The sequence below is a fragment of the Ahaetulla prasina genome, chromosome 2 (genome assembly GCF_028640845.1).
Source record: "Ahaetulla prasina isolate Xishuangbanna chromosome 2, ASM2864084v1, whole genome shotgun sequence".
Lineage (NCBI taxonomy): Eukaryota > Metazoa > Chordata > Lepidosauria > Squamata > Colubridae > Ahaetulla > Ahaetulla prasina.
In genome coordinates, this window is record NC_080540.1 from 2,145,299 (window position 1) to 2,203,011 (window position 57,713).

Genomic DNA, 57,713 nt, shown 5'->3' on the forward strand with positions numbered 1-57,713 from the left:
GTTTTCAGCCATTTCAGGATATATTGCTGTTTCTCAGGAAAGCTCAGATCTGAAAATCATGATTTGAGATTTCCAGACCGTGGGAACATGAATATGTCTTTCCTTTGCAAATCTGAGTTCTGTGTGAAAAGTTAGGTTTTCTGAATTGAGTTTTCAGCCATTTCAGGATATAGCTTGCTGTAACTTCTCAGGAAAGCTCAGATCTGAAAATCAAGCGTATGAGGTTTCCAGACCATGGGGAACAAGAATATATCCTTGGGAGGCTGGGCGTGTTGTGACCCAGGTTCCTGGACCGGACTCCTGGACTCGGATGATTCAGAAAGTGAGGGAGAAGACCTGGCCAGCCCCTGCTTCTCTTGAGCCCTTTCCTCCCTGGCACCCACTCAAAGGGAGGAGGAGGGCCGGCAAAGCCTGATTCCATGGAGCCTGGTCTGATTTGGCAACGCCCCAAGAACATTTTTGGAGTGATGCAAGGTTACGTAGACTTGATCGGCGTGCGCAGCAGCGGAAGAGTTGGGACAAAGCCAAGTCATAATTGTCATGCAGTGACATCTGCAGAGACTATAAATAGGAGGTGGGACTTCCTGGTTTTTTGTCTTGGACAAAGTAATGAATTTGGGCGGGCAATCTGTATCAACGGAGGGAAGAATATATTCGTGAGTAATTCTGGCCTTATCTGTAATTTCCTTGTTATCTCCAGAAACTTGGCAGGCCCGTGGGTAGACGTAGCCAGGACATTTATATATATGTAAATAAATCAGAAAAGGAGGCCTCTGACTGACTCTTTGCTGGGAGTATTGGGGGAAGGGAAACAGAACAGGGCGGTTCTCTGCTGACGCAATGAGGGTAGAGACATAGGCCCTCTTGGCCTCCCTCAATGCCACTAGATAGGTCTGAGTAAAAGACCTAACTAGTGTACGGTCAGCTTCAGAACGGCTGGACCTCCAAGCGCTCTCTAGGCGTCTTCTCCGACGCTTCATCTCCCTCAGCTCCTCAGAAAACCAAGGAGCTGGTTGAGACCTATGCCGGGTCAGAAGCCGCAAAGGCATGACATGGTCCAAAGCGCCCACCGCGGCCTGTTCCCAGGCCGCAACAAGCTCCTCGGCCGAGCCGTGGACCAGATCACCAGGGAGCGGCCCAAGCTCCATCAGGAAGCTCTCCGGGTCCATCAGTCGCCTGGGACGGAACCAACTTATTGGTCCCGTCTCCCTGCGGTATTGAGCGGCGGTCCGAAAGTCCAGACGAAGGAGAGAGTGGTCTGACCATGACAAAGTTTCAATGACTAATTCTCGTACTTCCAGATCACTCAACCACTGTCCAGAGACAAAAATCAGATCCAGTGTGCTTCCCCCGACGTGGGTGGGGCCGTCAATTAGTTGGGTCAGGTCAATGGCCGTCATGAACGGCCATGAACTCCCGAGCCGCCGTTGATGACACACCGGCTGATGGCAAGTTGAAATCCCCCATGACCATAAGCCTAGGGGTATCAACTGCCATCCCGGCTATCATCTCCAGCAACTCGGGCAGGGCTGTTGCCACGCAGCAAGGAGCCAGGTACGTGATCAACAAGTCCACCTGCATCCTACGCCCCCACTTCACATAAAGGGATTCACAACCGGCTATCTGAGGAACAGTGGCCTCCATCGGCTCCAGACTCTCTCTAATAACCACCACCACCCCTCCACCCCTACCTTGGGCCCTCGGCTGATGAAATGCCCGGAAACCTGGTGGGCACATCTCCACCAGGGGTATCCCACCTTCAGTGCCCAACCAAGTTTCCGAAATGCCCATAAGGTCCGCAGCCCCCCCCGTATAAGATCATAAATCAGGGGGGCTTTATTTACTACGGACCTAGCATTGCATAACATCAGCCAAAGGTCCAAGCCCTGAGGATACTGGCCACTTGGGGAACGGGAAAAGTCTGAGGGGCCGGAGCGCACAATCGCTTTTAAACAGCGAGTGCGCACCCCCTAAACGTGATACGGACCCCACTTCCGCCATATCTGCCTCTCCCACTTACCGTACTGATGGAACGGTCCTCTGGAATTGGAACAGGAGGCTTCCCCGTTATCACCGAACCTAATGAAGTATCGCCGCGAGCAATCGCAAGAACTGGCTCCCTCCCCCACAGGTTTCCCCCGATACCCGTTTTATCCCTCCCACCCCTTAAAAATTGTTTATCTAAAAAATCCCATAGGTTCTTTTTCAGCGCATGCCATCTCTCTGGGTCCCAAAACCCGTCATTGAGATAGGTCCTCGATAACGTAGAGGGCCATTTCTGCAAAGCGGAGGACCCTCGCAGATGATGGAGCTCAGCCGAAGAATAAATCATATCTCGAAACAGGCATAAATGGCGCATAGATGAATGTGTCCCTCAGCCGCAGAAGATGGTAAAGCAGTCATATTTGAGTCGATGACGTAAGACCCACAGATGGTAAAAAACGATGGACATTCTCACATGGAATCCTCTTTCTAGATGTAAAAAATAGTCGGTGTCAGCATCTTCCCAGCATCTTCCTGGTCGATGGGGACGAGGATTCCCTGCTGGACTAACTTATCCAGTTCCTTATCTATTTTTGGCTTAAGTGCGAAAGGAACCCTCCTTGCTTTGAGTCTAATGGGTGCTACCCCTGGGTCTAGGTTGAAGAATATAGGGGTTCCCATGTACTTGCCCAAGGTTCCGGTGAAAACGTCTTGGAATTCGCGAAGAAGGTCGTCCTTCCTGTATTGGCAGTCTGCTTGAATTTCTAGCACTCCGAATAGCCCGATCCCTAAGGGGCAGATCCAATCCCAACCCATGAGGCTTGGGAGGTTTCCTCACATGATGGTGATAGGCAGCTTCTCTTTGTATTGCCCATAGACTACGTTTACGGTGGCCATGCCTTCCACGGGAACTTTGTTGCCTTGGAAATCACGGATGCGCAGGTATTGGGCTTGTAGGTGATTTTTCTTAATGTGCGGGAACAATTCTTGAACTGTGGACCAGGATATGATAGTGACAGGCGATCCGGTGTCGATTTCCATCTTGATCTTTTGGCTGTCCACGGTGACCATAGTGTACGTTTTTTCTTCTGGTTTCATGATGGTGCTGCCGATGGTGACTAGGTTTGCATACGCGCCCTTTTTTGGGTGGCCATTTTGCTTGCACTTGCGCGGTGATGTGTGCTGGCTAGCTGGCCACCTGTTGTGACCCAGGTTCCTGGACTCGGACTGCTGGACTCGGATGATTCAGAAAGTGAGGGAGAAGACCTGGCAAGGCCTGCTTCTCCTGGGCCCTCTCCCTCCCTGGCACCCACCCAAAGGGAGGAGGAGGGGCCGGCAAGGCCTGATTCTCCCGGGCCTTCTTCTGATTTGGCAACCCCCCAAGAAGAGTTTTGGCTTGATGCAAGACTGCGCAGACGTGACCGGTGTGCGCAGCAGAGGAGGCGTTGGGACAAAGCCAAAGAATGAGTCATGCAGTGACATCTACTTAGCCTATAAAAGAGTAGGTGGAACGTCCTGGCTTTTTGTCTTGGACAAAGCAGTGAATTTGCGTGGGCAAACTATCAATGGAGGGAAGAATATATTCGTGAGTAACTCTGGCCTTATCTATAAATTCCTAGTTATCTCCAGAGACTTGGCAGGCCCGTGGGTAGACGTGGCCAGAACATTTATCTATGTAAATAAATTAGAAAAGGCGGCCTTTGACTGACTCTTTGTTGGGAGTATTGGGGGAGGGAAACAGAACATTTTGTCCAAGACCCCGTCTAAACCATCTTGCACCAAAGATGGACCAGCAGCAGGTACAGCAGCAGTAACAGCAGCAGTAACAGCAGCTACAAGCGGCTAATCAACAGCTACAGCAGCAAGTGGCTCACTTGGCAGGCCAACTTGCTGCTGGGAATGTGCCTGCAGCCCCCCACGTCCTCCCACTCCTCCTCCTCGTCGCAAGTGCCCGATAACCGTGCCGGATAAGTTTTCTGGCCAGCCTGAGATGTTCCCGACCTTCTTGGGACAGTGCCAGCTCTACATGGCTACGCGGCCAGAGGATTTCCCAGACGACTGGGCTAAGGTGATTAACCTTCTTTCCGGCTCGGCTGCCCGATGGGCCACGCCCCTCTTGCTCCAGGACAGCCCCCTGCTGGCGGACCAACAGCATTTTTGGCAGCACCTGCGCATCAAGTACGAGGACCCCGTTTGGACGCTGATGGCAACCAGGCGCCTTAAGGAACTCCGTCAAGGGAAGCGCCCCCTGCAGGAGTACGTCGCCGAATTTCGTCTTTTGTGCCAGGACTCTGACTGGAATGATGCAGCACTGGTGGACGCGTTCCAGGAGGGACTCTCATAGGAACTGCAAGACGAGCTGGCCCGGGTGGAGGTGCCACGGACCCTCGAAAACTTGGTGCCCCTTTGACTCTGCCTCGACGCCCGTCTGCAATGGCAACCTTCCCGTTGCGCCCCCCAGGATCTGCCATCGACATCTGCACCCCCGCTTCCTGCACCACCAGCACCCCGGGTCACCCCACGTTTTGTAACCGCTGCGGAGGAACCCATGGAGTTGGGAGCGGCCAGACCTCGCCTGACAGCCCAGGAGCAAAACCGGAGGCACCAAGGGGGATTGTGCCTGTACTGTGGGGAGCCCGGCCACTTCGCCGCTTCTTGCCCAGAAAGCGAAGTGGGGCACGCACGCCAGTCCCCGAATCACAGCGTGACCAATCGGGAAACGGAGCAGGCCCAACCTCGGGGAAACCCTAGGTCGGGCACGTACTAAGCCCCCACTGGACATTGCAGAAGTAGACTCTGGGCCCCCTCGGCATCTGATTCTGGACACACAGGTATGGTTGGGGATCCAGACGGACGGACTCCAGGCGCATGTGCTGGTGGACTCAGGGGCCACAACAAACTTTATGGACCAGGCCTTTGTGACCCAGTTTGCGGTCCCCGTGGTTCCGGTGGACCCTCCGATGTGGGTAGAGACAATTGATGGACGAGAACTGGTGTCCGGCCCCATTAAATTCGGCACCCAGCCTTTGCACCTGGCTATTGGGGACCATGAGGAGGTGATCCAGTTTTATGTCATGGCGGACCTTCATTTTCCCTTGGCCCTTGGGTTGGCCTGGCTTCGGACCCACGATCCTCAGGTGGCCTGGTCGCGGAACGCCATCTCTTTCCCGAGTCTGCAGTGCGTCGACCACATCCGCCACACCTGTGCCGGCCAGAACGTCCCCACCGCTGCCATCTCCTTGCCTCCTTAGATGACGGACTTCGCCGACGTGTTTAGCGAGAAGGAGGTGGACCGACTACCCCCGCATCGGCCCTACGATTGCCCCTTAGACCTTCTGCCCAGCGCACCACTGCCTGTGGGACGCCTGTATTCCATGTCGGAGCCCGAGTTGGCCGCCTCAGGGACTTCCTGGACAAAAATCTGGCCCGAGGGTTCATCCTGCCCTCGAAGTCCCCTGTCTCGACCCTGGTCCTCTTTGTGAAGAAGAAGACAGGGGACTTGCGCCTGTGCTGTGATTACCGCCGGCTAAACGCCATTACGGTGCGGAATCGCTACCCCCTGCTGCTCATCCCGGAGGTGCTGGAGAGGTTGCGGGAGGCCACGATCTTCACCAAGCTCAATCTCTGGGGGGCCTACAACCTGGTGCGGATGCGAGAGGGAGACGCATGGAAGACGGCATTTGGCACCCGATACGGACACTACGAATACACTGTCATGCCATTTGGGTTGATCAACACCCCCGCCGTTTTCCAGCACTTCATGAACGACGTGTTCCGAGACATGTTGGATCGGTTCGTGGTTATCTACCTGATCGACATCCTGATTTACTCCCAGTCCAGGGAAAGCCACCTTCGACATGTCGGTCTGGTTCTGCAACGCTTGCGGAAGCAACAACTCAATGCGAAGCTGGAAAAATGCGTCTTCTTCTGGACTTCCATAGAATTCCTCGGGCATATCATCTCGCCCAAGGGCATAGCCATGGACCCACAAAAGTAGAGGCTTTGTGTAGCTGGGAAGCCTCTCGTCGGGTGAAGGATGTTCAGCGCCTGCTGGGCTTAGCCAACTACTACCGGACCTTCATCCCGGGCTTCACCACACTGACAGCTCCACTTACCCAGCTCCTCAGGAAGAAGGTCGCGTTCCGGTGGGGTCCCCCGCAGCAAGAAGCATTCACAGCCCTCAAGAAAGCCTTCGTCACAGAACCCGTCCTGAGGCATCCCGACCCGCTCCGGCCTTTTGTGGTGGAGACGGACGCGTCCAATGTGGCTCTTGGAGCGGTGCTGCTACAGGCTCCGACGAATGGCGGCACACTTTTTCCCTGCGCTTACTACTCCCGGAAACTCAATCCTTCCGAGCGCAACTACACCATCTGGGAAAAAGAGTTGCTGGCTATCAAGGCTGCATTCGAGGCTTGGCGACACCATCTGGAGGGGGCCCGACATCAGGTGGAGTTCCGAACGGACCATCGGAATCTCGAGCACCTCACCACAGCTCGGAAGTTGAACCAGCGGCAGATCCGGTGGTCGTTGTTTTTTGCTGGTTCAACTTCTGCATGACCTACATTCCCAGCGGTCACAACCGAAGGGTGGATGCCCTGTCCTGCAAGCCGGAGTACCTCTGCGCCAAGGACCCCCTTCCTCCACGGACGGTGCCACCGGCAGAAGCCTTGGCCGCAGCACGGGAACCGGTGGACTTGCGGGCCCAGGTGCGAGAGGCGCAGCGCCAGGACGCCTGGTCGCAGCAAAGGAGAGCGGAGGTGGGCCCCACGTCTCCTTGGACGTTGGAGGAAGACTTACTTAAGTTTTGGGGGGCGATTATACGTGCCCACAGGACCACTCGGAGCCCTCGTCATGACCCAGTGCCACAACAACCCTGCAGCAGGACATTTTGGGCTCTTCAAGACCTCCACCTGGTGACACGGACCTTTTGGTGGCCCCGAGTGCGACATGATGTACATGCGTACGTGACATCCTGCGTACCGTGCCGGCAAGCCAAGGCCGCCACGGGGGTCCCTCCCGGGCTCCTCCAGGGCTGACATGAACCCTCTCTTGAGCTGCGGCCCCCCAAGACTGAAGGGACCCCCCCTCCAACTTTTGCTGCTTCTCTCTCTACGCCAATCTCCTCCAGCGGGTGAAGTCAAGGGAGACTCTGCCCGGAGACCGATGACGCTGCAGAAGGGAGAATTCTCATTGGCCCTTTTGCTCCTTCGGGCCTCTCCCTATGCCGAAATTTGAGGAAAACGCCCCCTCCGCCCAATCCAGACCCGCCGATTCCGCCTCTGGGGCTGGGAGCCTCGGCGTCTTTCTCCTCCCTCTTTGGGGCGCTTGTGGGGCAGCATCAGAGGTGGGTTTCAGCAGGTTCTGACCACTTCTGGAGAACCGGTAGTGGAAATGTTGAGTAGTGCGGAGAACCAGGAAATACCACCTCTGTCTGGCCCCGCCCCCATCGATTCTCTGCCTCCCGAGTCCCAGCTGATCGGAAGGAAATGGGGATTTTGCAGTAACCTTCCCCTGCCAAGCCCACCAAGCCACGCCCACATGACTGGTAGTGAAAATAATTGAAACCCACCACTGGGCAGCATCCATGAGATCTGCTGGGCACCCCCTGATGCTGCTGGTGGGGACGCTGGCCCTGATCCCCGGAAGCGAAGGGGGGAAGGAGATCCCCAGTAAGGAGGGCGCTCGGTGGGGGGAGGAGGGGGGCTGGGAGGAGCCGTCAGTGCTCCTGGGGGAAGGGGGAGGAGAAAGGGGCTGAGACCCCAGTAATGGGGAAAGGGGTCCAGGGCAAGAGAGGCGGGAGCCTCAGAAGCCTCGATCTCCGTGTGGTCTCTGCTCCCCCCTCACCTAACTTCTTTTGAAGAGAAATATCGTTTCCAAATAAATGCAGCTTTTCCCACCTTTCCAGCTCTCTGCCTCGATTTGAAATAAACCTTTAAACTCAATAAATCTCACAAACATTTTATGTTATGAAGAAGCTGGATTTTTTAATCCCTGGTAGTTGTTCTTTGCCAGGGAACTCAACATTTTGACTGCAAGGATGGTGAGAGAAAGGGGATTTTCCGGGAAGAGAAATCAGCTGTCGACCCTGAGGACGACATATGTGTAGCCATATTTTCTTGTAGCCTTTGTATTCTCTTTTCTTTATTAACTTGGCCTTGTAGTAGCTGCTTTGAAAAACTATCTCAGGCTGGACAATTCTAACTGCTGTAAGGGCGGGGGTGTGTGAAAAGAGAAGGGGGGGAATGTTGTGTCTAGGTAGCATTGGAAGATGATGCCTCAGGTGGTTGAAGGTGCAGCTTGGAGTCACTTGGAGGCTGTTGGACTGATTGGAGATTGTGACTCGGGGGAAGTTTCAAATTTTTGCTTTAACTGGGTATAATTCCGGATCCGCTTCAGAGTCGGAATTACACTGAGTCCTTGCCAATTTCATGCGTGCCTAATAAAATGGCTTTGAAAAGGAAGATGGATGCCTTGGACTTCGTTTTTCGGGACATGTTAGTTGGAGGTTTGTCGTCAGCCCTGAAACTCCGTCCTAAGAATCCATCCTCCGAGATTAGCTCCGTTCTTCTGGCGGGAAGTTGGAGGAAATATTTTCCCAAAAGAAGAAGGAAAAAATCCATATCCACGAATAAGTGTCACAGGATCTGGGTGGATTTTCTTCCTTGTAAAAGGTTTCAGTGTTATTTTAAGAAGGGTGGAAGGCGAAAGAGTTATACGATCTGAAGAGAAACCAGAGTATTTCACCCCTGGACCAGGTCCCCAGGGGCAGTTTGGGAACCTAAATGGACATCTAGTCCACCCCTCCACGCAGAGAGGAAAGTCTAGCTGAGAATCCTGAAGAGAACAAAGAAAGTGGAGGGTCCCCTCAGGGCCTGCCATGAACCCCCCCTTGAGCTGCAGCCACCCCACCCCCACAGTTAAGGGATTCCCTCCACCCACTTTCAGTTTTGTTCTCTGCCCCAACTCTCCCCTCCTCCTTCAGGTGAAGTCACAAAGGACTCTGCCTGGAGACCGATGACGCTCAAGCAGGGAGAATTCCCATTGGATACACACAGACACACGTGTGTTGGTTAAAGGCCAAGATGCTGCCGTAGGAAGAGCTACTGCGCTGGATAACAAGGAGGGAGGGGCAGCCCCAGCCAGCGAGCGCAAATTGGGGGTCACACACCGCAATCCGAAGGGAAGCCCCAGAAAACCCTCTGCCAGACCAGGGAGAGGCGCCGCTTCTCTTCCGGGCAGAAAAAGGCGATTCCCCTCCTTGAAACCCGAGTCTCCCTTGCTCGGAACGTCTGGATTAACTGGCCCCCCTTCGAATTCTTCTTTCTTTCTTTCTTTCTTTCTTTCTTTCTTTCTTTCTTTCTTTCTTTCTTTCTTTCTTTCTTTCTTTTTCATCAGAATCCCCCTTTTCCTTGCAAAGCGGCCCCGAACGGAGGTCCCAGAATCAAGTTTGACCATTTCTCCTCCGCTTCCCGCTCCTTTCCGCGGAGAACTTCGACAGGGGTTGGACTAGATGCTCTCCAAGGTCCCTTCCAGCTCCGTTAACCTCTTATTTTATTTTAGAACCTTGGAGGAAGAAAACGCAGAAGCCCCCCAAAAAGCCCCCCTTCTCTGCACCCCCAAAGAAACCAAGATGCCAAGAAAAGAAACGCAAAAGCCGCTGGAAGTAAAGGAAAAGCCGCCATCTCTTCCCCCGGAGGCTGCCGTAACAGCCGCGGGGAAAGCGGCTCCTGGCTCCGGCTCGAAGGAAGAAGAAAGTCTTATTTTGCCTGGGAAGCCTGAATGGCCGCGGCGGTTGCAGGAGGCGGAGACCTGGGACTCCCGAGAGAAAGGCCGGCCGGAGGGGAAAGAAGGGCCGGAGATCGCGGGAGGGAAATCGGGATCCAAGGCAGCCGCTGCCTCAGAGGCCAAAAGAGCCACAAAAGGAGCCTCTGGATCACCAGACGCCGCAGAAACGGCCCAGAAACCCCTCCGCTCATCCGGCTCGCTTCTCTCTCGGCTGCCCCGGAGAAGGGAAAGGGGCCCAAAGGATCCCCCACAGCCCCAGAAGGCAAATGGGTGGAAACTCATCCAGGAGACAAGCAGGCTGGAACTTGGGAGAAACTTCCTGACAGGGAGGAGAATTAACCGGTGGAACTGCCTGCCACCAGAGGTTGTGGATGCTCCATCACTGGAGGGATTTAAGAAGAGACTCAGCAGCCACTTGTTTGAAATGCTAGAGGTTCTCCTGCCTGAGCAGGGGGCTGGGCTAGATGGCCTCCAAGGTCCCTTCCAGCTCTCTTGAATTCTGACTCAGACCGTTGTTGCTTCTGCCCGTCAATAAACCTCCTTTCTTAAGCAGCCTCCATTTGATTCCCTTCTTGGAACTGGAGCTGATTTTTCTTCCGACACTATCAGGGGATAAAATAGAAACCCCCGACTGGAAGGAGCAACTGAAGAGGTTTAATGTGGGGAAAATAAATATGCAGCTGCTGTCCAAATCGGACACACGGACACAAACTTTTAATTTTATTTCAATATAAATGTATTTAACATCCGCAGCAGACACAAAGGAACATCCTGAGGTAAATCTGAAACAGCGCCCAGAAGGAAAAGGCGGGGAAAAAGGGAAACGCCTCCTTTCCACCCGCAGCAACCAATCAGAGCGCAGATCCCCTCAGGCGGGAGCCCGCCCTCCCCCCCTCAGCCGCAACGGGGTCCTCAAGACCTTTGGGCCACTTTTAAAGGGTCCCAAAGAAACAAACCTCAAATGACTTTGCTTTTGTCCCTTAAGAGTGAATTGTCAGGCTGCGACAATTCTTTCCCTGGGCTAAAAAGAAATCAATGTCTTCAGACCTTCTTTTCCCCCCTTTCTCCTTCCCTTCATTCCCTATTTCTGTTTTTCTTTGTGCTTTGTATAATAAATAAGATCTTGAGGCTCTAGAAAGAGTGCAGAGAAGAGCAACAAAGATGGAGGCTAAAACATATTTTAAAAAAACAGTTGCTGGAACTGAGTATTTTCTAGTCCGATGAAAAGGAGGAGGAGGGGGGAGATGACGGCATCTTCCAGTATCTCAGGGGCTGCCGGAAAGAATATTTATTTTTTATTTTCTCTTCCCTTCCCTTCTATTCTATCAATAAGAAGCAGACGGAAGGAAAGAGGTGGAAGTGGAGATGCGCTATATATAGAATAGAATAGAATAGAATAGAATAGAGTTTTATTGGCCAAGTGTGATTGGACACACAAGGAATTTGTCTTGGTGCATATGCTCTCAGTGTACATAAAAGAAAAGATACGTTCATCAAGGTACAACATTTACAACACAATTGATGATCAATATATCAATATAAATCATAAGGATTGCCAGCAACAAGTTATAGTCATACAGTCATAAGTGGAAAGAGATTGGTGATGGGAACTATGAAACGATTAATAGTAGTGCAGATTCAGTAAATAGTCTGACAGTGTTGAGGGAATTATTTGTTTAGCAGAGTGATGGCCTTCGGGAAAAAACTGTTCTTTGTGTCTAGTTGTTCTGGTGTGCAGCGCTCTATAGCGTCGTTTTGAGGGTAGGAGTTGAAACAGTTTATGTCCAGGATGCGAGTGATCTGCAAATATTTTCACGGCCCTCTTCTTGATTCGTGCAGTATACAGGTCCTCAATGGAAGGCAAGTTGGTAGCAATTATTTTTTCTGCAGTTCTAATTATCCTCTGAAGTCTGTGTTTTTCTTGTTGGGTTGCAGAACCGAACCAGACAGTTATAGAGGTGCAAATGACAGACTCAATAATTCCTCTGTAGAACTGGATCAGCAGCTCCTTGGGCAGTTTGAGCTTACTGAGTTGGCGCAGAAAGAACATTCTTTGTTGTCCTTTTTTAATGATGTTTTTGATGTTAGCTGTCCATTTGAGATCTTGCGATATGATAGAACCCAGAAATTTGAAGGTTTCTACTGTTGATACTGTGTTGTCAAGTATTGTGAGAGGTGGAAATATGGAAGGGCTTCTTCTAAAGTCTACCACCATTTCTACGGTTTTGAGTGTGTTCAGTTCCAGATTGTTTTGGTTGCACCACAAGGCTAGTCGTTCGACCTCTCGTCTATATGCGGATTCGTCATTGTCTCGAATGAGACCAATCACTGTTGTGTCATCTGCGAACTTCAGTAGCTTAACAAATGGATCATTGGAGATGCAGTCATTGGTATACAGAGAGAAGAGAAGTGGGGAGAGCACACAGCCTTGGGGGGGCCCTGTGCTAATTGTACAGGTATTTGATGTGATCTTGCTTAGCTTCACTTGCTGCTTCCTGTTTGTTAGGAAGCTTGTGATCCACTTACAAGTCTGAGAAATCAACCAAATCGCTCTGGAATGCATTTGGGTTGATATTGAAGGGAACATATATACTAAAATACTAGAATTGGTAGGAAACTTGCTAATGATATTTGATGTCTTGGTCTCTTGTTTGTATAACTGCACATGGTAAATATCTGCTTCCCATAACACTGACATATATATATTGTGCCCTTTTGTGGTTAGAACATAAATATGCCATCATGGATGGTTATTGAGGTCACACTGACTAAATTCCTGAATTGTTACTGATACCTCATCCCATCAATGACAGTCTCTGGAAATTGTCAGAGTCCATCATTTGATCTCTCCCCACCCCACTCTGGCTGAGAACGTGTATGTCATCCTCCAGGAAATCAAGTGGTAATTAAGAAGACAAATGGAAAAGATAACACCACAGAAAGAAGTCAGATTACATTCATTGACCCTTACTATTTATTTATTTATTTATTTATTATTTAAATTTGTATACCGCCCTTCTCCCGAAGGACTCAGGGCGGTTCACAGCCAGATAAAATAGACAATAATATTACAATATAAATACTATTAAAATACAATTTAAAAACTTATTCAATTGGCCGAGATTAAAAATTTAGAATAAATGGTAAAAGACCCATTAAAAAACCCACAAATTTAAAAACTAATCCAGTCCTGCGCAGATGAATAAGTGTGTTTTAAGCTCGCGACGGAAGGTTCGGAGGTCCGGGAGTTGACGAAGTCCTGGGGGGAGTTCGTTCCAGAGGGCGGGAGCCCCCACAGAGAAGGCCCTTCCCCTGGGTGTCGCCAGACGACACTGTCTCGCTGACGGCACCCTGAGGAGTCCCTCTCTGTGAGAGCGCACGGGTCGGTGAGAGGTATTCGGTAGCAGTAGGCGGTCCCGTAAATAGCCCGGTCCTATGCCATGGAGCGCTTTGAAGACGTTCACCAAAACCTTGAAGCGCACCCGGAAAGCCACAGGTAGCCAGTGCAGTCTGCGCAGGATAGGTGTCAAACGGGCTCCCTCTATCACCCGCGCAGCCGCATTCTGGACTAACTGAAGCCTCCGGATGCCCCTCAAGGGGAGCCCCATGTAGAGAGCATTGCAGTAATCCTACTATAGTAATCATACTATTGTGTGACCCGATGTAAATCCAGAAGTTAGTTTACATTCACTGACTTATACTATGGGAACATGCAAACCAGATTCCAGAATACGCAGATGCCAGAGTTGAGGATTTATGACTTTTTGGGTATAAGAGGACATGGCTTTCTCTCATGAGTCCGTAGTTCTTCCTTGCATGTATCTTGAGTATGTTCGGAACAGCTAACAATTTAAGCTTGATCAAGATTAAATGCTATTTTACTCAAGCCTCTGTTTAAGTCTCTTGATTGGCAGGTATGAGCTTAGACATATTAATAAAAGGACTTTACAATATGAAAGCAGGAGAAGAAGCACAGAGGTCGAAGCCTTTTTCTGACAGGGAGCCATGGAGAGAGGGGCCTTTCTTCCCCCTACTCCCATGCCCATCATCCCCGCCCTCTCCCTTCCCCCTCCCACGCGCTCCTCTTTCCCGCCCTTTCTACCATCCTGGCACTTCGCCCCAAGTCCACCAGGGGGCGCCCGCTGCCAAGGGAAGGGAACCACAGGCGCTTCCCCATTGGCCCACTGGAGGGCGAACGTCACATCTGACTCTCCGGAAGGGGCTGAGAAGGAAGTGACGTCACAAACTCTTGCCTCTCTAGGACTCCGCCCTCGCTCTCCTTAATCCCTGAGGCCTCGGAGGAGGCGGAGAGGCTGCGGGAGAATCTGGCGGGGGCGAGGGGACATCCAGACGTGCCCCGGGTGAGGGGGGGGGTTTCCCAGGTCCCATGCTCCCCAAACCCTCTCTCCCTGCAGGGGGAACTGGGGATCCGGAGAAGGGCCGAGTGGGGGGAGGGGAGGGTCGGCCTTGCGGGGGCCCAGCAGGAGACGAGAGAAGCCGGGCGAGGAGGAGGCAGGATTCGCACCAGGCTCCCCGAGGGCCCCATCCTGTCTCCGGAGGGGGAGAAAAGCGGGCGGTCTCTCCAGCGGCCTCCTTCCCGGCCCTGCGCTGGGATGAGCCTCTTGGGGCTCCGGGCAGGTTGGGTGAAGTTTATTCAGTGGCTGAATTCTACTTTTTAATTCTTTCTGTTTTTCTTCCCATCTCAGATACAGAAACTGGAAGCCATTTGTGGTCTTTGCAAGGCAAACTTTTCTCTTGGGGGAGAGAAAAAGAGCGGAATCACCTGCAGGGATCAGTCCTGCGGCCCCAGAAATGGTCCCGTGAAGGAAAAGGCATCTGGAGACCCACCAGAGTCCTTGGAGCCATTTGGAGTTGCTCTGCAGGAGAGAGAAAGGATGGAGACACAACCTTTGGGAAAGGAGGGAGCCGGAAAAGGCCTTTCAGCTGCTCAGCCTGGGAATTGGGGGAAGCTCAGGACAAGGACTGGGCAGAAGATCCTGGAGGAGGAAACCATCTTCTCTTCAGAAGTTCAGCCCTGGAGCTTCATCCAATATCGGGAGGCGGAGGGTCCCCGAGGAATTTGCAGCCGACTACATGAGTTTTGCAGGCGATGGCTGAGCCCAGAAAAGCAGACCAAAGCCCAGATGTTGGACCTATTGGTTCTGGAGCATCTCCTGGCTCTTCTGCCCCCAGAGATGGAGAGCTGGGTGCGGGAGTGTGGAGCAGAGACCAGCTCCCAAGCAGTGGCCCTGGCAGAAGGCTTCCTCTTGAGCCAGGCGGAGGAGCAGAAGGAGCAGGTCCAGCTGCAGGTAAGAGACTTTAGGGTGCTCAGAAGGGAATAGAGAATGTGTTTGAATCCTTCACCCCTCCTTCCCAAACTTCTCTGACATTCATCAAATGTGGCAATTTGCCAATTCTTGTTGGACATTGTTCCATTTTTTTCTCACTCAGCGTCACTGATGGATATTGGGGGCTTTGAGGTTGTGTTCTGAATATTAAAATCCATTTTATTTCGTGTGATGTACCTTAATTCTGCTTCTTTTTTCTTTCCTCCTGTTTGAAGTGCTGCACTGTGGAGATCAGAGATCCTGAGGGAAAGAAGAACCCATCAAATCCCCCCCAGGAGCTATTTTTCAGGAGGATCCCTTGGGAAGATCAAAGTCAGGACACCTCAGGAGGTAATGGAAAATCCTCCGATTACCCATCTGTCTTCCCTTCGCTCTCTCTTCTCTTTGATAGAATACCTCCTCCTATTTTGTTAATTACACATTTTGAAATTATTTATTCCTTACAGAGAAACAAAGAATGAAGGTTTCTGGTTTTTATGACGGAGATCAAATAGCAGTTGACCCTCCAAATCAAGTAAGAAAGGGGAAATTTATTAGATTTCTATTCTCCCTTCAGGAAGTGAAGCGGGTGTGCAGAGTGCTTTCTCCTTCTATTTCCCCCCCTTGTTTGGACTGGGTTATTTTTGTGTTTTTCCACAACATGGAAAGCAGAATAGCAGCTTCAAGTTTTTGTCAGCCAGCATAGCTTCCTCTGGTTATTTTGTTCTGCTAGGTAGTCCTCCAACTTTGAGTTTACAAGAAGGTATTTTTTGTCACAGTTACTGTAACAGTGACAGTAACTGCTACAGACTCTTTTTTGGGGGGTAATTCTTTGACTCGGAATTGTGCAAGGCTAATGAAAAATAAACACTCACATTGCCACATTACCATTTTTATAACCCCTCATTTATAACTTGTAATTTTCTCTTTTTTGTTTTATTCCTTTCAGCCAATGGCTCAGACTACTAGATCAATCAATGATAGACAGAGTGATAGGTCAGTTAATCCAGAAGTGGGATTACTTTACTGAAAGGCACTGAAGGTTTTGCAGAATTAATGAACTTGATAAAACTTCCCCAGATATTTCTTCAGTGAAAGCAGTTTTCAGATTTGCCCATTTTCTCACCTAAAATTAGGACTTGTGTGACGCACAGCCATTTAACTTAGTGCATATTGGGAATTTGGGAACAATGGAATAGAATAACAGAGTTGGTAGGGATCTTCTAGTCCAGGGGTCTCCAACCTTTTGGACCGCAGGGACCACTAAATTAATAATTTTAAATCCTGTGGACCACTAATAATTTTTCTGCGTACCACCAAAATTTTCTCGTAATACCAGTGGTCCACGGACCACCCATTTGTGACCGCTGTTCTAGTCCAACCCCCTCATTTGACAGGAAGCCCTATAACATTTCATATAAATGGCTGTCCAATTTTTTTTTAAACACCTCCAGTGTTGGAGCATCCACAATTTCTGGAGGCAAGTCATTCCACTGATTAATTGTTCTCACTGTCAGAAAATTTATCTTTACTTGAAGGTCGGTTCTCTCCTTGAATATTTTCCATCCATTACTTCTTGGATGCTCTTTTCATGAAACTAAACATACCCAATTCCAGCAACCTTTCTTTATATGTTTAAGTTTTTGACACACAAAGAGAAAAATGCCTGTGCATTTGGTTTTTCTTTCCTAAATGTAGAACCTTACATTTCTCACTGTTGATTTCGTTTTGTTAAATGGGGCCCAATCTGTCGATCCTTCTATATCTGGAGCTTATATTCTGGAGTGTTGGTATTCCTGCCAATTTGGTCTTATCTGCAAAGTTGATGAGTTCCTCTTCTATCCTCTTGTCTAAATCATTGATGAAGATGAACAGATCTTGCGAATTCTGTTCTGTTCTTTTTTCCATGTTCAGGAGAGTTTTGTGTCCTTCGAGGAGGTGGCTGTGTCTTTCTCTGAAGAAGAATGGTCTCTTCTGGATCCGGACCAGAAAGCGCTGCATTCGGAAGTCATGCTGGAAAACCATAGGAACGTGGTCTCTCTGGGTAAGAGTTCTCTAGTCCCCAATCAGAGAGTTGGAGAAGACAGATTATAGTTAGTTTTTTATTAAAAAAACACTAATCAGATACTGTCTCCTGGGAGGGAGAAGGAAAGGATCTGGCCTTTTCGTACTCCAAGGAAGGAAGGAGTCAATGTCTCTTTGCTTAGATGCTTTCTCTGCCATTTCTTATCTGTTTTTCCATTTCTATTTGAATTTATCTGTGGGGGCTGAAAAGGACGAGGTTGCTTTTATGTGTCCTCTGGAGGTCATGTGAGAGGAATGTGTTGTCATTTGTTCTCTGAAACCTCCAAAATTGTGTGAGAACAGAACTTTCACACTCAGCCCATGGAAGAGCATTCTCCCAATCCAATTCAAGAGCAAAGGCCTCATGCAGTGTGACTCAGACCATCCTAGGGTACAGGTAATCTCTGAGTTATGACAGTTCACCTAGCGACCGTTCCAGGTTACGACCAGCCCTCCCCCTAGTCCTTGAGACCCAGTCCCGAAATTATGTGTGTTGCCGCACCACGTCCGTTGTTCACTTACAAATGACAGCAGAGGCGGTGCAACATTCAGTGCAAAAAAGTGGGTGGAAATGTCTATGTATCTCATAGAGTGAATATGGGCCTGTTTTTGGCCTCCCAAACCCACCATGTGTCCCATTTTTGCCTTCTCCGGCATCAGAGAGGGCAAAAACAGAATGAGCAGAGGCCAAAAACTATTTTTTTTCTTGCTTTCCTTCTCTAAACCTACATGCGTCTTATGGTCCACATTGGGAAAATGTGGCGAGCTGTCAGTTCCTTTGCCTACTTCGGTGCTATTGCAGAAAAAAGAGGCCTAATGTAGTGAGAGATTCGCAAGATCAGTAGTGGGAAATCTAGCAATATTTTTTTTTTTGTTTCAAAAAGTTTTATTTTAGCATTCATATCCAATAACATATTTAATGTACCATCATATACAATTAATCGGACCTGCCCGGTCACCACCCCTCTTCCCTTCTCTACCTTCTTCTACTTTCCACACCATCCTCCCCTTCTCTTATCTACCTCCTCTCCTCCTTCCTCCCTACTCCTTTCTTCTCCCTCTTCTATCCCTCTTCCTTCCTTTCCTCTTCCTCCTCTTCTCTTTCCTACCTCCTTCTCTCTTCTCCTTCCCTCCTTCCCATCATTCTGAAATGATAGCCAGGCAGCTCCGATCTTACATTGATTATACATCTTCAATCATCTCTGTACAACCATCAATCCATTTTCTACCTCATCCCCCCCTTCCCCTCCCTCCCCCCACCCCCCAGGACTTCCCAGAACCGAATACAGGGTATAAAACTAACAATCAAAAATTAAAATATAACACAAATCATAATCCATAGTCACTCCTTAAAACCTAACTGATCTCAGAAATTTCCAATTAAGTTCATATTTGTTCTTCATTAAAGTACATAGTTTTTAATATCCAACCTTCATCAATCAGTACCAAAACAACGTTCCATCTTCCAATATTCACCAAGGATTCTTCTGAAATGTCTTTCTTCCTTAAGCAGTCTCTCAAGAATAGTTCATATTTCCAACTTAAATTCTTAAATTTTACTGTCCAGCCTCCAAGGATAAACAATAATCCATCTTTTCATATCTTCGGTATCATTTACATACATCAAATCAGATTACAAATATTATTATTAATCCTATATTATCTCCACAATATATCAATTGTAATCATTAAAATCTTCACTTTACCTTACTTATATCAAATAACATTATTAAAATTACACCTATAACTTATCCAAAATATATCAGTTATAACAATTAAATTCTAGTTAACCATATAACAACATTACTTCCATCTCTCAAATATAATATTTAATCCAAATTAAATTTTACTATCCTCCAAAATTAAACAATATTCCATCTTCCTATTCCTTTATACCTCAAATATATCAAATAGTACCCCTAAAATTACACATTTATATCCAAAATAAATCCTTTACAAAAATTAACCATAATCATATATAATAAAATTAAACATTCTCCCTCCCCTTATCTTCTATCTTACACATTTTCCACGATCCATTCACCATTCAACTTAGCATCTATCGATTAAGGATTCCCAATCTTTAATACATTAGTGTAGAAGTCTCGTGCTTTAAAAACTGTATTAAGAAAATACTTTCTTCCTTTATAATTCACTGTTAAGCCAGCTGGAACCTCCCATCTAAAATATATCTGGTGTTTCTTAAGCTCATCCACTAAAAAGGCAAATTCTTTTCTCTTTCTTAACATTTTAGGAGGAATTTCCTTCATCATTATTATATCTTGTCCTAGTATTTGAAATTTATTTTTATAAAATGCTTGCAAAATTCCATACCTAATCTTCTTATTTGTAAAATAAATAACCACATCTCTCGGTAAACACTTCTGCCTTGCCAACCAAGAATTAACACGATAATTCAATATTAACTTCAAAATCTTCTGGTTCCACTCCATCTGTCTGAGCAAAGGCCTGAATAAAAATCTCTTTCAAATTTTCTTCCTTACATTCTTTTAATCCTCTCACCCTTATAGCATATTCCATTAATTTATATTGTAATATAACCCTTTCTTCATCTGCCCTATCTACCTTAACCTGAATATCATCTATTTTATTTTCTAAATTCAAATTAATTTGAACTTCATCTATTTTCCTTTGCAAATCTAAATTAATTTGGTTAATTTTTTCCAGTCTTTCCTCTGTTTGAATACTAGATAGCAATAATGGATTCCTTTAATTTTTTCATCTCTCTCTGTTCTTCCACCATATCTTTAAAATCCAATATTTCTTTCTCCATTTCATCAAATTTTTGATCTATTTCTGAAAGATGAACCTCCATAAGCTCCTGTAAAAAATTCCTTAAGCCATCTTTAATCTCTTCTTTCAATTTCTGTATCTGAAATGAGGAAATTTCCAGGATTTTAGAAGTAGTTAAATCTCTTTGCTTGAAAGCCATTTTTAAACTAAGTAATACCAAGAAGAAGGAAAAGAAAAAGAAAAAAGAAAAATTCACTAAACTTTTCTTCTTAAGCACTGTAATAAAAAAATAAAAAAGGATAAAAAATAAAAAATAAAAATTCCATTAAAAAAAAAATCTTGTTATATTCTTCTTAAAAATTCCACACCAGCAATTGTAATAAGCATTTCCTTAACTTTCACTTTTGATATACAAAATGCCATTTACTTGCAATACACAAAACGCCATTTCCTTTCATCATCTCCAGTCTTGACTACGAATACATTCTCTATCAGGGAGTTAAAATCTTGTTACAATCAAATGCTAACGCTCCAGTTTTCAGCTCTGTCCGCATTAGAGTCCTTCAATAATCCATTTCAGTCACGGAGATGGAGGCTGCGTTTTGTTCTGCCATTTGGCAAAAACGTTCCGGATTCTGGAGCTTTTTTCGGGCTATAGAAGGAGTGTTCCCATCAAGCTACCAGGAATCTTCCTGGTGCTTTCCTGGGGCTCTACTTCAGCCCGAATGCTCATCTCCCCCTCTTTGCCCGAGGGAAGAGATTTCCAAGTCACTTGACAGCAGATTAACGCTGTCTAAGCGGCTCTACAGAATCCACGGAACTGGCGGTCTGAGATAGACCGCCATTAACGAAGCGGAGCCACCCGGAAGTGGAAATCTAGCACTATTGATCTCACATGATCTTGCACTACAGTGCTGTAGGCCTCTGTTCTCTGCTAACCAAGGCCTGCACGAGATCCAGGGCAAAGTGCTTTGCAAAGAGAGAGAAGGCCTGTTCACTTTTAAAGACACTTGCCCTGGATCTCGTGCAGTCCTCAGTTCTTAAACAAACATCGGCCTAAAGTACTGCAGTGTGAGATCACGCAAGATTAGTAGCCTGAGATCTTGCACTACTGGTCTCATGTGATCTCGCACTAAAGTACTTTAGGCCTCCTTTCTCTGTGAACTGACACCTGTACCTGATCCGGCCAAAGAGCCCTTGCAAGCCGATGAGACTTTGGGTCAGGGAAATAGCTATTCTTGAAGCTTCCCAACCTTTCCAGTCTCAGCGCAAAGAGCCTTTACAAGCCAATGGGAGGCTTCAGCAAGGGATTTCGCTCCAAAGTCTCATCGCTGGGATCAAGGAACGGGCCAAGCGGGGGTCCCCCGGCCAGGCGGACACTGTGGAGCAGCTGCTCCAAGATTCACCAGGGAAGAAGGAGATTGTTTCAAAATTATTTCATTTCTCACAGTTCTCTGCTGATATTAACCCACCCTAATGTAATAAATACATTTAGGCAAGAAAAACAAAATTTACAGATACAGTATACGTGGTACCCTGCTCAATAGTTTTTGAACCATTTAGATATGAGCCAGCCATGTGCAGCAACTCCCAAAAAAGCCAACAGAGTTCTGGGTTTCATAAACAGAGGGATAGAATCAAGATCCTGTGAAGTGTTAATATCACTTTATAATGCCTTGGTAAGGCCACACGTGGAATACTGCATCCAGTTTTGGATGTAGTTTTTGATGTAAAAAAGATGTTGACAAGAGTAACAAAGATGATTAGGGGACTGGAGGCTAAAACATCAAGAACGGTTGCAGGAACTGGGTATGTCTAGTTTAATGAAAAGAAGGACTGGGGTGACACGTTGGCAGTGTTCCAATATTGCCACAAAGGAGAGGGAGTCAGGCTGTTCTCCAAAGCACCTGAAGGCAATGGGTTGAAATTAATCAAGGAGAGAAGCAACTTAAAACTAAGGAGAAATTTCCTGACAGAGCAATTAATCAGTGGAACATCTTGCCTCCAGAAGATGTGAATGCTCCAACACTGGAAGTTTTTAAGATGTTGGATAACCATTTGTCTGAAGTGCTCCTGCCTAAGCAGGGGGTTGGACTAGAAGACCTCCAAGGTCCCTTCCAACTCTTGTTATTCCATTCTATTCCTTAACTCGAAACTGACCGAGTGAGATTTGCATATATATACCATAGATAATTGTAAAGAAAGAGATGTTTTCTAGATATTTTCAAAGCTTTCATGACTTATGAATATAGAAATCATCCTGTCTATATCACACCACTGTAAGCATGCAAACATATCACCTAATGGAATTTCAGAGAAACTCAGAAGGAAATTCATTTGACTTTCTACACCATAATCTTTTTCTCTAACCTTGTAATCATTTTTATTTCCCTTTTGCTTTGAAGGTAATAATGGGCAGGAGAATCAAGATTTCTGTCAACTGTTCCAAGTGATCTATGCTAAAGATGGAACAGAGAAGTTTGGAATTCGAATGGAATTAGGAAGCCATGAGAGAAACCAGTCAAAGAATTGGAATCGGGAAAGTTCATCTTCCACCGATGCTCCGATGGAAGACTTTCTTGCCCAACAAGAGAAAATAAGGGAAAAATATGTTGAGAAAAGTGTGAAGCTAATCAAAGCTAAAATACAAGTAAATGAACACTATTTAACCCAAAACAAAGGAGAAGATGCTATAAGAAGACACAACGGACAAAATTACAATGGGACATTCATTCTTTCTCTTGGAAATAACTTCCTTACATCTGAAAAAACGATTGACACAAAAGAGGAACCTTATAAATGTTTGGAATGTGGAAAATGTTTTAGAATAAGCGGGCAACTCACTATCCATAAAAGGATTCACACAGGGGAGAAACCATTAAAATGCATGGAGTGTGGAAAAACCTTTACTCGAAGAGATAATCTTATTTCTCATAAGATTCTCCACACAGGGGAGAAGCCGTATAAATGCATGGAGTGTGGAAAGACCTTTGCTCAAAGAGGTAATCTTATTTCCCATAAGATGACCCACACAGGGGAGAAACCATTTAAATGCATAGAGTGTGGAAAGACTTTTGCTCGAAGAGATAATCTTATTTATCATAAGATGATCCACACAGGAGAGAAGCCGTATAAATGCATGGAGTGTGGAAAGACCTTTGCTCATAGCAGTAAACTTACTAAACATAAAAGAAACCACACAGGGGAGAAACCATTTAAATGCACGGAGTGTGGAAAGACCTTTGCTCATAGCAGTACACTTACTAAACATAAAAGAAACCACTCAGGAGAGAAGCCGTATAAATGCATGGAGTGTGGAAAGACCTTTGCTGAAAGAAGTCATCTTATTTCCCATAAAATGATCCACACAGGAGAGAAGCCGTATAAATGCATGGAGTGTGGAAAGACCTTTACTCAAAGAAGTACTCTTATTTCCCATAAGATGATCCACACAGGGGAGAAACCATTTAAATGCATGGAGTGTGGAAAGACCTTTGCTCGAAGAGGTGGTCTTGTTTCCCATAAGATGATCCACACAGGAGAGAAGCCATATAAATGCATGGAGTGTGGAAAGACCTTTGCTCAGAGCAGTGGCCTTAGAAGACACACAAAGCTCCACACAGGAGAGAAGCCATATAAATGCATGGAATGTGGAAAGAGCTTTGCTCAGAGCAATGGACTTAGAAGACACAAAAATATCCACTCAGGAGAGAAGCCATTTTAATGCATGGAATGTGGAAAGAGCTTTGCTCAGAATGGTCCTCTTACTTCTCATAAAAGGATCCACGCTCAGGGGAAACTATATAGCAATAGCAATTCCACTTCGATTTATATACAATTCCACAATGCTTTACCACTTTATCTCTGAGCAGTTTGCAAAGTCCCCAGCAATCTGGGTCCTCATTTTAGCAACCTCAGAAGGATGAATTAACTACTAAAAGTAATCTATATGAGTTGAAGGTGTTTTCAATAAAATGCCAATTTGAAACTTTTCAGTTTCTACTTACTTAAAAATGCTCCATCCATTTTCTTGCTGAAATATTTTTTCTCATCCAGAATTTGCATTTTTGCTCAAACAAATAGTCACAATTTTCACTTTGTAAAGCCACTGCCTTCTTTTTAGCTATTCCACAAAGATCTTTAATGTTCCCAGATGCAAATGGGCTTATTATGAAAAAACAACAACAGCCCACACCTGAAATGTTTTTCTTTGTCTGGGTGGTAACCAGATTAGAGCCCTGTTTTAAATTAAGAGTTATTAAAAACAATCTCCAAAACTGAGAAATTGTTAGCAAAGTACTTGGAACCGGAACAGACCTTTTAAGGATCCTCTTGGGGGAGGCTCACTCAGGACCGTCACTCCCCACCCCAATTAATCCATCTAAGAATTGTGCCAGTCTCCACCCCTTCCCTCTGCCTCCAAATGAAAAGGAGACCCTGAAAGGAAGCTGGGGGAAGGTCTCAGCAAGAGAAGATCCAGGCTGCCATTCTCCCCCTCCTTCCTATCTGCCACTTTCAACCTCCATTTTCAGAGGTTGCAAAAAAGCCAGAAATTCACCAGCTAGTGGGAAAAAAACATCTTTTTGCATCTGAGAGCAGAAATATGTCACGAGGGCTGAGGAGAAAAAAGATGGGGAAGAAAAGTAGAATATAAAGCGAAACCTTCAGTTTAAATAAGATATTTTACAGGGTCTGCAGGAAAAACACAGGAATGGCCTCCCCCTCTTCTTCCCTTTCATCCCCCCACCACCAGGCAGGCCCACACTGCAGGGGGCTGGTTGATAGGCAGGGATAGGAGAATTCACACACCCTTTCAGAGTTTATGGAAATCTCCCTAATTCTCTTAATTAGGGGGTTAATCAAGAGGAGGGGATCTCCCTCCCCCTCCCTGCAGATGTTTCATATGAAGAAAGAAGATGGGACTAGGATGTGGGTGTCAGCAAAAGGGGGAGTCTGGTGTCATTTGCCCAGAAATTGTGTGAAATGTCACAAAGAAAAAAGGGAACCACAGCCCATAAAGAATGGCCTCCGCCTTCCCTTCCTTTTTGCATTTTCCCAAAACTCAGAAAAATTCTGGGCAAGATTTGTGTGTGTGTGTGTTTCATTGCAATGTAAAATTTCTGGCTTCTACAAGAAAAAGCTGCAAACATTTTCAAAAATTTGCTGTGTCTAAAGCAAGGGAGGGTTCCACCCCACACACATTTTGTTTTTTGTTTTTTAAAAGAAACAATGAAAGACTAAAAAATCACCAATAACTTATAGGAGAGGATGAGATGAGTGAGGAAGAGGAGAAACTCACCTGCAGGAGGTTGGATGGGAGTTGCTGAAAAGAGAAAAAGACCCAATCAGGATTGTTCCACTCCGGACTTTGCAATTAGCCTGAAAAGGCCAGTTAACTCTAGCAAACAGGTTTTCATACAGATCAAATTTATAATAGGCATCCTCAAATCAAAGACTTAAGGTGAGATTCATCCGAATATTCATAATTTGCCGCGAATTGAAAACATATTTGTTTATTCGCGCGGGGCTAGCTTAAGCTTTTTAAACTGTTTAGATTTTAAATTTTAAATTCTATTTATGTTTTAAATTGGGGTTTTTAGATTTTAAATATTTTAATTTTTCGGCCAATTGTGTAATAAGTTTCTTAATTTAGTTTTAAAAATTTAAAAATATTAATAAAACCCCGAATTAAAATTTAACACTATTATGCCAGTCCCGCTTGAACAAATAGATGTGTTTTTAGCTCACGACGGAAGGTCCGAAGATCAGGCACTTGACGTAAGCCAGGGGGAAGTTCGTTCCAGAGCGTTTTCAAAAATTTGCTGTATCTAAAGCAAGGGAGGGTTCCACCCCACACATATTTTGTTTTTTGTTTTTTAAAAGAAACAATGAAAGACTAAAAAATCACCAATAACTTATAGGAGAGGATGAGATGAGGGAGGAAGAGGAGAAACTCACCTGCAGGAGGTTGGATGGGAGTTCCTGAAAGGAGAAAAAGACCCAATCAGGACCGTTCCACTCCGGACCATGCGATTAGCCTGAAAAGGCCAGTTAACTCTAGCAAACAGGTTTTCATACAGATCAAATTTATAATAGGCATCCTCAAATCAAAGACTTAAGGTGAGATTCATCCGAATATTCATAATTTGCCGCGAATTGAAAACATATTTGTTTATTCGCGCGGGGCTAGCTTAAGCTTTTTAAACTGTTTAGATTTTAAATTTTAAATTCTATTTATGTTTTAAATTGGGGTTTTTAGATTTTAAATATTTAAATTTTTCGGCCAATTGTGTAATAAGTTTCTTAATTTAGTTTTTTAATTGTATATTGTGTATTATTTTTTAGCCTGGCTGTACACCGCCCTGAGTCCTTCGGGAGATAGGGCGGTATATAAATGTGATTAATAAATAAATAATAAATAAAATAAATAATAAAAGGCCAGTTAACTCTAGCAAACAGGTTTTCATACAGATCAAATTTATAATGGGCATCCTCAAATCAAAGACTTAAAGTCAAGGTGAGATTCATCCGAATATTCATAATTTGCCGCGAATTGAAAACATATTTGTTTATTCGCGCGGGGCTAGCTTAAGCTTTTTAAACTGTTTAGATTTTAAATTTTAAATTCTATTTATGTTTTAAATTGGGGTTTTTAGATTTTAAATATTTTAATTTTTCGGCCAATTGTGTAATAAGTTTCTTAATTTAGTTTTTTAATTGTATATTGTGTATGTTTTTAGCCTGGCTGTACACCGCCCTGAGTCCTTCGGGAGAAGGGCGGTCTAGAAATTAAATAAATAAATAATAATAATAATAATAATCTATTCCATTTCCTAGTGTAAAAGAACAGTAGATTTGTCCCCCTGTTCAGGAAGCATTTGTTGTGTCTCGTTCGCTTTCCCCGCAGCTGGGCCCTTCTTATCTCCTTCCGAACGCTGAGGAATGTCCTGGCATGCCTCCAGGCCCCAGCCCTGGCACCATGCCCAGACAGGCCGAGGAAGAAGAAGTGCTTCCAGCCCCCAGCCCTGGCTCCATGCCCAGGCAAACGGAGCAACTAGACCCCTCCCCCTCCCCCACAGCATGTGAGCCTGAGGAAGGTCAATTACCAACAGCTGGAGAATTGATAGGCGGGGTCAACAGAAGGAAGGGAGGGGCAGGCCTGGATAAGTGCTGAGTCATGGAGCCACACCCCATGGTCTACATAAAGGATCTGCTTTCTGGCATTCTCTGAGTCAGGCAAAGTCTACCTTATATTGCTGAAGTCACTTCCTGGTCTCCTGCCTGCCTTGAGAACTTTGCTAGGACTTTGGCAGAGCTGCAGAGGCACGCCTGATACGGAGTTCCCCGACCCGGCCGTCAGCGGAGGAGTGGGATACGACAGCATGTTTCTCTCCTTAGCAATTCGTAATAACGGGCTTTGTTCTACATGCAGGCAGAGAGCCTCTGGGCAATCAGACACACAGATGTGGTCACATGTCCTGGACCACTGACCACCAACCAGTGGTCTGTGGAAAAATTATTATGTTGCACTAAATACTATTTATCTTTTTAAAAAAATCGTATTAGTGGTCTGCAAGATTTAAAATTATGAATTTTGTGGTCCCTGAGGACCGAAAGGTTGGTGACTCCTGATCTAAACTCAAGTGCTGTGGGCTGGATGTGACCTGCGGGGTGCTTAAATCTGGCCCATGGGGCAGACCTGGAAATAGCAAAGGACTGGCCCGCGGTGCCTCTGGCAGCCTGTTTTGGCTGGCAAACTGCTGCAGGAGGCTGTCCAGGCCAAAAATAGGCAGGGGTGCGTGCGGGCCCCCTGCATCCCATTTTGGCTGGCAGGGTACTGCAAGATGTGTCAATCCCATCTCACCCCCTCCCTCTCCCGCCAGCCTGCAGAGGAGAACTACAATGTTGATCCAGGCCTCAAAGAAATCCAGTTTGACACCCTTGTCCTAAAAGGTAATCTCTGTTTTTTCAATAGACAGAGGGATAAATCGCATTTACACACCATTCAAAGAGGACAATGGGAAACCTAGGAAGGGAAGAAAAAGACACACCTCTCCTCCAACAGCCAATAGATAAGAAGGGATCAGCACCACATAAATAAGGACATCCCCCTCCCTGGGACTTACCTCTCTGACCAATCACAGAATTGCTCTGGGAAACACCCTCCCCCCATAGTTCGTGTTGGGTTGGTCGAGTAAGGAGTTCGAGACCGGAATCGTGACAACACCTTTTTATTTAGAGTGTGACTTCAGCAAAAGGTGCAGGCAGGATGCTCTCCTTATATACACACTTGGATCAGTTGGCCACCAATAGAATTCAAATGTTTTCCCGCTGGAATTTCCCGCTGGAATTTACCACCAATGGGATCATACACAACACTCCTCCCCCCCTGAATTGCACTTCACCCAGGTTTTTTTTGTTTTTTTTGTTCAGCAATTGTAATAATATTCAGTCTTCTTGAGGAGGGGTCTCACAACCGCCTCTTTCAAGGCGGCGGGGAAAACCCCTTCCAACAATGAAGCATTTATAATTCCCCGGAGCCAGCCTCATGTCACCTCCTGAGTGGCCAGCACCAGCCAGACATGGAATACAGGCGTCCCACAGGCAGTGGTGCGTTGGGCAGAAGGTCTACGGGGCAATCGTAGGGCTGATGCGGGGGTAGTCGGTCCGCCTCCGTCCATGGCTATGCCCTCGGGCGAGATGATATGCCAGAGGAATTCTATGGAAGTCCAGAAGAAGACGCATTTTTCCAGCTTCGCATTGAGTTGTTGCTCCTGCAAGCGTTGCAGAACCAGACCCACGTGTCGAAGGTGGCTTTCCCTGCGCAGGATAGGTGTTACATGGGAGCTTCGAACTGCTCCCTCAATAACCCGCGCAGCCGCATTCTGGACTAACTGGAGTCTCCGGGTACTCTTCAAGGGGAGCCCCATGTAGAGAGCATTGCAATAGTCATCAATGCTCGGTAGCCTAACAGTCATCAACCTGGTAGCCTACCGACTGACCCTGCCACGATCCATGCGGATCCACCCCGTCTTTCACCGGTCCCTTCTGGTTTCCTGAGGCTACACCGAGTCCCCTTTGGTGCCCAACAGCACCCGTCACCGTTGCCGGGGACGGGTCGGAGGAATATGAAGTCCACAGCGTACGAGACTCCCGCTGGCTGAAGGGTCGTTTCCAATATTTGATCGCGTGGAAGGGATACGGGACTGATTTCTCCTGGCCAGATGCCTCCGACGTTCAGGTCTTCCATGAACAGAACCCAGCCCGACCACATCCCGAACGTCAGCCCCAGGGGAAGGGCCCTGCGATGAGGGATAGTGTTGTGACCCAGGTTCCTGGACTCAACTCCTAGACTCGGATGATTCAGAAAGTGAGGGAGAAGACCTGGCAAGGCCTGCTTCTCCTGGGCCCTCTCCCTCACTGGCACCCACCCAAAGGGAGGAGGAGGGGCCGGCAAGGCCTGATTCTCCCGGGCCTTCTTCTGATTTGGCAACGCCCCAAGAAGAGTTTTGGCTTGATGCAAGACTGCGCAGACGTGACCGGCGCGCGCAACAGAGGAGGCGTTGGGACAAAGCCAAAGAATGAGTCATGCAGTGACATCTACTTAGACTATAAAAGAGTAGGCGGAACTTCCTGGCTTTTTGTCTTGGACAAAGCAGTGAATTTGCGCGGGCAAACTGTATCAATGGAGGGAAGAATATATTTGTGAGTAACTCTGGCCTTATCTATAATTTCCTAGTTCGAATTCTCTCATCCCCTCTCCTCCCTCTTGGTAATTATCTGGGGAGTAGTTTGGGTTTAAACGGTCGAGAGTACAATGAAGTTTGCACCCCATGAGGAGTTCGCCGGGCTTAGGCCTGTGGCCGGGCAAGGTGTGACATGCTGTGAAGTCAAGAAAATGTCAATGCGCTCTTGCCAGTCCCCTGGCCCCAAACGTGCTAGTGCTTCCTTTGTGGTTCTCACGAATCTTTCAGCCAAACCATTGGTTGATGGTTTGTGAGGAGCCAACGGCGCGTGTCGGATTCCCAAACCAGGCAGGTAGCTTTCGAATTGTAGAGCAGTAAATTGGGGCCTATTGGCAGATACTAGGGTGTCAGGAAGCCCATGTGTTGAGAATAATCTCCGAAGAATTCGGATGACGGCTTCCGTTGTTGTAGATTTCATTAGGAATACCTCTAACCACTTTGAATATGCATCGACAATTATCAAAAATGTTTGGCCATGAAAAGGGCCGGCAAAATCAATGTGGATGTGGGACCAGGGATTTCGTAGTCGTTCGCATTCTCTGACTGGGGCAGCCGGGGGGGGCAGGTCTGGACTCTTGGCACGGGGAGCACTGTGCAATCCATTTTTCTATGTCCTTGTCAATTTGTGGCCCCCAAACGTAACTCCTGGCGAGGCCTTTCATTTGCACTATGCCAGGATGACTCTCGTGCAACATGTCTAGAACCCTGGATCTTAGTGCTACTGGCACCACCACCCTGTCTCCCCACAACAAACAACCCCCTTGTGTGGCTAGCTCATTTTGCTTATTTCCAAAATCCTTGAATTCATCTGCTAATCTACTAGTGGGCCACCCTCTCTGTACGCAACCCATCACTATTCTTATTTGAATGTCGCGCCGTGAAGCTTTTGCAAGGGCCGTTGAGGTCAATGGGCCCCGTTGTCATAAAGTCAATGAGCAGAGCCGGTGTCCCTGGGGTTGGATCCTCTACTAGTCTTGGCAGTGGGCATCTGCTTAGGGCATCAGCATGCGTTAAGTCCTTGCCGGGGCGGTGGATCAGTTTGTAGTTGTAAGCTGCCATAAACAACGCCCATCTCGTCAGCCTAGGGGATAATGCAATGGGAGTGGGTTGGTCCCCGGCCAGTAGTCCTAGAAGTGGTCGGTGGTCGGTAACGAGTTCGAATTGTCTCCCAAAAAGGTATTCAAGAAACTTCTTTACCCCAGAGACTGCAGCCAGGGCTTCCTTTTCCAGTTGGCTATAATTTCTTTCTGGGCTGGACAGAGTTTGGGAGAAATAAGCAATTGGTGCCTCGGAACCATTAGGCAGCCGATGACTAAGGACAGCCCCCACTCCAAAAGGGGATGCGTCGCAGACTAAAACTAACGGCAGAGTGTGATTGTATTGGATTAGGAGACTGTCTTCCATCAGGAGTTCCTTAACTTTAGAAAATGCCTTTGCTTCCTCCTTTCCCCAGAACCATGGTCTTTTGTTAGCCAATAGTCTGTAAAGGGGCTCTGCCACTGTGGCTTTTTGTTTTAAGAATACAGCGTAAAAATTCAGGAGACCAAGGAAAACTTGCAGTTCTGTCTTATCCTTGGGGGTGGGTGCCTCCTTTATTGCTTTAATTTTCGACTCAGTGGAGTGGATAGCCCACCTGGTCGATTCTGTATCCCAGGAATTCAACTGAGGGCACCCCTATTTGGCATTTCTCTCGTTTCAATTGAAGTCCTGCGTTTCTAAATGCAGTCAGGACTTCTCCTAGTCTAATCCTTAGCTGGTGCTGGTCGTCAGCAGAAATTAGGACATCATCGAAATAAGGCACTACCCCAGGGATCCCTTGTAACAGTCTCTCCATCAGATTTTGGAATAGTCCTGGTGCCACACTGACTCCAAATTGTAGCCGGGTGCATTTGAATGCTCCTCTATGGGTCACTATTGTTTGGGCTTCTGCTGTGGCGTTGTCAACGGGCAACTGCTGGTAAGCCTGGGCTAGGTCAAGTTTTGCGAAAACTTTCCCTGAGCCCAACGAGTGCAACAAATGTTGCACTACCGGCACTGGATAGGCACTCTTTCGTAGGGCTCTATTTAGGGTTGCCTTATAGTCTGCGCAGATGCGGCCAGACCCATCGGACTTGATGGGCATTATTATAGGGGTTTCCCATATAATAATAATAATAATAATAATAATAATTATTATTATTATTATTATTATTATTATTATTATTATTATTATTATTATTATTATTATTATTATTATTATTTAATTTTTATACCGCCCTTCTCCCGAGGACTCAGGGCGGTGAACAGCCAGATAAAACAATACAATATATTACAATAAAAACACTATTAAAAAACTTATTCAATATGGCCTAAATTTAAAATAAAATACATAATATAAAATAAACCCCAGTAAAATCCAATTAAAAACCCTATTAAGCCAGTCCTGCTCGGAAGAACAGATATGTCTTCAGCTCGTGGCGAAAGGTCCGGAGGTCAGGAAGTTGTCGAAGTCCTGGGGGAAGCTCATTCCAGAGGATAGGTGCCCCCACAGAGAAGGCTCTCCCCCTGGGGGTCGCCAGCCTACACTGTTTGGCTGACGGCACCCTGAGAAGACCCTCTCTATGGGAGCGTACCGGCCGGTGGGAGGCATGTGGTAACAGAAGGCGGTCCCCAAGATATCCCGGTCCTATGCCATGGAGCGCTTTAAAGGTGGTAACCAACACCTTGAAGTGCACCTGGAAAACCACAAGTAGCCAGTGCAGCCTGCGCAGGATCGGTGTTATATGGGACCCACGAGTGGCTCCCTCTATCACCCGCGCGGCTGCATTCTGGACCAACTGAAGTCTCCGGGTGCACCTCAAGTGGAGCCCCATGTAGAGAGCATTGCAGTAGTCCAGGCGAGAAGTGACGAGGGCGTGAGTGACCGTGCATAAGGCATCTCGGTCTAGAAAGGGGCGCAACTGGCGGACCAGGCAGACGTGGTAAAAAGCTCTCCTGGAGACGGCTGCCAAATGATCTTCAAAAGACAACCGTCCATCCAGGAGAACACCCAGATTGCGCACCCTCTCCATTGGGGCCAATGATTCGCCCCCAACAGTCAGCCGCAGTTGCAGCTGGCTGTACCAGGATGCCGGCATCCACAGCCACTCAGTCTTGGAGGGGTTGAGCTTGAGCCTGTTTCTCCCCATCCAGACCCGCACGGCCTCCAAACACCAAGACAGCACTTCAACAGCTTCATTGGGGTGGTCAGGGGTGGAAATGTACAGCTGGGTGTCATCCGCGTACAGTTGATAACTCACCCCAAAACCATTGATGACCTCACCCAGCGGCTTCATGTAGATGTTGAACAGGAGAGGCGAGAGAACCGACCCCTGTGGCACCCCACAAAGGAGGCGCCTCGAGGTCGATCTCTGCCCCCCTGCCAACACCGTCTGCGATCGGTCGGAGAGATAGGACGAGAACACCGAAACATGGTGCCTCCCACTCCTAATCCCCCCAACCGCCGCAGCAGGATACCATGGTCAATGGTATCAAAAGCCGCTGAGAGATCTAGGAGAACCAGGGCCGAGGAATAACCCCTATTCCAGGGCCCTCCAGAGGCCCTCCAGAGGTCATCCACCAATGCGACCAAAGCTGTCTCCGTGCTGTACCCGGGTCGGAAACCAGACTGGAACGGGTCTAGATAGACAGATTCATCCAGGTACCGGGGTAACTGATGTGCCACCACACTCTCGACAACCTTCACCACAAAGCGAAGGTTGGAGACTGGACGGTAGTTTCCCAAAACAGCTGGGTCCAGGGAGGGCTTCTTGAGGAGGGGCCTCACCACCGCCTCTTTCAAGGCGGTGGGAACAAGACCCTCCCTCAAAGAAGCATTGACAATCCCCTGTAGCCAGCCTCGTGTAACCTCCCGGGTGGCCAGCACCAACCAGGAGGGACACGGGTCCAATAAACATGTGGTGGCATTCAGTCGCCCCAGCAACCTGTCCATGTCCTTGGGAGCCACAGGATCAAACTCCTCCCAGATGGTCTCAACAAGACTAGCCTCCGTCACCTCGCCCGAAACTACCCAATTTTGGTCCAAACTGTCCCGAAGCTGAGCGATTTTGTCAAACAGATACCTGCTGAAATCCTCAGCACAACCCTGTAAGGGATCATCGCACCCCTCCTGATGAAGGAGGGAGCGAGTCACCCTAAACAGGGAGGCTGGGCGGTTCTCTGCTGACGCAATGAGGGTAGAGACATAGGCCCGCTTGGTCTCCCTCAATGCCACTAGATAGGTCTGAGTAAAAGACCTAACTAGTGTACAGTCAGCTTCAGAACGGCTGGACCTCCAAGCGCTCTCTAGCGTCTTCTCTGGCGCTTCATCTCCCTCAGCTCCTCAGAAAACCAAGGAGCTGGTTGAGACCTATGCCGGGTCAGAAGCCACAAAGGCACGACACGGTCCAAAGCGCCCACCACGGCCTGTTCCCAGGCCGCAACAAGCTCCTCGGCCAAGCTGTGGGCCAGATCGCCGGGGAGCGGCCCAAGCTCCATCAGGAACCTCTCCGGGTCCATCAGTCGCCTGGGACGGAACCAACGTATTGGTCCCGTCTCCCTGCGGTGTTGAGTGGCGGTCCGAAAGTCCAGACGAAGGAGAGAGTGGTCTGACCATGACAAAGGTTCAGTGATTAATTCTCGTACTTCCAGATCACTCAACCACTGTCCAGAGACAAAAATCAGATCCAGTGTGCTTCCCCCGACGTGGGTGGGGCCGTCAATTAGTTGGGTCAGGTCCATGGCCGTCATGGAGGCCATGAACTCCCGAGCCGCCGTTGACGACACACCGGCTGATGGCAAGTTGAAATCCCCCATGACCATAAGCCTAGGGGTATCAACTGCCATCCCGGCTATCATCTCCAACAACTCGGGCAGGGCTGTTGCCACGCAGCAAGGAGCCAGGTAGTGATCAACAAGCCCACCTGCATCCTACGCCCCCACTTCACGTAAAGGGATTCACAACCGGCTATCTGAGGAACAGTGGCCTACATCGGCTCCAGACTCTCTCTAATAACCACCGCCACCCCTCCACCCCTACCTTGGTCCCTCGGCTGATGAAATGCCCAGAAACCTGGTGGGCACATCTCCACCAGGGGTATCCCTCCTTCAGTGCCCAACCAAGTTTCCGAAATGCCCATAAGGTCCGCAGACCCACCCTGTATAAGATCATAAATCACGGGGGTTTTATTTACTACGGACCTAGCATTGCATAACATCAGCCGAAGGTCCAAGCCCTGAGGATACTGGCCACTTGGGGAACGGGAAAAGTCTGAGGGACCAGAGCGCACAATCGCTTTTAAAACAGCGAGTGCGCACCCCCTGAACGTGATACGGTCCCCCACTTCCGCCATATCTGCCTCTCCCACTTACCGTACTGATGGAACGGCCCTCTGGAATTGGAACAGAAGGCTTCCCCGTTACCACCGAACCTAATGAAGTATCACCGCGAGCAATCGCAAGAACTGGTTCCCTCCCCCACAGGTTTCCCCCGATACCCGTTTTATCCCTCCCACCCCTTAAAAATTGTTTATCTAAAAAATCCCATAGGTTCTTTTTCAGCGCATGCCATCTCTCTGGGTCCCAAAACCCGTCATTGAGATAGGCCCTCGATAACGTAGAGGGCCATTTCTGTGAAGCGGAGGACCCTCGCAGATGATGGAGCTCAGCCGAAGAATAAATCATATCTCGAAACAGGCATAAATGGTGCGTAGATGAATGTGTCCCTCACCCGCAGAAGATGGTAAAGCAGTCATATTTGGGTCGATGACGTAAGACCCACAGATGGTAAAAAACGATGGTAAAAAATGATGGACATTCTCACATGGAATCCTCTTTCTAGATGTAAAAAATAGTTGGTGTCAGCATCTTCCCAGCATCTTCCTGGTCGATGGGGACGAGGATTCCCTGCTGGAGTAACTTATCCAGTTCCTTATCTATTTTTGGCTTAAGTGCGAAAGGAACCCTCCTTGCTTTGAGTCTAATGGGTGCTACCCCTGGGTCTAGGTTGAAGGATATAGGGGTTCCCATGTACTTGCCCAAGGTTCCGGTGAAAACGTCTTGGAATTCGCGAAGAAGGTCGTCATTCCTGTATTGGCAGTCTGCTTGAATTTCTAGCACTCCGAATAGCCCGATCCCTAATGGGCGGATCCAATCCCAACCCATGAGGCTTGGGAGGTTTCCTCACACGATGGTGATAGGCAGCTTCTCTTTGTATTGCCCGTAGACTACGTTTACGGTGGCCATGCCTTCCATGGGAACTTTGTTGCCTTGGAAATCACGGATGCGCATGTATTGGGCTTGTAGGTGATTTTTCTTAATGTGCGGCAACAATTCTTGAACTGTGGACCAGGATATGATAGTGACGGGTGATCCGGTGTCGATTTCCATCTTGATCTTTTGGCTGTCCACGGTGACTATGGTGTACGTTTTTTCTTCTGGTTTCATGATGGCGCTGCCGATGGTGACTAGGTTTGCATATGCGCCCTTTTTTGGGTGGCCATTTTGCTCGCGCTTGCACGGTGATGTCTGCTGGCTAACTGGCTGCCTGTTGTGACCCAGGTTCCTGGACTCGGATGATTCAGAAAGTGAGGGAGATGACCTGGCAAGGCCTGCTTCTCCTGGGCCCTCTCCCTCCCTGGCACCCACCCAAAGGGAGGAGGAGGGGCCGGCAAGGCCTGATTCTCCCGGGCCTTCTTCTGATTTGGCAACGCCCCAAGAAGAGTTTTGGCTTGATGCAAGACTGCACAGACGTGATCGGCGCGCGCAGCAGAGGAAGTGTTGGGACAAAGCCAAAGAATGAGTCATGCAGTGACATCTACTTAGACTATAAAAGAGTAGGCGGAACTTCCTGGCTTTTTGTCTTGGACAAAGCAGTGAATTTGCGCGGGCAAACTGTATCAATGGAGGGAAGAATATATTCGTGAGTAATTCTGGCCTTATCTATAATTTCCTAGTTATCTCCAGAGACTTGGCAGGCCCATGGGTAGACGTGGCCAGAACATTTATCTATGTAAATAAATTAGAAAAGGCGGCCTTTGACTGACTCTTTGTTGGGAGTATTGGGGGAGGGAAAAGAACATTTTGTCCAAGACCCCGACTAAACCATCTTGCACCAAAGATGGACCAGCAGCAGGTACAGCAGCAGTTACAGTAGCTACAAGCGGCTAATCAATAGCTACAGCAGCAAGTGGCTCACTTGGCAGGCCAACTTGCTGCCGGGAATGTGCCTGCAGCCCCCCACGTCCTCCCACTCCTCCTCCTCATCGCAAGTGCCCGATAACCGTGCCGGATAAGTTTTTTGGGCAGCCTAAGATGTTCCCGACCTTCTTGGGACAGTGCCAGCTCTACATGGCTATGCGGCCAGAGGATTTCCCAGACGACTGGGCTAAGGTGGCCTTCGTGATTAACCTTCTTTCCGGCTCGGCTGCCCGATGGGCCACGCCCCTCTTGCTCCAGGACAGCCCCCTGCTGGCGGACCAACAGCGTTTTTGGCAGCACCTGCGCATCAAGTACAAGGACCCCGTTTGGACGCTGATGGCAACCAGGTGTCTTAAGGAACTCCGTCGAGGGAAGCGCCCCCTGCAGGAGTACGTCGCCGAATTTAGTCTTTTGTGCCAGGACTCTGACAGGAATGATGCAGCGCTGGTGGACGCGTTCCAGGAGGGACTCTCATAGGAACTGCAAGACGAGCTAGCCCGGGTGGAGGCGCCACGGACCCTCGAAAACTTGGTGCCCCTTTGTCTCCGCCTCGACGCCCGTCTGCAATGGCGACCGTCCCGTCGCACCCCCCGGGACCCGCCATTGACATCTGCACCCCCGCTTCCTGCACCACCAGCACCCCGGGTCGCCCCACGTTTTGTAACCGCTGCAGAGGAGCCCATGGAGTTGGGAACGGCCAGACCTCGCCTGACAGCCTAGGAGCAAAACCGGAGGTGCCAAGGGGGATTGTGCCTGTACTGTGGGGAGCCCGGCCACTTCTCCGCTTCTTGCCCCAGAAAGTGAAGTGGGGCACGCACGCCGGTCCCCGAATCACAGCGTGACCAATCGGGAAACGGAGCAGGCCCGACCTCGGGGAAACCCTAGGTCGGGCACGTACTAAGCCCCCACTGGACGTTGCGGAAGTAAACTCTGGGCCCCCTCGGCATCTGATTCTGGACACACAGGTATGGTTGGGGAACCAGATGGACGGACTCCAGGCACATGTGTTGGTGGACTCAGGGGCCACAACAAACTTTATGGACCAGGCCTTTGTGACCCAGTTTGCGGTCCCCGTGGTTCCGGTGGACCCTCCGATGCGGGTAGAGACAATTGATGGACTAGAACTGGTGTCCGGCCCCATTAAATTCGCCACCCAGCCTTTGCGCCTGGCTATTGGGGACCATGAGGAGGTGATCCAGTTTTATGTCATGGCGGACCTTCATTTTCCCTTGGTCCTTGGGTTGGCCTGGCTTCGGACCCACGATCCTCAGGTGGCCTGGTCGCGGAACGCCATCTCTTTCCCGAGTCTGCAGTGCGTCGACCACATCTGCCACATCTGTGCCGGCCAGAACGTCCCCACTGCTGCCATCTCCTTGCCTCCTGAGATGACGGACTTCGCCGACATGTTCAGCGAGAAGGAGGCGGACCGACTACCCTCGCATCGGCCCTACGATTGCCCCTTAGACCTTCTGCCCAACGCACCACTGCCTGTGGGACGCCTGTATTCCATGTCGGAGCCTGAGTTGGCTGCCCTCAGGGACTTCCTGAACAAAAATCTGGCCCGAGGATTCATCTGGCCTTCGAAGTCCCCTCTCTCGACCCCGGTTCTCTTCGTGAAGAAGAAGACAGGGGACTTGCGCCTGTGCTGTGATTACCGCCGGCTAAACGCCATTACGGTGCGGAATCGCTACCCCCTGCCGCTCATCCTGGAGCTGCTGGAGAGGTTGCGGGAGGCCACGATCTTCACCAAGCTCGATCTCCGGGGGGCCTACAACCTGGTGCGGATGCGAGAGGGAGACGCATGGAAGATGGCATTCGGCACCCGATACGGACACTACGAATACACTGTCATACCATTTGGGTTGACCAACACCCCCGCCATTTTCCAGCACTTCATGAACGACATGTTCCGAGACATGTTGGATCGGTTCGTGGTTATCTACCTGAACGACATCCTGATTTACTCCCGGTCCAGGGAAAGCCACCTTCGACACGTCGGTCTGGTTCTGCAACGCTTGCAGGAGCAACAACTCAATGTGAAGCTGGAAAAATGCGTCTTCTTCTGGACTTCCATAGAATTCCTCGGGCATATCATCTCGCCCGAGGGCATAGCCATGGACCCACGCAAAGTAGAGGCTTTGTGTAGCTGGGAAGCCCCTCATCGGGTGAAGGATGTTCAGCGCCTGCTGGGCTTAGCCAACTACTACCGGACCTTCATCCCGGGCTTCGCCACACTGACAGCTCCACTTACCCAGCTCCTCAGGAAGAAGGTCGTTCCTGGGGGTCCCCGCAGCAAGAAGCATTCACAGCCCTCAAGAAAGCCTTCGCCACGGAACCCGGCCCTAAAGCATCCCGACCTGCTCCGCCTTTTGTGGTGGAGACGACGTCAATGTGGCTTGGAGCGGTGCTGCCACAGGCTCCGACGAATGGCGGCACACTTTTTCCCTGCGCTTACTATTCCTGGAAACTTAATCCTTCCGAGCGCAACTACACCATCTGGGAAAAAGAGTTGCTGGCTATCAAGGCTGCATTCGAGGCTTGGCGACACCATCTGGAGGGGGCCCGACATCAGGTGGAGGTCCAAACGGACCATCGGAATCTCGAGCACCTCACCACAGCTCGGAAGTTGAACCAGCGGCAGATCCAATGGTCGTTGTTTTTTGCCCGGTTCAACTTCCACGTCACCTACATTCCCAGCGGTCACAACCGGAGGGCGGATGCCCTGTCCCGCAAGCCGGAGTACCTCTGCACCAAGGACCCCCTTCCTCCATGGACGGTGCCGCCGGCAGAAGCCTTGGCCACAGCACGGGAACCGGTGGACTTGCGGGCCCAGGTGCGCGAGGCGCAGCTCTAGGAGGCCTGGTCGCAGAAAGGAGAGCGGAGGTGGGCCCCACGTCTCCTTGGACCTTGGAGGAAGACTTACTCAAGTTTCGGGGGCGATTATACGTGCCCACAGGACCACTCCGAGCCCTCGTCATGACCCAGTGCCACGACAACCCTGCAGCAGGACATTTTGGGCTCTTCAAGACCCTCCACCTGGTGACACGGACCTTTTGGTGGCCCCGAGTGCATGCCTACGTGACATCCTGCATAGTGGTGCCAAGGCCGCCACGGGGCCCTCCTGGCTCCTCCAGGGCTGACATGAACCCTCCGAACTGCGGCCCAAGACTGAAGGACCCCACTCCTGCCACTCTCTCTATGCCGATCTCCTCCAGCAGGTGAAGTCAAGGGAGACTCTGCCCGGAGACCGATGACGCTGCAGAAGGGAGAATTCTCATTGGCCCTTTTGCTCCTTCGGGCCTCTCCCTATGCCGAAATTCGAGGAAAACGCCCCCTCCGCCCAATCCAGACCGGCCAATTCCGCCTCTGGGGCTGGGAGCCTCGGCGTCTTTCTCCTCCCTCTTTGGGGCGTTTGTGGGGCAGCATCAGAGGTGGGTTTCAGCAGGTTCTGATCACTTCTGGAGAACCGGTAGTGGAAATGTTGAGTAGTGCGGAGAACCAGTAAATACCACCTCTGCCTGGCCCCTGGATGGTGAGAGAAAGGGGATTTTCCGGGAAGAGAAATCAGCTGTCGACCCTGAGGACGACATATGTGTAGCCATATTTTCTTGTAGCCTTTGTATTCTTTTTTCTCTATTAGCTTGGCCTTGTAGTAGCTGCTTTGAAAAACTATCTCAGGCTGGACAATTCTAACTGCTGTAAGGGCGGGGGTGTGTGAAAAGAGAAGGGGGGGAATGTTGTGTCTAGGTAGCATTGGAAGATGATGCCTCAGGTGGCTGAAGGTGCAGCTTGGAGTCACTTGGAGGCTGTTGGACTCCTGAGATTGTGACTCGGGGGAAGTTTCAAATTTTTGCTTTTACTGGGTATAATTCCGGATCCGCTTCAGAGTCGGAATTACACCGAGTCCTTGCCAATTTCATGCGTGCCTAATAAAATGGCTTTGAAAAGGAAGATGGATGCCTTGGACTTCGTTTTTCGGGACATGTTAGTTGGAGGCTTGCCATCAGCCCTGAAACTCCATCCTAAGAATCCATCCTCCGAGATTAGCTCCGTTCTTCTGGCGGGGAGTTGGAGGAAATATTTTCCCAAAAGAAGAAGGAAAAAATCCATATCCACGAATAAGTGTCACAGGATCTGGGTGGATTTTCTTCCTTGTAAAAGGTTTCAGTGTTATTTTAAGAAGGGTGGAAGGATGGATGGGTGGACAGTATACCAAACCAAGCAATACATTTATAATTTATAAAATAACCTGGAATTTTAATAGAAATTCTGTGAACTACAATAATCTTATACTCTCAAGTATATGATTATAGCATCAACCATTAAAGTCTGACAACCTCCCCCCCACCCCTATTTTATCCCCAAAACAGGTATTCTCTTTCTTCTTCTCCTCTTTCACTACATCCATTTTCTAGTCTTTGGGGGAGATTCGGGTCCAGTGAGTTATGGAAAGGCAGATTAGACAGATCCTGAATTCCGGATTCTGTTTAAAGAGCTTTATGTTTCCAGAGGTGGCCTGAGTCCTTTCCAGGACTGGAGGGCTGGAGGGGTCAAACTCTCCCCTGGCCCAGCACCTGCTGGATTTCACCCCTGGACCAGGTCCCCGGGGGCAGTTTGGGAACCTAAATGGACATCTAGTCCACCCCTCCCCGCACAGAGGAAAGTCTAGCTGAGAATCGTGAAGAGAACAAAGAAAGTGGAGGGTCCCTTCAGGGCCTGCCATGAACTCCCCCTTGAGCTGCAGCCACCCCATCCCCACAGTTGGGATCCCCCCACCCACTTTCAGTTTTGTTTTCTGCCCCAACTCTCTCTTCCTTCAGGTGAAGTCACAAAGGACTCTGCCTGGAGACCGATGACGCTCGAGCAGGGAGAATTCCCATTGGAGCCTCAGCTCTTTCTGGCCCCGCCCAGCTCAAATGACCGAGAAAAGCGCTTCTTCCCCTTAGACGCCCCCCTCAGTTCCTCCTCTGACGCTGGGAGCATCTGGCCGGAACACACGAACACACACACACACACACACACACACACACACACACACAAAGACACACAAACAAAAAAACACAAACGTTCCTTAAATGCCAAGATGCTGCCGTAGGAAGAGCTACTGCACTCAAGGAGGGAGGGAGGGGCAGCCCCAGCAGGCGAGCACAAATTAGGGGTCACACACCCCAATCCGAAGGGAAGCTCCAGAAAACCCTCAGCCAGACCAGGGAGAGGCGCCGCTTCGCTTCGGGGCAGAAAAAGGCGATTCCCCCCCCTTGAAACCCGCGTCTCCCTTGCTCGGAACGTCTGGATTAACTGCCCCCCCCTCGAATTAATTCTTTTTTTTTCTTCCTTCTTTCCTTCTTTCTTTCTCATCAGAATCCCCCTTTTCCTTGCAAAGCGGCCCCGAACGGAGGTCCCAGAATCAAGTTTGGCCGTTTCTCCTCCGCTTCCCGCTCCTTTCCGCGGAGAACTTCGACAGGGGCTGGACTAGATGACCTCCAAGGTCCCTTCCAGCTCTCTTGAATTCTGTCTCAGACCGTTGTTGCTTCTGCCCATCAATAAACCTCCTTTCTTAAGCAGCCTCCATTTGATTCCCTTCTTGGAACTGGAGCTGATTTTTCTTCCGACACTAGCAGGAGATAAAATAGAAACTCCCGACTGGAAGGGGCAACAGAAGAGGTTTAATGTGGGGGAAATAAATATGCAGCTGCTGTCCAAAGGAAGTGGAAGACACGGACACAAACTTTTAATTTTATTTCAATATAAATGTATTTAACATCCGCAGCAGACACAAAGGAACATCCTGAGGTAAATCTCCAACAGCGCCCAGAAGGAAAAGGCGGGAAAAAAGGGAAACGCCTCCTTTCCACCCGCAGCAACCAATCAGAGCGCAGATCCCCTCAGGCGGGAGCCCGCCTCCCCTCAGCAACTCTTCAAGACCTTTAAATACTTTAAGGGTCCCAAAGAACAAACCTCAAATGACTTTGCTTTTGTCCTTCAGAGTGAATTGTCAGGCTGCGACAATTCTTTCTGGGCTAAAAGAAATCAATGTCTTCAGACTTTCTTTCCCCTTTCTCCTTCCTTCATTCCCTATTTCTGTTTTTCTTGTGCTTTGTATAATAAATAAGATCTTGAGCTCTAGAAAGAGTGCAGAGAAGAGCAACAAGATGGAGGCTAAACATATTAAAAAACAGTTGCTGGAACTGAGTATTTTCTAGTCCGATGAAAAGGAGGAGGAAAGACATGGCATCTTCCAGTATCTCAGGGCTGCCAAAGAATATTTATTTTTATTTTCTTCCTTCCTTCTATTCTATCAATAAGAAGCAGACCGAAGGAAAGAGGTGGAAGTGGAGATGCAATATATAAGAAATCAACCAAATCGCTCTGGAATGCATTTGGGTTGATATGAAAGGGAGAAGAAGCACAGAGGTCGAAGCCTTTGTCTGACAGGGAGCCATGGAGAGAGGGCCTTTCTTCCCTACCCCATGCCCATCATCCCGCCTCCCTTCCCTCCCACGCGCTCCTCTTTCCCGCCCTTTCTACCATCCTGGCACTGCCCCAAGTCCACCAGGGGCGCCTGCCAAGGGAAGGAACCACAGGCGCTTCCCCATTGGCCCACTGGAGGGCGAACGTCACATCTGACTCTCCAGAAGAGGCTGAGAAGGAAGTGACGTCACAAACGCTTGCCTCTCTAGGACTCCGCCCTCGCTCTCCTTAATCCCTGGGACCCCGGAGGAGGTGGAGAATCTGCGGGAAAATCTGGCGGGGGCGGGGGGACATCCAGACGTGCCCCGGGTGAGGGGGGGGCTCTTCCCTAGTTCCATGCTCCCCAACCCCCCTCTCCCTGCAGGGGGAACTGGGGATCCGGAGAAGGGGGAGGGTCAGAGGCCCAGCAGAGTGGGAGAGAGGGAGGAGACAGGATTCGCACCAGGCTCCTGAGGCCCCATCCTGTCTCGGAGGGGAGAAAGGGGCGGCTCCAGCGCCCTTCCCCTCCCTGCTGGGATGAGCCGCAGGCTCTGGGGTTGGGTGAAGGTCGCTCAGTGGCTGAATCCCACTTTCTAATTCTTTCTGTTTTTCTTCCCATCTCAGATACAGAAACTGGAAGCCATTTGTGGTCTTTGCAAGGCAAACTTTTCTCTTGGGAGAGAAAAAGAGCAGAATCACTTCCAGGGATCAGTCCTGCGGCCCTAGAAATGGTCCCGTGAAGGAAACGGCACCTGGAGACCCAGAAGAGTCCTTGGAGTCATTTGGAGTTGCTCTGCAGGAGAGAGAAAGGATGGAGACACAACCTTTAGGAAAGGAAGGAGCCGGAAAAGGCCCTTCAGCTGCTCAGCCTGGGAAGCTCTGGACAAGGACCTGGCAGAAGATCCTGGAGGAGGAAACCATCCTCCCTTCAGAAGTTCAGCCCTGGAGCTTCATCCAATACCGGGAGGCTGAGGGTCCCCGAGGACTTTGCAGCCGACTCCATGCGTTTTGCAGGCGATGGCTGAGACCAGAAAAGCACACCAAAGCCCACATGCTGGACCTGGTGGTTCTGCAGCTCTGTTCCTTCTGCCCCAGAGATGGAGGGCTGGGTGCGGGAGTGTGGAGCAGAGACCAGCTCCCAGGCGGTGGCCCTGAAGGCTTCTCCTGAGCCAGGTGGAGGAGCAGAAGAGCAGGTCCAGTTGCAGGTGAGAAACTTTAGGAGCTCAAAAGGAATAGAGAATGTGTTTGAACTTCACCCTCCTTCCCAAACTTCTCTGACATTCATTCTATGTGGCACCACCAATTCTTGTAGGACATTGTTCCATTGTTTTCTCACCAACGTCACTGATGGATATTGGGGCTTTGAGGTTGTGTTCAATATAAGAATCCATTTTATTTCATGTGATGTACATTAATTCTGCTTCTTTTTCCTTCCTCCTGTTTGAAGTGCTGCACTGTGAGATCAGAGATCCTGAGGAAGAACCCATCAAATCCCCTCAGGACCTATTTTTCTGGAGGATCCTTGGGAAGATCAAGTCAGGACACCTCAGGAGGTAATGGAAGATCCTCTGATTTCATCTGTCTTCCTTCGCTCTTCTTTTCTATAGAATACCTCCTATTTTGTTAATTATACATTTTGAAATTATTTATCCTTACAGAAACAAAGAATGAAGCTTGGTTTTTATGATGGAGATCAAACAGCGTTGACCTCCAAATCAAGTAAGAAAGGAAAATTTATTAGATTTTTATTCTCCCTTCAGAAAGTGAATGTGCAGAGTGCTTTCTCCTTCTATTTTCCTCTTGTTTGGACTGGATTATGTGTTAATCCAGAATGCACTGAAAGGCACTGAAGGTTTTGTCAAAAACTTCCAGATATTTCTTCAGTAAAGAATTGATTTGCCCATTTTCACCTAAAATTAGACTTGTGTGACAGAAATTTAGTCTTTGCTTTAAGAACAATGGAACAGAATAACAGAGTTGGTAGGATCTGAATTTTCTGTCCAATTGCTTAGACAGGAAGTCCTATAACATTTCATATAAATTTGTCCAATTTCACACCTCCAGTGTTGGAGCATCCACAATTTCTGGAGGCAAGTCATTCCACTGATTAATTGTTCTCACTGTCAGAAATTTTCTTGAAGGTCGGCCTTTGTATAGTTTCCATCCATTGCTTCTTGATGCTCTTTTCATGAAAAAACAAATTCCAGCAACCTTTCTTTATATGTTGTTTCTTGAAAAAGGAGCCATCACTGACCCATTCATGCCTGTGCATTTTGGTTTTTCTTCTAAATGTAGAATGCATTTCACTGTTGACGCTGGATGGGGAATCTGGATCCTTCTATATCTGGAGCTTATATTCTGGAGTGTTGGTATTCCTGCCAAGGTCTTGTCTGCAAATTTGAAGAGCCTTCATCCTCTTGCAATCCTAGAAAAGACAAGATTTTTTCATACATCCCTAAAATTCCCTCCTCCTCCCTCCTTATCCCTTACTTCACAGAGCAAATACAGGGTATCATATCTAACAATCATAAACTTTATCAATTAACATAAAATTCTTTTGAACCTCAGCTCCCTTTTCCATGAAGAAAAAAGGCTAATACAATTACCTTTCTAATTTAATTTTATTTATTTGAAAATTTTCTCCCAAGGACTTAATAGATTTAAAGCTATTTAGTATTTTGTTTTTTGTTCCATTATATAATCTTTCAAAAATAATCTTCAAATATGGTGATAATTCTACCTTCTCATCTAAGTCCATTAAATTTAAAGGCCAATCTTCTGAATAAACCATCCCATCTTCCAATGTTGATATTTTATTCAGATATCTTATAATCCATCATTTATATATTCTCATACATAATAATAAATCCATCTTTCCTTATATGAATTTCATTTACCTCATATTCTTCCCATATTCCCTCCTAACTTTAAACAATTTAAATTTATCACAATCCATAACTTTTCTACTTTTATATTCAGAAATAGTTATAATTTACCCATCCCATGAAAGGAAAGTCTTTTCATTTGAAAATATTCTTCTCCTTGCTGTTTTCTGAGTTACACCACAATCTTCAGGCTTTTCAGTTTCTTCTCCAAATAGCCAAGGTGGTAGCTTTCTTTTTCCAAGCATTATCTCTCCTTCATCTTAACTTCTAACAATGGCAATAACCTTCAATACAGTATAAAAAATTTTGCTTTAAAAACTGTATTAAGACAATATCTCCTCCCTTTAGTTTACTGTTAATTTAGCTGGTACATTCCATCTATGTATCTGAGATTTTAAGCTGACCAAAAAGCATATTCTTTTCTATTTCAATACTTTAGGAGGAATTTCTTCAATACCAATACCTCTTGTCCCAATATTTGAATTTTATTTTATAAGAAACTGTGAAATTTCATTCAATCTTTAGATGTAAATAAATTAACAGCTAGCATGTCTCTGCTTTCAAATCCATGAATTAAAGTAATTTTTCAATTTGATTTCAAAGTCCGCTGGTTTCTGTCCAATCAGCTGTAAAAGCCTAAAATCTTTTTAAGTCCTCTTTATCTTTAAATCTTACTCTCAATGCAAATTCATAACTGTATTGCAATAGTAGCTCTTTCTTCTGCTCTCTCTCCTTTGATTAGCACCTCTATTTTATTTTAAGTCCAAATTAACTTGATTAATTTCAACCTATCATCCAACTGCTTTATATTTCTGCCTTGGTCTGAAACTCCTCTGTTTTGCAAGTTCAATTAACTTGATCCATCTCTTCCACTTTTCACCCAATTGTTTTGTGTATTCAGGAGTCTTAAATGCTGCCAGCACTTCTATCTTCATCCTCAGCTGAACAAAGTCTTAATTTTCAATATTTTCCCAATTTCCTTAATTTTTATGCTGAATAGAAATTTGAGCCTTCAGAAATCTTCAGCTCCTCTTGTAATTTTATAATTGAACCAATCCCCAACTTCCTTGAAAACAGGCTGTATATTTGACAGAAACCATCTTACTTTAATTTTATAATGAAACAAAGTCAAAGTCTTTCCATAAACACAGTATTTGGATAAATTAGATCAGTTGTAAATCTTCCAGCCACTTTATAGTTTCTTCATATAAGCATAAACCAGCAATTCTTATAAACTGTAACAGTGTTAATAAACACCTTTGACTTTCACTTCAGATTATACTCAGACGCCATTTCCTTCTCAAAGGAATCTCTTGAGGTCTTACTTAAACCTATGCCTCCTGATTGCTCTGTCTTTAAGTGAAAACCATTTAAACTCAATATTGATCAGATGTTTTTTGCTCTGACAAAAAAAATACTAGATCCTTTGCTACAAACTCTTCCTTCAAGTAGGATCATTCCTGTGCTTTAGTTCTTCAGATGTCATTCCTCTTCATGAAAGTCCTGACAGCTGATTTTCGCTGTCTCTATCTATCCAGGGCCAATGTCTTATCCTCAAAAGTCACAGGAAGTCCTCTTGTCTAAATCATTGATGAAGATGAACAGATAAATCCTCCTGTTCTGTTTTTTTTTCCATGTTCAGGAGAGTCTTGTGTCCTTCGAGGAGGTGGCTGTGTCCTTCTCTGAGGAGGAATGGTCTCAGCTGGATCCGGACCAGAAAGCGTTGCATTCGGAAGTCATGCTGGAAAACCATAGGAACGTGGTCTCTCTCGGTAAGAGTTTTCTAGTCCCCAATCAGAGAGTTCAAGAAGACAGAATATAGTTAGTTTTTTATTAAAAAAACACTAATCAGATACTGTCTCCTGGGAGGGAGAAGGAAAGGATCTGGCCGCCTTGTACTCCAAGGAAGGAAAGAGTCAATGTCTCTTTACTTAGATGCTTTCTGTGCCATTTCTTATCTCTATTTTTCCATTTCTATTTGAATTTATCTGTGGAGGCTGAAAAGAACGAGGTGTGCTTTTATGTGTCCTCTGGAAGTCATGTGAGAGGAATGTGTTGTCATTTGTTCTCTGAAACCTCCAAAATTGTGTGAGAACAGAACTTTCACACTCAGCCCATGGAAGAGCATTCTCCCAATCCAAGAACAAAGGCCTCATGCAGTGTGACTCAGACAATCCTAGGGTATAGGTAATCTCCGAGTTATGACAGTTCACCTAGCGACCGTTCCAAGTTACGACCAGCCCTCCCCCTAGTCCTTGAGAACCAGTTTCGAAATTATGTGTGTTGCCGCACCACGGCCGTTGTTCACTTACAAATGACAGCAGAGGCGGTGCAACATTTGTCCTATCTATTCACAAAAAAGATGACTATAAGATGCTACAGAAAATGGCTAAATGTCAGCATCTTATAGAGGAATATGGGCCTGTTTTTGGCCTCCCAAACCCACCATGTGTCCCATTTTGCCTTCTGCATCAGGGAGGGAAAACAGAATGCAGAGGCCAAAAACTATTTTTCTTGTTTTCCTTCTCTAAACCTACATGTATGGTCCACATTGGGAAAATGTGGCAGCTGTCAGTTCCTTTGCCTATTGTGCATTTGCAGAAAAAGAGGCCTAATGTAGTGAGATACAAGATCAGTGGGGAAATCTAGCATTATTGATCTCGTGATCTCGCACTACAGTGCTTTAGGCCTCTGTTCTCTTTTAACAGCCTGCACGAGATCCAGGGCAAAGTGTAAAAAGAGAGGGAAGGCCTTTTCATTTTAAGACTTTTGCCCTGGATCTCGTGCAGTCCTCAGTTCTTAAACAAACATCGCCAAAGTACTGCAGTGTGAGATCAGCAAGATTAGTAGCCTGAAATCTTGCACTACTGGTCTCATGTGATCTCGCAGTAAAATACTTTAGTACTTTAGTACTTTAGTACTTGCCAGACAGACACCGTGGACCAGCTGCTCCAAGGTACACCAGGGAAGAAGGAGATTGTTTCAAAATTGTTTCATTTCTCACAATTCTCGGCTGATATTAACCCACCCTAATAAATGTAATAAATACTTTAGGCAAGAAAACAAAATTTACAGATACAGTATATGTGGTACCCTGCTCAATAGTAGTTGAACCATTTAGATATGAGCCAGCCATGTGCAGCAACTCCCAAAAAAGCCAACAGAGTTCTGGGCTTCATAAACAGAGGGATAGAATCAAGATCACGTGAAGTGTTATATCACTTTATAATGCCTTGGTAAGGCCACACATGGAATACTGCATCCAGTTTGACATGTAAAAAGATGTTGACAAGAGTAACAAAGATGCTTAGGGGACTGGAGGCTAAAACATCAAGAACGATTGCAGGAACTGGGTATGTCTAGTTTAATGAAAAGAAGGACTGGGGTGACATGATGGCAGTGTTCCAATATTGCCACAAAGGAGAGGGAGTCAGGCTGTTCTCCAAAGCACCTGAAGGCAATGGGTTGAAACTAATCAAGGAGAGAAGCAACTTAGAACTAAGGAGAAATTTCCTGACAGAGCAATTAATCAGTGGAACAATTTGCCTCCAGACGATGTGAATGCTCCAACACTGGAAGTTTTTAAGAAGATGTTGGATAACCATTTGTCTGAAGTGATCCTGCCTAAGCAGGGGGTTGGACTAGAAGACCTCCAAGGTCCCTTCCAACTCTTGTTATTCCATTCTATTCCTTAACTCAAAACTGACCGAGTGAGATTTGCATATATATACCATAGATAATTGTAAAGAAAGAGATGTTTTCTAGATATTTTCAAAGCTTTCATGACTTATGAATATAGAAATCATCCTGTCTATATCACACCACTGTAAGCATGCAAACATAGAACCTAATGGAATTTGGGAGAAACTCAGAAGGAAATTCATTTGACTTTCTACACTATGATCTTTTTCTCTAATCTTGTGATCATTTTCATTTCCCTTTTGCTTTGAAGGTAATAATGGGCAGGAGAATCAAGATTTCAGAACGTTCTGATCTATGCTAAAGATGGAACAGAGAAGTTTGGAAGAATGGAATTAGGAAGCCATGAGAGAAACCAGTCAAAGAATTGGAATCAGGAAAGTTCCTTTCCACCGATGCTATGGAAGACTTTCTTGCCCAACAAGAGAAATAATGAAAATATGTTGAGAAAAGTAAGCTAATCAAAGCTATACAAGTAAATGAACTATTTAACCCAAAATAAAGGAGAAGATGCTATAAGAAGACATAATGGACAAAATTACAATGGGACATTCATTCTTTCTCTTGGAAATAACTCACATCTGAAAAACGATTGACACAAAAGAGAAACCTTATAAATGTTTGGAATGGAAAATGTTTTAGAAGAACTCACTATCCATAAAAGGATTCACACAGGGAGAAACCATTAAATGCATGGAATGTGGAAAGACCTGCTCAAGAGATAATCTTATTTCCCATAAGATGATCCACAGGAGAGAAGCCATAAATGCATGGAGTGTGGAAAGACCTTTGCTCATAGAACAGTAAAAAGATGATCCACACAGGGGAGAAGCCGTATAAATGCATGGAGTGTGGAAAGACCTTTGCTCGACGAGCTCATCTTATTTCCCATAAGATGATCCACACAGGGGAGAAGCCGTATAAATGCATGGAGTGTGGAAAGACCTTTGCTCAAAGAAGTCATCTTATTTCCCATAAAAGGATTCACACAGGGGAGAAACCATATAAATGTATGGAGTGTGGAAAGACCTTTGCCCAAAGAAGTCATCTTATTTCCCATAAGATCATCCACACAGGGGAGAAGCCATATAAATGCATGGAGTGTGGAAAGACCTTTGCTCGCAGAGATAGTCTTATTTCCCATAAGATGACCCACACAGGAGAGAAGCCGTATAAATGCACAGAGTGTGAAATGATGTTTACTCAGAGAACTGGACTTAAAAGACACAAAAAGATCCATTCAGGAGAGAAACCATTTAATTGCACGGAATGAGAAAAGACCTTTGCTAATAGCAGTACACTTACTAACCATAAAAGAAACCACACAGGGGAGAAGCCATATAAATGCATGGAGTGTGGAAAGATCTTTGCTCTGAGCAGTAAACTTACTTCCCATAAGATGATCCACACAGGAGAGAAGCCGTATAAATGCATAGTGTGTGGAAAGACCTTTGCTCATAGTACAGTAACTTCCCATAAGATGATCCATACAGGGGAGAAGCCATATAAATGCATGGAATGTGGAAAGACCTTTGCTCGACGAGCTCATCTTATTTCCTATAAGATGATCACACGGGAGAAGCCGTATAAATGCATGGAGTGTGGAAAGACCTTTGCTCAAAGAAATCATCATTTCCCATAAAAGGATTCACACGGGAGAAACCATATAAATGCATGGAGTGTGGAAAGATCTTTGCCCAAAGAAGTCATTTTATTTCCCATAAGATCATCCACACAGGGGAGAAGCCGTATAAATGCATGGAGTGTGGAAAGATCTTTGCTCTGAGCAGTAAACTTACTTCCCATAAGATGATCCACACAGGGGAGAAACCATATAAATGCATGCAGTGTGGAAAGACATTTACTCAGAGCAGTTGACTTAGAAGCCACAAAAAGCTCCACACGGGAGAGAAAGTATTTAAATGTATGGAGTGTGGAAAGACCTTTCCTGAAAGAGGAGATCTTATTTCCCATAAGAGGATCCACTCAGGAGAGAAGCCGTATAAGTGCATGGAATGTGGAAAGAGCTTTGTTCAGAATGGTCCTCTTACTTCTCATAAAAGGATCCACGCTCAGGAGAAACTATATAGCAATAGCAATTCCACTTAGATTTATATACTACTCCACAATGCTTTATCACTTTATCTCTGAGCAATTTGCAAAGTCCCCAGCAATTTGGGTCCTCATTTCAGCAACCTCAGAAGGATGAATTAACTACTAAAAGTAATCTATACGAGTTGAAGGTGTTTTCAATAAAATGCCAATTTGAAACTCTTCAGTTTCCACTTACCTAAAAATGCTCCATCCATTTTCTTGCTGAAATATTTTTTCTCATCCAGAATTTGCATTTTGCTCAATAGTCACAATTTTCACTTTGTAAAGCCACTGCCTTCTTTTAGCTATTCCACAAAGATCTTTAATGTTCCCAGATGCAAATGGGCTTATTATGAAAACAACAACAGCCCACACCTGAAATGTTTTCTTTGTCTCAACCAGATTAGAGCCCTGTTTTAAATTAAGAGTTATTAAAACAATCTCAAAACTGAGAAATTGTAAAAGTACTTGGAGCCGGAACAGACCTTTAAGGACCTCTTGGGGAGGCTCACTCAGGACCGCCACCCCCAATTAATCCATCTAAGAATTGTGCCAGTCTCCATCCCTTCCCTCTGCCTCCAAATGAAAAGGAGACCCTGAAAGGAAGCTAGGGAGGATCTCAGCAGGAGAGGATCCAGGTTGCCATTCTCCCCCTCCTTCCTACCTGCCACCTTCAACCTCCATTTTCAGAGGTTGCAAAAAAGCCAGAAATTCATCAGCTAGTGGGAAAAAAAACATTTCTTTGCATCTGAGAGCAGAATTCTGTCACGAGGGCTGAGGAGAAAAAAGATGGGGAAGAAAACTAGAATATAAAGCGAAACCTTCAGTTTAAATAAGGCATTTTAGAGGGTCTGCACGAAAAACACAGGCCTGGAAATAGCAAAGGACTGGCCTGCGGTGCCTCTGGCAGCCTGTTTTGGCTGGCAAACTGCTGCAGGAGGCTGTCCAGGCCGAAAATGGGGGTGCGTGCGTGCGGGCCCCCTCATCCCATTTTGGCTGGCAAGGTACTGCAAGATGTGTCAGTCCTGTCTTGCCCCCTCCCTCCCCCGCCAGCCTACAGAGGAGAACTACAATGTTGATCTGGGCCTCAAAGAAATCCAGTTTGACACCCTTGTCCTAAATCTCTGTTTTTTCAATAGACACAGAGGGATAAATCACATTTACACACCATTCAAAGAAGACAATAGGAAACCTAGGAAGGGAAGAAAAAGACACACCTCTCCTCCAACAGCCAATAGATAAGAAGGGATCAGCACCACATAAACAAGGACATCCCCCTCCCTGGGACTCACTTCTCTAAACAATCACAGAAACCCCTCCATAGTTGTATTGGCAGATTCCCACTTGGCCTTTCATGGAAGGTGTCCTGCAGCACCCTGCCAACCGAAATGGCATTGCCCCCCCCCCCCCGGTGCCCAGTTTTGGCTGCCAGGTCTGCAGGTCCCTTGCTATTTCCAGGCTGGTCCCATAGGCCTTGAGTTTTACACCCCTGTTTTAAGGACGAGGAACTTGAACTCTTGTTATTGTACATGCTGATTACTACAGCCAAAATTCTTTATAAGCAAAAATGGAAATATCCCTCCAATTCCCACGATGGAAGAAGGATGGGTGGAAGGAGTGGAATAGAATAGAATAGAATAGAATTCTTTATTGGCCAAGTGTGTTTGGACACACAAGGAATTTGTCTTGGGGCGTATGCGCTCAGTGTACATAAAAGAAAAGATACATTCATCAAGAATCATAAGGTATAACACTTAATGATAGTCATAGGGTTCAAATAAGCAATCAAATCATATTAGGAAACAGTCAATGTAAATCGCAAGGATACCAGCAACAAATCATACAGTCATAAGTGGGAGAAGATGGGTGATAGGAACGATGAGAAGATTAATAGTAGTGCAGACTTAGTAAATAGTTTGAGAGTGTTGAGGGAATGATTTGTTTAGCAGAGTGATGGCGTTCGGGAAAAAACTGTTTCTTGTGTCTAATTGTTCTGGTGTGCAGTGCAGTGCTCCATCAGCAACATTGTCTGGAAACCCCAGAATTCTGAGAATTGAAGTCCAGGCTTAAAGCTGAAGACCCCTGCCTATAGTGTTGTTTTGAGGTAGGAGTTGAAACAGTTTATGTCCAGGATGCGAGGGTTCTCACAGCTTTTGAACTCATGTGTTATACAGGTCCTCAATGGAAGGCAGGTTAGTAAGAAGAGTTGCAGAGATGCAAAATTACCTGTTTTCATCAACAAAAAAGAATAGACCTAGCCTGGAAACCCCTGGACTTTGTGCTTGATGCAAAAAGGAAATCTAAGCAGTTTGCTGATTAGGTTCAGTTTTGTTATAGAAATACTAAATTTCTAAGAATGTTCAGTAGAAGAAAAAACTGAAAGTATAATTTCAATTTGTACTTTAGTGCAAATAATAATAATAATAATAATAAAATAATAAACAAAAAATAATAATAATAATATCAGAGAGACCTGAGTCTTCAGTCCAACCCCAGGCAGGAAACCCACACCACTAAGACAGTTATCCAATATTTTCACCATCTTATTCAATCAGGTGCCCACACAAGTCACTGTCAGGAAATCTCCTTCCAGGTTTCCTGCCTGAGTCACATTGTTCTCCCCCTCCGCCTAGAATAGTTGACCCCTCTTCTGTGGCCCTGATATTGGAATATCACAGTCTGTCAGTCCTTCTTTTCAAAACTAGATACTGAGTTTCTCCTTCTTCATGTTTTAGCCTCCAGTCCCCCAATCATCTTTGTTGCCTCCTGCTTTCCAGAGCAAGATCATCAAAGAATGAATGAATATTCAGGTGGAGCATTATGAAATCCGTGATCTGATCCTCCTGTTTGAATGTTTGCCTTTGGCAGCGAACAGCTGGCCCATATCTAAATGGTTGTCCACTGGAAAGATCGAGTTTTACTATTGAGAGGCACCACATATCCAGTACCTGTGCATTTTGTCTTGGCAAATGTAGAACCTTACTTTTTTCACTGTTGATTTTCATTTGTTGGCAAAATGAAGCACCGGCTGTGGTATTAATAGTAGTACCTGTGAGGGATCTTGGAGTCCTAGTGGATAACCATCTGATATGAGCAGCAGTGCAGCAGCTGTTGCCAACACAGTTCTGGGCTGCATAAACAGAGGATAGAATCAAGATCATGAAGTGCTAGTCCATATAATGCCTTGAAGGCCACACTTGGAATATTGCATCCAGTTTTGGCCACGATGAGATGTTGAGACTGTTGATTAGGGACTGGAGAAAACATATGAAGAACGGTTGCAGGAACTGGGTATGTCTATTTAACAAAAAAGAAGGACTAGAGACATGATAGCAGTGTTCCATATCTCAGGGGCTGCCACAGAGAATGGGATTGGGCTGTTCTCCAGAGCACCTGAGGGAGAACAAGAAGCAATGGGTGGAAACTGATCAAGGAAAGAAGAACTTAGAACTAAGGAGAAATTTCCTGACAGTTAGAACAATTAATAAGTGGAACGAGCCTTCAGAAGTTGTGAATGCTCCAACACTGAAATTTTAAGAAAATGTTGGATAACCATCTGACTGAGATGGTGTAGGTTTCCTGCCTGGGCAGGGGTTGGACTAGAAGGCCTCCAAGGTCCTTCCAACTGATGTTATCATGTTAAGTTAGTGCCCAAGATCTTTCTGTATCTTGAGCCTATCTTCTGGAGTGTTGGCTATTCCTGCCAGTTTGCGTCATCTAAATTTGATGAGCCATCTATCCCCTCGTCCAAGTCATTGATGAAGATGTTGAAGAGTACTGGGCCTAAAACAGAGTCTTGGTGTACTCTACTGCATGCTTCCCTCCACGTGGATGTAGTTCCATTGAGGACTACACGTTGAGTGCGGTTGGTCACCACTTATGAATCCATCTGGTGGTGGTGTTGTCTAACCCACATTTTTCTACTTTATCTAGTAGTAGGTTATGGTCTACTTTATCAAATGCTTTACTGAAGTCTAAGTAAATTATATTGACAGCATTCCTCTGGTCCACTAATTTTGTCACTTTGTCAAAGAATGCAATAAGATTAGTCTGGCATGATCTGTTTTTGACAAACCCATGTTGGCTTTTGGTTAATATTTTGTTATTTTAGGTGTTAAGATTCGTTGCTTGATTATCTTTTCCAGAATCTTCCTGGTATTGAGGTTAGGCTGATAGGTGTAGTTGGATCTGTTTTTTCCTTTTTAAGATGAACTACATCAGCTCTTTTCCAGTCCTCTGGCACCCTGTGCTCCAGGATCTTTGAAAGATATAGTTCATGGTTCTGAGTTTCCCTGCCCTTTTTGGCCCTTTGTGTAAAGAATGTAGAGTTAAGTGATCTGCTTTCTCCTGTTGCTTGTCACCTTCGCACTTTCTCAAATGAAATTGTTTTCCTTGACTTTTCTTGTTTTAACATGTTGGAAGAAGCTTTTTGTTATTTTTACTTTTGTCACAGCCTTGTTCATTGTGAGCCTTAGCTTTTCCCCATCTTGGCATGCCAAAATAGGAGAAATAGGACTTAGGGGATTTTTAATTAACTGTTTTAACTGTTTTTTTAAGGGGAGTTTTAATGGGAATTTTAAGGGGGGGGTGGATGGGTGGGGGGGGAAAACCCGTCAGGGAGGGGGCTAGGTCCACCATGTGTTCGCGGCGGTAACTTAATAGGTCCTAGGGTTGTGAGGGTGTCGCTCCAGTTTGTCAGGGTCGAGCTATTACTACGGTAAGTGGGAGAGGCAGATATGACGGAAGGGGGCACATCAGGTTTGGGGCTCGCCCTCGCTGTTTCTGACGATTGTGCTCCGGCCCCCAGGAATTTCCCGTGACCAGTGGCCAGAGTAATGGGACCTGGGCCTTCGGCTGATGTTATGTAATGCCAGGTCCGCGGTTAATAAAGCCCCCCTGATTTCAGATCTTATTCAGGAAGGGACCGTGGACGTTATGGGCATTACGGAGACCTGGTTGGGCCCCGGAGGGGGGTTTCCCCTAGTGGAGATGTGCCCACCAGGTTCCCCAGCATTCCATCAGCCGAGGGCCCAGGGTAGGGGTGGAGGGGTGGCGGTTATTATTAAGGAGAGTCTTGAGCCGAGGGAGACCACTGTGCCTCAGATAGCTGGGTGTGAATCCTCTCGTGAAGTGGGGTCAGGAACTCAGGTGGGCTTGTTGATCACGCACTGGCTCCTTGCTGCGTGACTACAGCCCTGCCTGAGCTGTTGGAGTTGCTGGCCGGGTTGGCAGTTGAAACCCCCAGACTGTTGGTCATGGGGGATTTCAATTTGCCATCAGCCGGCGTAGCATCTTCGGCAGCTCAGGAGTTCATGGCTTCCATGACGGCCTTGGACCTGATTCAGTTAATTGACGGCCCTACCCACGTCGGGGGAGGCACCCTAGACCTGATTTTTATCTCTGGCCAGTGGTCTAATGATCTGGTTTTAAATGATTTAGTTGTTGAACCTTTGTCATGGTCAGATCATTTTCTCCTTCGCCTAGACTTTCTGACCGCTACCCACCACTGCAGGGAGACGGAACCAATGCGCTGGTTCCGCCCCAGGCGCCTGATGGACCCGGAGAGGTTCCTGACGGAGCTTGGGCCGTTTCCCGAGCACCTGGCCCACGACTCGACTGAAGAACTAGTTGCGGCCTGGGAACGGGCCGCGGCTGGAGCTTTGGACCGTGTCGTGCCTTTGCCCTGACCCGGCGTCGGTCTCAACCAGCTC

General features: G+C 47.0%; 1 long non-coding RNA gene and 1 pseudogene across 1 annotated transcript; one reads left to right on the plus strand and one right to left on the minus strand.

Annotated features, from left to right (window-relative positions):
- The first annotated feature begins 14,264 nt into the window (after nucleotides 1-14,264).
- LOC131192844 (zinc finger protein 420-like) lies at nucleotides 14,265-52,181 on the plus strand (annotated as a pseudogene).
- Nucleotides 51,190-51,561, minus strand: LOC131192863 (uncharacterized). The gene is made up of 2 exons (XR_009153804.1): nucleotides 51,439-51,561; nucleotides 51,190-51,357 (listed from the first exon to the last, which is right to left on the minus strand). It is a non-coding gene; the product is annotated as an uncharacterized LOC131192863 (long non-coding RNA).
- Nucleotides 52,182-57,713: the final 5,532 nt, after the last annotated feature.